Source organism: Tachysurus fulvidraco, chromosome 25 (assembly GCF_022655615.1).
Source record: "Tachysurus fulvidraco isolate hzauxx_2018 chromosome 25, HZAU_PFXX_2.0, whole genome shotgun sequence".
NCBI classification, from domain to species: domain Eukaryota; kingdom Metazoa; phylum Chordata; class Actinopteri; order Siluriformes; family Bagridae; genus Tachysurus; species Tachysurus fulvidraco.
The window spans coordinates 10,180,705-10,233,389 of record NC_062542.1 but is presented as its reverse complement, the minus strand read 5'-3'; the positions used below and the strand labels follow the sequence as shown (position 1 = coordinate 10,233,389).

Below are 52,685 nucleotides of genomic sequence, written 5' to 3'. Positions count from 1 at the left end.
AAACGGTCGTCAGCCGGTAGCAAATCCTCAAACGAGGAAGGACACATGTCGGCCCAGTCAGAGGAAGTCGCACCGCAGGAGGCCCCCGGGTGCGCAGCGACGTTGCCTTTTTCCCCCTCCGAGTCGGACAGCTTGAAGTCGACACACTGGGAAGTGGCCGTTTTGAGCTTGGAGCTTTTTTGGGCGCGCCAGGCAATAGCTACAGTTCTCCGGGAGGTCAATAGCTTCTTGAGCATGCTTGAGACCCGTGCAGACAACGAAGAAGGGATGGGAATCCTTCACGGTGATGAGTGAGCCGCACGCGGCCATCAGGCTCGCGATAGGTTGTCCACTGGAGTAGCCGGTGCCACTTTAGAAAGTTCCAATAAAAAAAAGGCAAAAAAAGCAGGCGGGCAGCCTACAGAAAAAAGGGGGGGTGCGATCGTGGCACATAATTATGAACCTTGGGTCCAGCACCTTGTATAAATAGAGAACTGCTTTACAAGCAAATTAACTCACTCTGTTCAGACTTGGGACAGACTGACTTCACACTTGCAAGTGTATTGAATAAATATGTTTGATATTCCACAGGACTCTGCTGCATTCTTCTCTGCAACTTAGGAAAGAGTTCACTTGAACTATTATTTCTGATTAATAGAATAGAATTTCCTCCACACTGATCGCACAGAATGGTGATAATTGTATAATTTTTGATTTATAAGTATTCAAGTCAATTTGACCTGGGAAAAAAAACAGGTTTTATTATTTGCTGACATTAAAAATGGTCAAAATGGTTTCAAAACAATCTCCTGGCTTTGAAATATACCAGCCTGTAATTGTGCATCAACTTTTGTGCCTCTATAGTGAAAATAATCTGTTTTTTTTATTATTAAAAATAAGGCATTTTTGTATATAAATAAGGTTTATTATACCAAATATTAATTTTTTTTTGCAAAATATATGTTAATACGTAATATACAAGTTAGACTAAAAAGTAAAACGGCTATCATATATAGTTAATTTTTTATAAGCAGTCAAAACAGACAAGGAAAAGTTGACTTGGCGCTCTTAATTTGCATAGGAATTCAGGTAAGGAAAAGAAGAAGGTTAAACTATACCACTGCATTTACAGTAATGGTAGTGTTTTCTATTTCAATTATACAGTATTTTATCTGAACTACAGAATTTAATACTTTCTAAGTTTCCTTTTAATTACAAACAGTGAAGTCAAATTATTTGGACCAAGTCTACACCAAAAAAACAAACAAACAAACAAAAAAAAAACCCAAACCAACAAAACCAATAAACAAACAAAAAACTTTTAGATAATTGCTTAATCCTATGGGCAGCACAGTGGTCAGCTCTGCCTCCACACAGCTCCAGAGTATCTAATGTGAACCTGATCTAAAGTTACTCTTTCTCTACATGTTCTCCCCAACAGAATTGTGTATGTCCCCACACACCACTCACACACACTCTTCATCCTCCTGCCTTCTGGAAAAAGGTAATGAAACATTCGGGCGTCATGACAAGACTGTGTAACAGTTTATTTCCACAAGCCATCAGACTCCTCAATAACTGAACTGTTCTGTACCGAACAGAATACACACACACTAATTACTTTCATATAAAACTGTTCACAATATGTTTGGCACAATGTTTTTGCTTTTGCTCATGATGTCTTTCACAGTTCAGTTGATTGCTGTTTTGCACAATACATACATGTAACTGCTGCTATAATACTAATGTTTATTCCAGTATTTCTGCACATGCAATATTGATTGGACATACAGTATTTACACTGGTCGGCGCTGTTTTTGTGTATTGTCTTTTTTGTATTGTCTTTTGTGAAATGTCTTGTATTTTTTGTTTGCACTGTCTTTTGTCCTGCACTGTCTTTTTGTCTTAGGTTGTACAGATGCACTTTATGTGGGAAGACCCCTCAACACTACTCCCGCTCACAATATCCATTAATATCCATAAATTCCATTTTGAAAACGGCCCAGCAGAGGATGTACTTTCTACGTCAATTAAAGAAGTATATATGATCTGCCACAGGAGCTGTTGATGCAGTTCTACACTGCAGTCATTGAATCTGTCATGTGCACATCCATTACCATCTGGTTTGGAGCAGCAACAAAACAGGAGAGGAACAGACTGTAACACAGTAAAAACATTCCCCACGACTTGTACCATACAAGAACCAGAAATCGGGCAGGAAAAATCACTTCTGGCCCTTCACACCCTGGACACAACCTCTTTTTTCTGCCCCCTTTCCGGCAGGCGCTACAGGGCTGCCAGACACAGGAAAAGTTTCTTTCCCCAGGCAATCACCATTATTAACAACTCACCATAATTATATTCCCTGCTTCATAGCTAGAAGTACTGCATTATCAAAACTGCCAGTCATCACATCATCCGTATATGTTACACACACTACTGCTGCTGTATATTGTACAAAAGCATAATATTGCACAATACTGTTATTTGCACTACCATGCACTCTGTCACTTTATGTACATAACTGATCAGTCATATATTCTGTATTTATATTCAGAATAATACACAGTCTGTATTGTACAGTATCTCATCGTCTGTATTGTCTTGTATAGTCTGTGTTGTCTTGTATAGTTTAGTGTTATTTGTCTGTATTATCTTGTCTTGTATAGTATAGTGTTATTTGACTGTATTATCTTGTCTTGTATAGTATAGTGTTATTTATGTCTGTTTTGTCTTGTCTTGTGTAGTATAAAGTTATTTATATCTGTACTTTTGAGAGTCACAAACAGCTGGAACCAAATTCCTTGTGTGCGTCAGCATTAACACACTCGGCCAATAAACCTAATTCTGATTCTGATTCTGATTCTATTCTGAACTCTGTGTCATTTTAAATATAAACTTCTTGTTGTTGCTGTGTCAGTTTAAGGTTCGAAAGAATTTTATAACCCTATAGCTGTCTGTTTCCTAAACGATTAGCGTATTTATTTATTTAATTGATTTATTTGTACTCGTCAACAACACTCTTAGGGTCGAAAGCCAGGCAAGTTTTAAAATCCGGGGTAATCAGGTTTGGGATGAAACTCCATCCGGTTGGTTCGTTTGTTGAATGGCTCCGTCCAAAACCGCATACTAACGTGCTTAATAGTGTGTACCGCAGCGTTGGACTGGAGCTGTTATTGGCACACTATATAGTAGGGTAGTGTGCGGTTTGGAGCGTGGTTTGAGTAGCGTGTCAAACAGCACCAACAAGTCACACTTACAGCTGGTTAGTGTAGCGGCACCAGAAAGCCGGGGCGTGTTTCGTGTTTGAGTTTTTGACACACGTACGCGGTGGGAAGCTATTTAAAGATTGTATTCCCCGATGTATAAATCATTATCTGACAGCTCGACTTGCTCTTTGAGAATTTAGGTTGAAGATTAAGAATTCTTAGAGAAAATGGCGGAGGTTGCGACACCCGGTGTGGAAAAGAGCCTCGACGACTTCTTTGCTAAGCGGGATAAAAAGAAGAAGAAAGAAAAGGGCAAAGGGAAAGACGCGGGTCCGGTGAGCGCGCCGGCGGCCGCGGTGAAGAAGACCAGGAAAGAAAAGGAGAAATCGATGAAAAACGACAACCAAGATCCGACCATTGAGAAGGTAAATCATCTGTGCGGCCAAACTCACGAGTGGAGCTGAAGTAACGCTAATGCTAGCTTTAGCCAGTGAACTGATGGTTAGCTTAGATGCTATGCTACGCTATGCTACTAGAGTCAGGCTAGCATGCTAACATGATGGGCTAATTCAAGAACTGAATCTATCCACATGGCGGCCGGCTAACTGAAGCTCCAGGCATGTCCAAGCCAGTTAGGGTTAATATATTAACACCGCGCTGCAATTTATTAGTTATTTATGCGCAATAATCGCGCGTTAGATCCTGAGTTCAGGTGCTGCAGAGTCATCGTGTCATTTCTAGAGCTTTCGGTAGCTGAGTTAGCATCGTGATTTACTGAGGACGTGTGGAATAACGAGCTGCTTCAAACTCCACTTACTGAAACGAGTTAAATATCTGTATTCTGACGTGCTACATTTTTACTTCATTTATGGGCGCTAACGTTAAATCTGTTAGCAAAGTTAGCTTGCTAGTTTATGCGTAGTTCTTATATAACGGAACTAACGCTGTTATACCGAATTTACAGAAAAATCGTCACAAAAGCTTGAAAACATAACATTTTAGAAGTACTTGGTGTTTTAAGGTATAATATTTAAATATTTACAGGCGAGTTGAAGTCTTATCAAGGTTGTGCTATAAGTTAGCAGTGCTAGCTAGCTAACTAGTTACACTGACCGTTGAACGGTTTTATTTGTGTAAAAAGTTAACGTAAATCTATCTGTCCGTGTACTATATTGACACATACTGGACAAAAAGGGTCACCACTTGAAATAGCACCTTAAAGGCAATAGTATTGTGATGGTGTAATGCAGCCATATGGTTATCTGTCGGATTGGAAGAATTCCTCTAGGTTATTTCCAGAAGTCTGGTTGCTAGGTCTCCTGAAAATATCCAGCTTATCTGTATCACTCATACAGCACAATAAAGATCTGACACTGGCCTGTAAAGTTTGGGAGCAGAAAAGGGAGATTGTGGGGTTTTTTTTTCTTTTTAAGTCTGTGTGTAAAACGTGAAAGTTAGTGTGCTGTGAGCTCCTTGATCAAGAGTGTGTTCTAAAGCCATTGCTGGGATGTTTGGGGTCACAGTATGACTTTATATAGTATTGGCCAATGCTTTTGAGCTTACAAAGAACACCCAAGAAAAGCTAGATAATGTACTGTTCGAGTTTGGTGACCCAGTGATAAGCCACGGTGAAGGCTGATTGGCAAATGGTAGGCAGATTTCAGTCAACTGAGCCAGTTACAGTTAGAGCATGTAACACAAAATATCTACATGAACAGATGTGTGCTTACAGAACATTTACAGTGTTTAGTGTTTTGGCACCGCTTACTGAGAAACTATGCATGTGTATCACATTTTGTGCAAAAAGGCAGAAGCATTATGCAAATGCACTTTGCTTCATATTAGTCATTTTCATAGCTCAGTTTCATAGCTCTCATTTTCATTGTGTGTGTGCAGTCTTTCTGAGGAAAATTTTAAAGATGTGTTTCCAGTTTTGTGAAGATTTAATACCCAAACAAAAATCCTCCCCAAATGCCAAACTTAACACACTCCAACACATTCATGTATAGCTACATAATGTCACCTACATAAAATACCGCCGTTATTTTCAGTTGCTGTAGTCTGTATTATTTCTGTATTAATTATTAAAGCCTGTATTACTAGTGTTAATGGGTGCCTTGTGGGACTGGACATTGGAAACAGCTTTGTAACACTCATTTACATAGAAGATTAATATTCACTGTGCTTCGTATCATAATGGGGTAATGGGAAATTTGGATTACAGTTTAGGACAAATGTAATGTAATCTGTAATTAATTCACATGATTGGAAATGTTCACTTACCATTTACCTTCACGGAACATGGCAGATTGTTTTTTTATACAGCCTATGGTAATTAGAACAAATTTGTATGTCCTCTCCGGATTACCCAGGAGATGGCCAGCTTCATATTCAGCAGTCAGTCTCAGCCTTTTTCCAATGTACTGAGTCAGCATCATTTAAATTTTCCTCTGCTGAATCTGCATCTTTACAGCTAAAGAACACGTCTTAATAAAATGATTTTAATAGTAAACATTAATGGTAACTTCATCAATTCTTTTATAATATGCTGTTAATTTGAACACTATAGCAGTTCATTCGTGCTAATTCATGTAAGCAGAGTCAAGTCCTTGAATGCTGATTGTTCATTTTCATATAAGTATATACAGAGCTGTAGGTAAATTGGTGTGATGTGTTTGGTTTAATTCAGTGTTGGTTAGTGCTGATACAGTAAGTTGATGGTCTGATGTTTTATTCTTTTGCTTTTCTGTCTGCAGGAGGATGAGGAATGGAAAGAGTTTGAGCAGAAGGAGGTGGACTACACTGGCCTGAGGCTTCAGGCTCTGCAGATAACGTAAGGACCAAACTCTGCTGGCAATGTGAAAGATGACTCATCCATGGCTTATTTATTTTATTTAGCAGCCACCCATTATCCTGTATGCTTTTAGTGCTTAACTCTGCCATACATTTTAATTTGACAGTATGGTTATCAATCTTTGCATGGTGTTGTTGATGTCATTTCATGCATTTTTAGGTATTAATGGTGTAAATTTCCATATTTCTCATAGTGATGAAAAAGAGGAGGAAGAGTATGAGAAGGAGGAGGTGGATGAGAATGGTGAGAACATAATGGTCAGTGGAGATAAAGTATCTGGGCCTTGGAACAAATCTGGACCTCCTCCACCAGCTGCCCCTGTGGGTAAGTAAACAAACACATGGTTTAAAGATTTGGCAGTTCTCTGGCTACTTGCCACAGGAAGTAGGAGAGAGCTGGCACAATTGAAACACCATTTCCTCTCTGAATCCATGTACTTGGATATACAAATAATGAAATGCAGTTATCACTTCTCAAAACATTTATTGAAATTGTATATTAAAAATTAAAACATTAGAAATAGGTGAGATCTTAAATTAATCTTAATAAGGATGTCTAATCTAGCTGGATAGAGTGCCAATATCATGTGTTTGACAAGTGTGCAGGACCTGTCCATTTTGTAGTATAAATAATCTAAACAGTAGCGATTTTGAGAACTGGAGCATTACATGGCTATGGGAAGTTTTTAAACTAGTGAAAACAAAGAAGGTCCTTTTTCAGTCTTCCTCTCATGTTCAAGTTCAGTGCATCACCAGGTTTGATAGTCTGGTTATTAAACAGTTAAGAACTTGGACAAAATTAGCCTTTTCCTTTGGCTCATATTTATGGTCATAGGTTATTAAATGTGCATGTTGTACTCATTGTACCATAGCTAAATTGCAGTATCCAGTATGTCCCAGGGCTTTTATTGATTGTATTGATTGTACAAGACATCTTTCCAGAACACTATGTAGTGAAAAAAAAAGAGAATAAATTCACTGATTTCCCTAAAACACACCTAAACTCTGAAACCTGTTAAATAGCAATGTTGTTAATTTAACTGTTTGCATTTTGCAGAGGAAAAAGAGATTCCTGAGTCGAAGCCTGCTGGTGTGTATCGTCCCCCTGGGGCTCGGTTAGGTTCGTCAAAAAAGGTGCCAACACAGGGGCCTCCAGAGATCTTCAATGATGCACAGTTCCCTTCACTTCTTGCAACTGCCAAACACGTGGAGACTCGCAAGTATGATGATCATCTTTAATCTGGATCACTAACTGTCCTAACAAGTTACCCATTCTGTTTTGGTTACTGCTTAGCCTTCAGCTTGTTTTTTGGAATGGGGAGCCATGTCCAGTAGGAGAATTTTTTTTAAAATAAATCAATGACTGTCCACTTTCGGAAACTGCATAAATGTGCTGGAGTTCTTATTAAACAGCCAATTGTAGCACAATACAATCAATCAGAAGAAGCAAAAGACCACATCGGGTTCTATTTCTGTCAGCCAAAAACAGGAATCTGAGGCTATCATGGGCACAAGCTCACCCAAATATGACAGGTAGTGAGAATACAACATCCTCAAATACTAATATATGTATGTTTTAAATATGTTGGAAACTGAATAGAAATTAATTAGGAAACGGTAAGTGACACATTCATGCAGTACTACACAGCAACCAGACAAATACTGCACTTCAGGCCACTATGGGCATTTTAGAGAATGATGTTCTCACTTATTTACCAGGACTACTTAGCTAAACACAGTTATTGTAATATTCTGTTATTTAATTGGCCAGCCCTTTAAATTTCACTATTTGCACATACACGTCAAAAGCTTCAAGTAATGTTCGTATCAAATATCAGAATTAAGAAAAGTGTGATCTCTGACTGTGTGAGCATTTCAGAAATTCCTGATCTGGGATTTTTACATACAGCAGTCTCTAGAAACATCATGTGTCCAGTCATTTGTGAAGAGGAACAAACAAACTGGTGGTGCTTTTAAAACTGTGCACAATTGAGTTTTATTTTCTTTTCCATTAGGGACCGAGAGATTGAGAAGACGTTTGAGGTGGTCAAACACAAGAGTCGTGCCAGAGAAGGCGAAGGTCAAGGATCCGTACAGCATTTACAGTTAGACAACCAGTTTGCAGTTCTTGAGGATAAATAAACAACATTGTCCTCACCCCTCAGCCCACCACCAACGGTGCAGTCCGAACCACAGGGTGAGATGACCCACCTCTGTGCTGATGCAGTCCTGATCATGATGGAGATGCACCACACACACACACACACACACACACACACACACACACACACACACACACACACACACACACACACACACACACACATACTACATTTCCTCTCTTTTACTCTCTTAATTCTCTCACACACACACCTGCACCCCACAAAAACATTAGGACCGTGCCCTCAAGTATTTCACTCACACTTGGCTGGCCAAGGTTATCTCATTTTGAACACATCCAAAAGGCTGCGGAGCTGAGTGACTTTAAAATTCTTAAGACAGTGGAAACAAGCAAACTTCTGTGATGGTGGATTTATACAGAGCAGTGGATGGTTGGAGAGCTGCACAATGGGACATCAGCTGAACTCTTGAGAAAGCCCTCTCTGATGATGGACTCTTATGTGATCAATTGAACTTCTGTTGAAATTACACACATCTATTTTTTTTTGCTTTGCTAAATCAACAGAACTCTTGCAGTGAAGATGTTTTCTGTTCATGATGCGAGTACAGCGGGATTGTTCTGGTCAGGCCAGAGGAGAGGGTAAAGACTACCTCAGATACAGATCTGTGCTTAACCTGGTGACAGCCAGTCCTTGGGCCTGGTCACAATCCCAGCTGAAGAGGAGCACTTAACACTTCATCCTAAACTTGAAAGTTTCTTTTCTCTCGCCCATGTTCTTTCTTTTGGGGCTCTAAAGCTTGTGATATTTGAATTGATTCTATTAAAAGTGGCCTTACTGTAAAGAGTAAAAGCATAGTGATTTGAAATATATAAATATATACGAGAGAGAGAAATGTCTATCATCCTCTGGAGAGACAGTTGCTGAGTATGAGGAAAACTGATGTTTGCCTCAGTTTTACCACTTTGAGGAATAAAAACCACCTCCCTGCTTCCTTGTACTGGACTGTAGTGCTAAGTTGTAGTTGAAATCATTTTTCTTTCCTGGACTCTGCTTGAGCACTCTGATTGTTTATTGCAAAAACTATGAATTTGCTGCAAAGCTTATGTCTAGAAAAAACCCACCCTTTTTGATTAACTGTTTCCATTTAATGTTTTCCCCTTTTCCTCTCTTTCTACCCTTTTCAATATACTTTTTAATGGGATTTCATGATTGGCAAACCAGAATTAAAGTGTAACCCTCTGAAGTGTCTTTACTGAATCTTTACGGTTTTGGAGCTGTTGAATAGTCCAAGAGTTTTTAGAATTAGTATAGAAAAGCTGTCAGGAACTAAAGATGGTTAATCATTATGGTTGGTTATTAAGATCACAAACCAGAGCAGATCATAAGCTTCAGGTTCACACTCATTCTAATCCCATGGCCACAATGTGCACATTTATGAAGATGGTCATTTCCAACCTTTTAGCTAGTCTGTGTGTCCTTGTGCAGGAACACGGGCATTAAAATCCAGGCTTCTTTTTCTCAGACAGAAAAAGCAGCTAATTAATAAAAGACCGGAAGCGTAAAGAAACCCGTTCAGACACGAAAAACTATTGAGACGTTTAGTGTGTATAATTTACATTAAAGACAATAATGTACAATACTGATTGCCTTCATCTCTATAAATGTAAAACTATAACATAACATTTGTCAGTCCTTCTATCCACACACATGCTCAAACACCTACTGCTGTTCCTGTTCTTCTGCTTTATCCACATAAATTACAGGCAAATTACTTACAGGGCAAATTTATGTAAGTAATCCATGTCAGAACAATTTATAAGCATTGTGCAAAAAAAAAAAAAAGGCATGAACATGTAAAAAAAAAAGATTCTTAAATATTTGATAGCAGAGCCTCAGACTTGTGTAATGTTCCCAATAACAAAGTTCACGTTTAGTAAGTAAGGACACTATTTCTTCATCTCTAGAATGCCGCTGCCTGGACCTCTTCGCTTGGCACTGCAGATGTTGCAGTACTGTCCACCTGGAATCTAGAAAACGAAAGACAACATGGGTTTGTCTGTGGTTACGTGCCTCATTTACCAGACTTAATGATTCTCAACTAATTTAAACCTAAAACTTTTCAGCGTTTACTGTGCGGCTGTTTTATTTAAGGTTAAATGCATGATACTTTGCATTATGAACAGAATAATAGACAATAGAAGTCATAGTTCTTCAGGTTCTTTAGATATTTAATATATACAAAAAATGTAATAAAATGCATAGAAATACATGCAAAGCAAACTAGGAATATTACCTCTGAGGCTGAACATTTAATAATTCCTCTTTAAAGTCAGAGGAATCTCAGTAAAGATACTAAAACCGACAGAAATGATAGAACTTAAAAACGACACTGAAAGTCGGAAATTCATTTAAAATCTTGAAGCTAGGTACAGAGACAGAAGACAGTATTCACAGTGTCATATATTAGGAGAAAAAGCTTACTGTTCCTGGTGAAGGGAGACACTCTTTATGGAACATGTGCCTGCAGTGGAAGACCACGACACTGAAGGCTTGAGCCGTGTCTAAAACACACACAAGATCTGTTATGTTAAACCACACAGAAGATATATACAGATTTGTTTTGTGAAAGGTACCGATAGTCAGCTGGAAATATTTAAATGACAGCAATGGGGAATTTTTATATTGTAAAAGCAGCAATTAATACTATAATGAACTTTGCATTATAAAGATATAACCAAGTCATGTATCTGAATATGAATATGGAGGGGGGGGGCAGTGCCCCTGTGACAACAAGCTGTGGCCCCCTAAATGTGGAGTGTAAAATAATTTTCATAAAACTGTGATCGTTGTTTTTCACTTCTGTTAGACAGTGGCAACGCGGATCAGAAATGTAACCCACACATTTTTTAGAGGGACTGCATAAAGCGGAACACAACAGAACATTCATCTGCAGGTTTTTTCTACTCAGAAATTGGTGAAAGTGCGAATATTAAGCAAAGAAGGAAATATAGAGGTGAGTAAAGTTGTTAATATATTGTATTTGTATTAAATGCATTACAGAAGAAATGCATAACGTTAGATCAGCTAATCTCACTTAAGTAAAGTTGGCCGAATATTCACAGATTGGAGTTTCCCTGAGTCAATAACTCCTGAGCTAAACGCTGTTACTACACAAATAACACCTCTTTTTTATAGTAATAATATAGAGAGGCAGCTTCAACCCAATTTTCCTCAAAATCAGCTTTCCTCCATGGTGGACAAAATACATAAGTCTTTATGTGCAGACGACTGAAACAGATTCCAAGGGACCGTCTGCAAAGTGCAAAACCCGAAAAACGAATACTACAAAAACAGTCAATAACTTCACTGTAATGCACTGTGTACTGTCACCAAATTCAGCTCACACATGACTGTAGGTGTTGTAGTATAACTATCAGGACATCAGTGGTGTGCGATCTGAATTTGGTGACAGTACAGTGTATTACAGTGAAGTGATTGACTGTTTTTTTGTATTCGCTTTTCGGGTTTTGCACTTTGCAGACGGTCCCTTGGAATCTGTCTCAGGTGTTCGCACATAGAGACTTGTGTATTTCGTCCAACGCGGAGGAAAGCTGATATTGATGATGCTGATCTTTTTGCAAAAGAAACACAAAAATCGTAGAATACTGTTACTGTGACTGAATATGTAATGCAAATGTAAAAAATAAAATTGAAATGCAAATACATTGTTGAATGATTATAAACATGGTATTTTGCCTGTTAATGCCTGCAGTGCAGTGCAGAAAGTGATATGACAAAAATAAGGTCTAAATGTAACTGGCCCCTCTAACAATACAACTGGCCCCAGCTTGGCCTCCCCAGGTGAAATGGTCTAGAACTGAACATACCCTGGTACACATCTACGATGGCAACGAAATTTGGGCATAACCTGCTTTTTGTAGAAGTGCTAAGATACAAACCTAATTTTTCTGTAAAATAAGACCAGATGACAACTAACTGGTCCACATGAAGGGCCAATCATGAAACCATCATAAGCTGGGAGTATGGATCGGTTCATGACAGCATGGCACCTGCTATGGTGGCTTTATAACATGACAATGTCAGGCTTATGGCACAGAATTTCATCTACAAATCATACCTGCTGGCAGAATTGTGACATGACATGCTTCACAGATGTTCTCCTCTACAAAACAACAAAATCAACATGACATTAATAAATGATTTTCTGGAATACACAAATTCACAACTGGGTGAAATGCTGTGACTGCCGCTGTACCGTCCACTCGGACGCCTCTCATCTGGGTTCTGTGCATCTTTTGCAGCAGTGAGAGTGAATCTGCTACCAGGATCTTCTTACAGCCTTCTCGCAATAAAATCTAAAGGGAGATGCATGAAGATGCTGAGAAACTTGAGGTCTTTACATATTTGACATTTTAGCTAAGATGTAAATGCAGAGATGCCCAAACATTTTATTATTATTTTTATTCATTTTCTTTGGAATAAGTTATTATGAATAACCACTTACACAGGGTTCCATGTTTAACGGGTTAGAAAGCTTTAGGCTTTCAGACACAGCAAAACCTTTACTTTTTCGTCTCTGTAAAATGACAAGCTGTGTTTTTCCTTTCCAATTTAAAAAGGAGAAAAAGAGGCTGGTGAGGGAAGGACTTTTTGTATAGCAAGTGATGATAGGAACTCACCTGGTGTGCTTATAAATTATTATAAAGTATAAAGTATAAGGAGGTTGTGTTAATAAAATATTTAAAATATTGCTGCAGTATAAGAGGAATAAATTTCAGTTTGCTGATGACCTGAAGATTATCAACTAACATGCCATGTACCATATTTCATTATAGCAGCTCTATGATTCGGGGGGAAAAAATATTCTGCTCATATATTTGTTGCGTCGGTGATGTGATGAGAAACATGACAGAAGTGTAACGGTAACAGTATCCCTGCTTCATCTCACCACCCTGCCATTGTTTATGTTCTTATAACAGCATTCGATGTGGAGTTTGAATTTTTACTTGTTTTACCTAGAGATTAATATTGATGAAAAAACACATCTAACAGAATCTAACCATAAACCTAAATTTTGACTCTCAGCACTAAATCACGTTCATATACAGTAGAGTACCCTTTACCCAAAGGTGCTTTAAAACAGTAGTGTAATGGCTGACTCTACCTGTAGATTGTAATCATGCAGGATTTTGACGAGTGAGTCTCTGAGATTTGGGATCTCCATGCCTTCTTTAATGCGATGGATTAGGAGAATGGGGTCCACGTGGGTTCCTATGTTGTTCAGGAGGCCTGTGATGAAGGCTGGAGAGAGCGTGTGAGGTCGGATTAGCAATATTGTGTGTTCTTTAGTACACTGCGGTGTACTTTCAAATCTTTCACGAATATCAGCATTGCAGAATATTTCAAACATGTCTGGTGCTGTTGGACAAATAGCACTGGTAAATTTGTGGTTTTAAAATGAAACAGCATGACAGCAAGCTCAGACTAGACATACGTGGTTTATCTATGGAGTAAGAGATGAGATCCTCCCACAGTTCAGCATCATCCTGCTCTTTAGCAAAATCGATGGCCTTATCGACATTTCCCAGCTCTTCCATGATCATCTGCAACGCCCGCCTGCAGTTCCCCATGCGACCTGGAGCAAGATGGAGCATGAAAAGTGTGATAAATCCTATTGGGGTAAAAGTTTACTATGTGACATAGAACAAACTTATTTTTTTACCAGCTTAATACCCAAAACTTTATACTTCACATATATCAATACTTAAGAATCCATACTTTATTAGTGTTTAGAGTTGTTTTTAATATTGTAAGTTTGTCCCCGTTTTCGTTTCTTGATCATAGTTTCTTGATCATAGCCAGAATTATACGTAGATTCAGAATCACAGCCTTTAAACCCCACAGTGGTAGCAGTCATTCATTTCTCTGAAATCTTCCTCCATTAGAAGTCTAAGTACAAGGCCAAAGATTGATGACTATACGTTTGCTACTTTTAAATGTCCTCACAAGTATATAAATGTTTTTAACTGATGAAGTTAATGCCTGTCAGGTTTCAGATGAAACGTAGCATTTAGTACTTATCTAAAAATGTTAAACGCTAATTTACTTTACTCCTGTAAAGTAAAAAAAAAAAGCCAAAATATTACTTGAGTATAGTAAAATATTTTCCACCCTTGTTGGTCAGAAGGTTAATTCTCTTTATGCTGCAGTGTTGTTGAGTTCTCAAGTTTGATTGGTTTGACAACTGATTATGTGCCGCATCAAAGAGATTTAAACAAAATTGTTATTAGATTCGAGCATGAAGGAAAAAAGTTTGAAAAGCTTCAGGAGAGTTTTCTTAGTAACATGACAATTTTTTATTTTTTTTTACTTAGTAACTTAAAAAAAGAGGATGGAGGATGTAAGTAATAAGTGGTTATATAAGTAATATAATGAAATGAAGTGGTTAAATGGATTTTCCAAAACATTATGTGTAACTATACTATACTAACTACTGACTGATGAAAAGCGTGAGTCGTTTCTTAATAAATTTCAAATTGGCGTAATTATTCTGAATCCCAAATGGTGTTCTGCTAAGACAATTTGCAAATAAAGTGCCTACAAGTGTATATTCTTTCATAACTTTGTTTTAAAATGTATACCATAAATAACAAAATAAATCAAGTTTCTCAGTCAAAAGTTTCTAGTTAGATAGTGTGAAAAAAAAAGAATTGACGAGGGAAAAAAGTTTAATGTTTTAGCATTGAATGCTAAGTATTGGCGCTCATGTATTTAAATAACATGCACATTTAAAAGGTTTTTGATTAATGAAAATCATTCAGATATCCCCAATTCTTAGAAATAATGCCTAAATCAACACTGAAATTGAAATGTTTAATACTACAAGAAAGTACTTCCTTATCAAGGAGAAAGATTTCATGCAGAACTGCTTTAAGAGGTGACTCTCAAACAGCTGAATGATATTTTATTTAGTTCCCACTATCTGCTCTTTGCTTCTACTTGACTAGCTTAAGCTTTTGAGAAGCATCAGAGCAGTTCTTTTAAATAAGCCCACAGAAGGATGGACTCACTGAGCAGAAAGACTGTTTCCTCCACAAAGTGTCTCTGCTGGCAGATCTCCAAGGCCTACAATTGAAGAACAGGCTGAAAATGTACGTTTCACTTGTGGACAGATTAATCAGACGTGCATAGAAACGTGCTAAACAGCTGTACCTTCTCCAGTGGGCAGTGAGTGCTGTCTCTGAGGAAGGGGAGAAGGTTGGCTCGATCATATTCCGCATACAGACTGATCTGCTTCTCGTGATATCTCTGGCCCCTGTGGTGGTCCTTTTTAAACAGCTTGTGCAGGTACTGAGAGCAAGAAAAATAAGAGTCCCCTTTTAGACACAATAAGAATGTGAAATACGACTTTTAGCGGATATAATAATCTTTGCGACGAACCTGCCGATAAAGTGACCAATTGAAGAGAGACAAGGAGGATAGAGGTTGGTACGTGTATCTGATGTTTATCATGGCATAGTGTGTTCCCTTTTTTTTCCAGTTTGTGAGCTTGATTAGTCAAGACCACTAGCAAATTATTTAATCAGGTTAAAAAAGTCAATTAAAAAAATGTAATTTTGTTAAACTGTACACCGTCACACACACAGCCACAGTGAAACATTACAGCAAAGGCTTGACAAAGAAACAGAAAGATAGCAAAACATAACAGTGATATAAAGGATTAACACAAATCAGGTGTAAGTGATTAAGACATGTAAATGCTGGGGTTGATGGGAAATTACAACAAAATGTTCTGTTCTTAATTAAAGCACAAAGAAGTCACGGAATATTAGACTGTATTTCCTAAACAAAAATACACAATGACTTAAATGTTTAGGTCTAACGTGATCTTCAGTGCTGTCCAAGACATATTCTGTACTGACTGCCTAATGGCTATTTCTACTGATGCCCTGCTAATACTGATGCCAGTGGGATTCAGCCCTCGCTTCATGTCTACCAAAAAAGAGCAATGCAGCAGAATATTAGTTTTCTATTCTTCAGCTTCCAAAGCTTCAACTGTCCTGCTAATGCTGCAGTCATCATCATCACGCTCACTATCTTGTAGAAGAGTAAGGATCCAATCTCTATGAAGGTGTCTATCTCTCAGGGTAAGAGGGAGGTATACAGCAGGACTCTTTTCTGTTCTGGCACCGAGGTGGTGGTATGAACTTCCCCTAGATGTCCGAACAGCTGAGTCACTGGCCATCTTAAAATAGCGGGTAAAGACCTACCTTTTCCTGAAACACTTATTAGCACTTATTTACCGTTTGTTTTATGTGTATATAAAAAAAGGAAGGGGAAAAAACCCTGAACAGAGTTTTAGATTGATGGTATCATAAATCTGGAACCTAGTGAACCAGTGTTTATGTATTCATTGATAGAGACTTCAAAGCAGTTTGTCGCTCTGGATAAAATGATCCAGAGGCCAACATTTGCTATATGAGACTTCTCATTAATATGGCACAGACCATCACTGGAACATAATGAGTAAGAAAAAAGAAAGCTAATTATGAAATCTGACTATTCAATCAAAAATTGGAGTAAAATTATGATAGAAATATCCCAAATCCCATGCTACGGGTTCAAAAGAATTATGGAGACGATACAGTGAATACCCATAATGCACTGTGAGGGCACTGTTTTCGTTCAGTATTCGTTCAGTATGCAGTCATTCATGTACCACTGTTATTCAAGCAGTTATCAATGTTGTGCTGTAGAGTACAATTACGAGAAGCTTGTTCAAATCTAATGTAGACATTCTGCTGGACTTCTTGTGTACAAAGTGCTTACCACATGCAACAGCTCAGGTCTGTCCTTCAGCTCTTCAACCACTCTGTCCACCTGAAGAAGGAAAGTGGGAATAAAAAGTCAAGACACACCAGTGAACAGCGTATGTGTGTTTTTACCGAGAGCAGTAAGGTGAACTCACCGATATTTTATCTTCATTCTCCAGCAGCATGTCAACAGCTTTCTGAAACCGAGAGAGAATGAGGCGGATCTTTCAGACACGTGAGACAAGTAATCAATGCTCTCTTCCCATCCCATCCAACTATACATCACTGACAAAGCCAATCTATTACAGAGTTAATCATCAGTTCAATAATACACACCAATTCAACATATCAGCGCTATAACTAAGTTCTTTAAGTGACCATAACTGCCAAAGTAAAACATCTGTACTATTAATTTTCTTGTGCTTGAGTAAAAATGGATGATATCATGGGAAAACCCTTTACATTCTCAGATTTGAACAATTTTCTGTATTTTCACTGCATGAACTCTACAGGCTAATCTTGAACTGAGACACATCTCTCAATCACAAATAAACTTGTGAAGTAAATGAGTGTTCAATTGAATTGTTAGTGTTTTCCACATCAGTCTGTCACATCACCAGAGATAAAGTTCATTCGTGGCATTTAAACAAGCCTTAGCTTTGTCTCTACAGTTAAATGACATCTGGTCACAGTAATAGTGGTGGGGAAATAATCACTCAATTATTCAATCAGTTCGATTCTGTTGGCTAAATCTGTCTCTTTAACTGAGCTATGTGTGTCATTTTGGTAGTCTATGCAGGTCATTTTGATAAAATATATTCAGCTGTGGCCAAAAGTCATCAAAAGAGAATGACACGAATATTAATTTTCACAAAGTCTGCTGCTTCAGTGTTTTTAGATCTTTTTGCCAGATGTTACTATGGTATGCATACTGAAGTATAATTACAAGCATTTCATAAGTGTCAGAGTCTTTCATTGATAATTACATTCATTTAATGCGAAGAGTCGATATTTGCAGTGTTAAACATTCAAGACCTCTACAATTCGCCCTGGCATGCTGTCAATCAACATCTGGACCACATCCTGACTGATGGCAGCCAATTCTTGCATGATCAATGCTTGAAGTTTATCAGAATGTGTGGGTTTTTCTGTCCACCCCTTGAGAATTGATTACAAATACTCAATGGGATTAAAGTATGGGGTGTTTCCTGGCCATGGACTCAAAATTTTGATGTATTGTTTCCAGAGCCACTTAGTTATCACTTTTGCCTTATGGCAAGATTCTCCATCTTGCAGGAAAAGACATTGACATTGCCGAAAAGTTATTGCATGGTTGGGAGAAGTTGCTAGTTGTTTTTGTACCATTCTTTGTTCATGGCTGTGTTCTTAGGTAAAACTATGAGTGAGCCCACTCCCTTGGTTGAGAAGCAGCCCGACACATGAATGGTCTCAGGATGCTTTACTGTTGGCATGACACAGGACTGATGCTAGTGCTCACCTTTTCTTCTCAGGACAAGCTTGTTTACAGATGCCCCAAAAAATCAGAAACGGGGATTCATCAGAGACAAAGACAATGACTTTACCCCAGTCCTCAACAGTCCAATCCCTGTACCTTTTGCAGAATATCAGTCCATCTCTGATGTTTTTCCCGGAAAGAGGTGGCTTCTTTCTGCCCTTCTTGAAAGCCTTCGCCTCACTGTGCACTACAGATGCACTCACACCTGCTCTACACTGGTGGTGCCACAGCTGAATCAACATTAAGTGAAGGTCCTGGTGCTTGCTGGACTTTCTTGCATTCTTCTTCACAACAATTGAACCTCTCTCACTGAAGATCTTGATGATCCGATAAATAGTTGATTTAGGTGCAATCTTCCTAGCAGCCATATCCTTGCATGTGAAGCAGTCAGGACAGCAGGTAACCATGATTAACAGAGGAAGAACAACGATTTCATGCATCACCCTTCTTTTAAAGCTTCCAGTCTGTTATTCTAACTTAATCAGCATGACAGTGTGATCTCCAGCCTTGTCCTCGTCAACACCAGCTGGTCCATTTGTGGCAGAGCAGAAAAGCAGTGAAAAATTTTATTCATTTTCATTGCAAAGAGGGACTTCGCAATTAATTGCAATTCATCTGATCACTTTAAAACATTTTCAAGTATATGCCATAAAAACTGAAACAGACTTGGTGAATGTAAATATGTGTGTCATTTTCAAAACGTCTGGCCATGGCTGTACATGTTTAAAAGAGAGATGTATGTTGTTGTATATCTGACTGGTTTTCCCAGACTTCCATGCATACACTGAATTCACTGAATGTTTTACTATATTATAAATACTATATCTTATAAAGACATATAATTAGTCAAACATTATTTTGTATGTTTTAAAAATGACAAAATCATCTATCCACTTGAATAAAATGAGTTCCTTGTACAAAGCAAACATCAGAGAAATGATGGTTCACCTCCTTGTCAAAGTCCATGAGCAGAACAATTTTGTCCTCAATCGCAGAGAAGAGGTTGTGTTTGTGAATAAGCTGGTAGACATCTTTGTGTCTCAGCCTCAGGTAGATCTCCAGAGCTCGGTCATAGCGCTGGTCATACGTGTATCTAGAGACAGAGATTAAACATTCAGTAGCCGATGTGTTCTACACAGAGTTACTACTATGCTGTGTGCAATGGTACAGTCACTAGAGTCTCAGAGCCAGAGTTTAGAAGATACGGCTGGTGGGACGTTGCGTCCGACTTGCGCACAGCCAATCCCTTTTGTGCTCTACATTTATTTTGAAGAACAATTTGATTCTCTCCATGTTTTTCACCTGAAGTTAATTGCCCATCTGAATGGAGAAGTGCACTTTAATGCTCCACTCGTGTTCTTAGTGTATTTCTTTTAAAAACGTGTGACTGGCACTAGAGTCTCACTCAGATTGTATGGCATTAGCCATACAATCAAAATAATATTGTTCTGAATTTTTATCTAGTGTTTATTCCGTCAGTTTAAGGACCAACCTTGATTACATTTCAGATCTAATTAGAGCACTAATTAAAGTGTTGGTATGCAGTTTTGTACAACAGAATCTGTTTTCATTACTGGTTACAAATCAGTTTAAATTTGTGAAACATTTCACGAATCAGAAAATCGGTTGAATCATAATCATGAGACCTGCTAAGATTTGAATAATATATACTTTCCAAATGTACACTGTTTATAGTTTATGGCTATGGCAATGGACTGGCTATATATAAGCATAACTATAAGTTTCGTAAGCGCCTTATAATCGCCAATTATGCCAAAAATAACTCATGAATGCAGTATTATAAGTATGAAATCCTACACAAGGAATGTTTTCACATTTCACATTATGTTTTCACTACTCACAATTCAGCTAATGTGGTGAGCAGGATGCTGTTGGTGGAGTCCTTTCTTAGGTGGTCTGTCACAGCCTGAACTATAGTCATGTTGTTGTAGAGTTCTCCTGGCCACTCTCGGATGAGTGTGGCAAAACCCTGCAGCAGACAGGAAGTCAATTTCAATTCCATTTTATTCATATAGCAATTTTAATAATTGACACTAAGCAGCTTTAAAGAAATCCGGATATAGATTTCTATCTCTCATGAACCACGTGTCACATTGGCAAGGACAAATCCAGACATGAGAGGAAGAAGAGTAAAAAGGGAGTGACACAGGATAGTAACTGAGGTTATTATACATCATCACTTTCCTACAATTGTCTACTATGTAAGCCATACAGTATTAAGTGTTTTGAAAGAATGATTGCTTGGAGGATAATTTAAATTAAACGTTGTGTTATGAGCACAGGACAGTTTTTAGGAGTACAGAAGCATAATATCTTGCTGATGCTATTGGGACTTAAACACTGGTTTCGGAAGGTACAAAATATTTAGTAAAGAAGGACAAGTATTAAAAAAGAAAACACATTGGAATCAAGTGTATTTTACAAACTGTCACTTATTTAACCACTGCACCTTAATTATATGCTGAACTGTGAAACCTAACAAGCAAAATAAGCTGGAATGTAATTCATAGCCTGTGTCCCAATGTGGAATCAGTTTAGCTAGTTTAACACTGACTTCATAGTCGGTCTTGAGGAATTCATGCAGGATCATCTCATAAATGGCAGGTCTGAGGCGCAGATCTCCTCTGGGTAAGTACTGACTGATGGCCTAGGGGTCAGAGAGAGGTTTTAGATAAGCGGAGTAACATTCTTGTATGGCAGAGTGTAACATGTGGGGCTGAGCTGCGAGAGATTTTATTAAAGCAAGAAAAGTATATCACAAGTGTAGCGGTGTGGGAACTTTGAAAAAGGCCTTATTGCCCTCTGGAGATGTAATAGGTCAATCTGTTCTATTGGAAAATGAAAAAACTGTCAGTATAAGGAGACTGGTGTACTCGCTATATAAATATAGCAGAAACACTTTTTCTCCACAATTTCTGAAATGAGAATTTATTCTGGAATTCACGTCTTATATATTAACGTATGAAACCAAATCAAAGGCTAACTGTCGTCAGTTTATTTCAGCGTGTACCGCTTCAGAATGACGTACCTTCAGTTGTCCAATAGTTTTAAACCTGAACACTTCGTTCTCCCACAGATCCATATTCTTTCCTAGCACCTTCTGACACTTTCTGTAAACACAGCAGAGAGACACTGTGGCATTTCACACCAATATCTACTTTTTTTTTAATATAACAGAAACTGTTCGAGTACCTTGCTGCACCATCATAGTCCCCCTTCTCCACCAGGTGATTTAAGTAGGCCATGCCAATTTTCTGTACATTCACACACACAATTGAAGTCTAAAAATTTGCAAAATAATCGTCCTTTATAATACATTGAATTCATATAAATCTTAAAATAAATCAAAATGTAAATTCTATGGGTAGATCCTGATGGTCTGTACCTGTACATCATGTCTTTTGATGTTCTTGAAGCTGATCTCTGCTGCCATTAGTGCTTCCTGTAACAAACACTGACTTCAAGCACCTCCAGAAACATGTAGTCATTCATATAAACAATAAAATAAAATAACCTGAATATATTATTAATAATAAAAAAAAAACATATTTAGAATAAATCACTAGTTATTCACTTATGCTCTGCTACTTATATACTCAGACCTCATATTTCTTCTTGTCAAGCAGCCAGTCGATGTGATCATCCTGGTCCCGTTCTTTAGCCACCACGATGTCTTTAGGGCTAATGATGTAAAACAGAGACTCTCCTTCTGAGTGCTCTATAGATCCAAGACAGATGGATTCATGACTGGCTGAAGGTGTCATTTCAACATTGTGAGGTTACAAAATTGGTTATAAATCTGTTATTATAGCATTAATACACGTTTGGGGAGCTTATATTCAAACATGTTTTATTATGTACTGAATTGTGAAATTTTTGTATTTATTGCACTACTGTGTAAATCGTTTTTCCATATTTATATATTTAATGTATTAAATTCATCAAATTGAGTCATGGTGAAATGTGAAATGTCACACATCATTCTTTGTAAAAAGATGAACACCTTCAGATAAACACAAGATGGCTTCAAGGATACCAAGGGATATAGCCTGAGGCTGTCCATTCAGACCAGTAAATAATTTAACTTTTCCTCTTCCCCCCCGTTCATTACCCAGTCTGTAGTCCCGGCATTCATTCTCGTGGAAGTTGCGGACAGTGAGAGCATCTGACGAGATCTCCTCACAGCTCTCAGGCAGCGCCTGGATGATATCTAATCGCGGACGAGACCTGAACTCCTCCTCCTATATGTGATGCACAAACACACTTAAACAATCCACACTTTGAATGATTGGCCAGAGAAAGCAATGAACTCAAATTCATCTGCTTCATATATGAGAACATCTATAATTAACAATGTTAAATACTTTCTCTAATATTTCATTCATTCTTCATTCATATGCATTCTTATCATTAAAGTATCTATATCCAATTATTACAATAGAGGACATTTGTGTTCTTCAATAACACATTATTCTAATAAAGGTCCTATAAGTATAAATCTGAATACCTATCCCTATCAGTGCAAATGCTTAATATTAAACCTTACATCTAAGGGCAAAAAATTGCAGCTTCATAGTATTTGAATAAGGAAGGAAAATGTGTCTCTACATTACATATTATATTACAGAATATTTATAAAGGAAAGGAAAACGTAAACTTCTGAACAGGTATCATTTCTCATCAGTTCTCACAACACTACTATGGCCTATATGAATTAAAGCACAGATTATAAAGTATAATACTAAATATGAAGTAGCATTACGTATAATCGAATGTAAGACATAAGTATAATCATGGCATTACACATTAAATCCCAGGAAAAGCAGTTAATTTTCAATTCCAGTTCTTGTGGCACCACAACACATCTTTGAGCCCATGTGCACCCATATGCATCCAGTAATAAGATCTTCCAGCAAAGTCATGTAGTGATGTATGGCACACTATTTTTAATGAACATAGCATCCTCATCCTCCGCAATCAAACATTCATTTGTGTGCTTTGCTTAGATTAAACACATCTCTTATCATTGGGTCGATTCCTCCATCGGTTTTCTAACCTACGTCTAACCTACTGCACCAAATAGCATGATAACATGGTTTTCTCATGATACACCTTCTACTTTAGCTGGATTAATACTCCTTGTTTGGGAAACAGATATTCTTTCCACGTAATACACTCAAGGGTTGGATTCCTCCCATACTGTAATGGACTTTCGCTCACATCTAAGTACAAGGGCAGAGAGGAGTTGCTTCCCAAGAGCAGACATTTCCACGCAAAGTGCTACTCTTTGGCATTTCCCTAGCACTATAGTTGGGTATACACAGGTATCCTTGTCTCTCTGATGGCCACTGGTGTTATAATACTGCCATATTTGAACAACTGCCTTTTTATGCTTACATTACAGTACTCAGGCTTGCAGTGGACGCAGAAAAGAAGAGCTCCCGAGCACAGGAGCATGGCACATATATGCTAAATTCACTGAGTATCCTAGTCACTACTATACAGCATCAGAATCACTTTGACTCATTACAGCAACACCAGTGATCACTTTAGGCTTACTGGGGCTGTGGGTATGTGGACCCCAAATGCCAAAATGTGTCCTTGCTTCTATTAAGTTAGCTCAAGTATTAGCTCCCTCAAATTTCATGCTTGGGTAGAAGGTCTTAGCAAGTATGTGCATATGTACAAGATGGTATCAGGGTGATTTAATCTGCATTCCCACTCCCATTTAAATAAGATTCTCATTACTCAGAGTGACAGTAAGAAACCCTACCATATGCTCAGAATTCTCTTTAACAAAGTAAAGAGTGACAAGCTGATCAGCCAAAGGGGCGAGTCCGCTAATGAAGAACTCGGTCTCAAATGCTGACACTGTAAGAGACCATGACAAAAATGTTTAGATTAAATAATTTGTTAACATGAGTCCAAATCTTATTAAGCCAAGAGTGTAAACAAAGAATTACCAATCTCGACATAGCGACTAGGTAAATCTCTCATTTCTGAAGGGTCACGTTCCTTGACAATACAAATCTAAAACATTATAAAAAAAGAAATATATCAATTATATCTTATAGAAAATGTAGACAATAAACCACAATAAAGCCAACACACACACACACACACACCTTGACTGAAGATCCCCAGCCAATAATGAGGGTGGTGTTATCTTTCCAGCAAAGGCTACAAGGATACATGTCAGGCCTCAAGTTGGAGTTGTCACGTAACACATTGGTGATCCGCTGCTTACTGCTGATATCGTAGATCTTCACCCCCTGAACAAAGACAAAAATATGACCATTATAACTTTTTTTTGTATATACATAAATAACCAGATGAGTTTGAACTGCCAAAAATTTATAATAACTAAATAGAGTAACTTGGCAGTTGAACCTGATGTCTTCTGATGCTGTCGTCCCACAAATAGTGATGGGGTTTGTGAATGCTGAGATGCTTTTCTACTCACCACAGTTGTTAAGAGTGATTATATGACTTACTACAGACTTTCTGGCAGCTTTCAGAAATCTCGCCATTTTCGTCTGACCTCTTATCAATAAGGCATTTCCAACACTGCCATTTTTAATCTATTGTTTTGGCACAATTCTGTGTAAACGCCAGAGACTTTGGTCCCCAGCCCATCTGCTACAAACATTCATGCTGTGGTCCAAGAGATCACACCTTTTTCTTCATTCTGATGTTTGATATGAACATCAACTGAAGCTCTTAATCTGTATCCATATGATTTTATACATTGCACTGATTAGATAAATGCAAGAAGGTGCTCCCAACAAAGTGGATTTGTTCAAGGCTGAATATATATCAGCATGTATATTAAAATAGTCAATATACATTCGAACAAAGAACCACCGTGTCTCCTTGTCCAGGCTCAGAATCAAATCATGGTTCTTGGTTCTTTCGGCTGCTCCCTGTTCGGGATCGCCATACGGATCATCTGGTCTGCATATTTGAGTTGGCACGTTTTATGCCGGTTGCCTTTCCTGACACAACCTTCCCGTTTTACCCGGGATTGGGACCGACACTGAGAGTTAGCACTTCATTGGCTTCGTAAGCTCCCTGTCTGGGAATTGAACCCGGGCTGTGGCAATAAGAGCTCGGGATCCTTCCTCTGGACCACCAGGAGGCCCAAGAATCAAATTTTGGTGTTATATTTTGAAATCCTTTACACTTTTTTACTTGGTCAATGAGACTACAAACAAATCAACAATTCTAATGATATAAACATGTGAATTTTCTCCTTGTAGTTCACGGAGTGTGATCTTACCACACTGTTAGCCCAGGCGATGAGATTTGCCCTCCATTTAAGGTTTGTGATTGTTCCCTCTCCCTCATGCAGAATGGATGTCTTCCAGTTTTTCAGCCAGTTTCTCTCATACAGCAGCAACTACAATCAACAGATACAAATATTACTCATTTGTTCACAAGATGAAAATTTATAACCAACTTTGAGCATTAAAACTTGGCAAAATTATCCTTTTATAATTAGCTGAACCTACAAGACGATCAGCATGTAACCACATTTAGATGGTGCAGGATTAGTACCAAATGTGAAATATAGTCCACTGCACTAAAACCTGAATTAGTCACGGTGACTCATTTATGTTGTATAAGACCTTTGTAGTAAGCTGCGTTTTGTGGGTTACACCAGCAGAGGGCGAGAGAACACAAAGTTTTTTTTTTTATAGCTGCTCTTTATGTCGATAAGGTGTTGGTCTGTAACTGTTGTGCATCTTTTAATGGTTAAATGTACCAGGAGATTATTTCAACTTATATCAGCTTATAAAAAAATCATTAAACATTCACAATAAATTCTGTGTAAAATATATAATTATATACAATTGTGATGTGAACAACAATATACTAACATGCTATTATTATTTTAATCAGAAATTAATTAAAATAAAAACATTGTAAGTTTTATTCTTTGCAAAATGCTATAACAAAATAATAAACAAATTAATGTGATTTTAGATTTTGAACCATGTATTACATTTAAATGGCTTGAACAAAAAGTACAACAGTCAATAAACAATCAAAAATAAGGGAAAAAAACAAGCAAATAGAAACCAATCTTAAATAAAAGAATTATATGGATACAGACAAACAAATAGACAAGATACTTATTTTATTTGTAGGAATCTTGTCCTGTTCATTTGTATCCAGCTATGTAACAAAGAAAATATCCAAATCTATTGCATATATTACGTTATTGTTTGTGACTGTTAGTAATACGTCTGGACAGTTTTGTCCTCGTTAAAAGACAATATATCAGTTTGTGTCTAAAAAAATTGCCAGTGCTAATGTCCCATGATATGAATAAAGATTTGAGGAATATATGTGCCTTTTAATGGTTAAAACTTTCATTTTGAAAATAGTTCCTGATGCAGTTTGCGTTATACAAAAGCATCAGTTGTTGCAATAAGCGTAGTAACAGCTGCTAAAATGTGCTCTCACGATCCTCAGTAGACTCTACACAGGCTCAGTGTAGTACCTCAGCAGACACAGCGTGTTATTAGGACTAGAGTAAGGTTTGAAGGAGATAAATAAGTAAATAATACGACATGACTCTGTGCAATGGTCCTTTCGCTGAGACAAGAGGAGGAAACAAAACTTAGACCAATGGCATAACCTTGGTTTAGCTTTAATATATACTCTTGAGCTTGCTAAGAATTTTTTTTTTTTTTTTAGATAAATAACCTCTCTTCATCACAAAGTGATTGGGATATTTCTTCAGACCAGACATCACTTTATATGCATTCAACCTTCAATACATAAAGCTGTAATATGAAAACACAGCTGTCTGGTCTGGGGAAATGTCTGAGCCACGTACACTTCATAGTTTTAAAAGAAAACTATGTGGAAACGATTATGTATGAAAAAGCAGTCGGCATTCCACAATGATCCAGAACACTTTAATTAAAAGAGCAAGGAGGCTTTCGTGCACATACACATACGTGACCTGACCTGTCCTGTCCGGTCTGTATCCTGACACGACATAAAGAATAGCTCGCTCAGAGCGGCTCCGATTCTGCACTTTGAGCTGTGTTAACAGATCACAGCACAGCATTGGGAGATGACACTTCAGGAGCCCTGCTGACGGAATTGAATTGCCTTTGAAAAGATGTGTCCTCAGTGGAAGCTGTATTGATTTTCATGGCGAGGCTGCATTATGGGAATCTTAAGCTGGGAAAACAGAAGGTAATCAGCAGAAACGGGAAGCTGAAGGCAGGAGACACACTCCAACTCCGGTTAGGACCGAGTTAGGGGACAAAAGCCTTTAATCACTTCTTATATGCTGTATGTATAAAAAGTATTTGCGCTCATTTGATTTGATCGGATTTGATCGCATCAGTATGTTTTCAGGGCTATCTGATAAAAGTGTTTAAGAAAAAGAACTGAAAAACCGTTTCAGTTCTGCAAATAATAATTTAAAAAAAAGTTGTGGAAAGCAATTGGGGTACACAGAGTACATCAAGGACAGCATTAACTGAGTCGATATCAGGTGGTAGTTGTTGTACTACTTCTACTGTCATTTTATCTGATTAGATCTGAACAGCTGCAACAACACTAGAGACAAATAAATGTCAGATATATACTGTATATATATTTATTATTATTTTTTACTTAAATCTTGACTATATCAATCTGCAAACATTTGATTACATTTTCACATTGTGTAATGCTCAGGGTCCTAAAATTGACATAACATTCAAAATCTGCTGCTGCACCCGGATTCTCGAACACAACATGGTTAGAATTTGCACCCGTTTTATCGTGTACCAAGGATCCTTTTGCACAGATGCCGGATTAATTGTTGCAATGTTCATGTGCTGCCTTGTAAGTTTTGTCCCATTTAATACAACTAAATGCACTTAATTGCACTTTTTTAAAAATTCTTTTTATATTTACAGCATTTAGTAGACACTTAGTGACTTAGGGGCTTTGCTGTTTGTTTGTTTTTTTTATCCTCATGATATTTCACTGTGTCAGGAATTAAGAATACTATTGAGAAACATTTTGTGAAACATTTTATATTAATGGCATTTATCTAAAGAATATTTGCTTCATAATTCTGTTCCATTTGCCATCATTTAATGCTGTGCACCACTTCAGATCCAGCAAATTATTTAAGACATTTAAAATGATTTTACGATTTTAATAACAGTAGTTTCCCTTTGTGATGAGCTAAGTTCACATTAATTCCCATTTTCTGTAATTTGTTATGTCACTTGTTATGGTGCTTTATAATTTCATTGGCACCGATGCGAGTCAAATACGTTCCACTTCTGCCTTATTTGCCGTTTAGTTGTCATTCCGTGTTTCAGACCCTATTTGCAGTTTACATTTGATGCCATTTTGTGAGCATTACTAAATGCTAATGAGCTGTATCAGAATTGTTTTTGCTCTTCATATTAGCATTCAACATGTACACAAATAACAAAAATGAAAGAACAAATAAAAATTATTAAAGAAAAACAAAGCAAAATGAAATGGGCCCATCAGCTACAATACAATATGGTTTGATTTAGTTGCCTATGGTTGATATGTAACTTTGTTCAGAATCTGAGGTACTTTTTTAATAAAATATATTTTTCCAAATGTTAATAAGTCAGATATTTTGTGCAAGGATGGCTTTCAGAAAATAAAACCAATTTATCATGGTCATTTATTATTTTTTTTATATTGTTATCAGGAACCAGAACTGATCCAGTACATATCCATAAGACATAAATACAATCTGATTCACACTCTCTCCTTTTCATTGTCTGCATTAGATGTCTGTATATAAATGCTATTGTTTTATAAAATGTTCATTATTTTAGTTCATAAAATTAATTCATGTGCTCACTTGCAAACAGCAGTCTTTAGATTTGTTACACTATCACTAAAATATCAGAATAAGAGTCTCCTTAGTGGCTTAAAAAAAGCATTAGCCCTAACATCTGGAGATGCACAGACTGCCTTTAACCTCCTGGCTTACCTTGTAAGTGAGAATTAACCAAGGCTAAATATTAGGGAGAAAATCTGCCTCAAATGACATAATATATAATATATATATATATATGCTGTAAATTCTGCATGCCTGCTAGTTATTTCTAGTACTTACATAAACTTTACACAAAAGTCTGCAAATAAAAGCTAACTGCACACAAGTTCATTAAGGGAATGAAAGAAGCTGATTTAGAAGATTAAAACTGCTTTACCTTGAAGCTGGTGCTACTGTCAGAGCTACTAAAATAAAAATGAATCGACAATTTCTGACCAATCAGAACAGAGAATACACTGACACTTGAAGGCATATTCTCATTGCACAATAGCACAATATTTATGCTTGATAGTGGCAGCAAAACAAAAGTGCTACATTTAAAATGTTCAATGATCATTTTGAAGACAAATAAAGCGACACGAAATGGACGTTTGTTGTGCGATCACAATACCCTCCGCTACAGTATCTGAGACTTTGCCAAGTCAAGGATGCGTAATCATTCTTTTTCCAAAAATGTTCTTCAAAAAAAACAAAACATATATACTTCAAGCTCTATGCTGTAAAGATATGATTCTATATTTATGGTGTAAAAGACGGAACTCCATATTTCCAGGGTGACATGGTTTGCAATGAAAAATGAGTGTGTATTTGTTTTAGTCCATGTTCTACATGTTGCAGAAGCTATGGCACTCTGGGTAATGACTGTTATTTGTTCCACACAGGGAGACAACACCTCTCCTGGTGAACAACACTTTGAGAAAATGGACCTCTTTCTTGTTTGCCGTCTTTCTTTTCTTTCTCTCTTTGACCCTGCTACAAGGCCAAGCTGTATTTTAGCTCAGAGAGGCAAAGATATAGAAGGTGCAGCTCATGCATTAGATGGGAGTGGTGTGTGTGTGTGTGTGTAGTTGGGGGGCTGAGTGGGCAACACAAAGCAAGAAGAAATGTTACCTTGCTGGAAAGGATAAATGTATTGAAAAAAGAATAACTTCAATGCATGTGGCCAATTTCAGGAACTATACATGGTGGAGGTTTAATATTTTGCTAAAAAAGTAGCTAAAAGCTGTACATTTTACCTTGTTTCCTCCAGTTACAAATTGCTTGTTGCTTGACTTGCTGAACTGAGGATGTAAAGCCACCACCTGGAAGACATACAGATAAAATACAGTTTGCTGAATTCTGAACAAAATCCAACCATCTGAGATTAAACCCTTAATAATCGAATACGACTGTTAGATCCCAACGTGTCCTATAGATTCACAAACTGAAAAATTCCAGCCAGGCATTGTGATAATAGATGGGTCAGCAGTTTCAAAATCACTTCTCAAATTCACTTAGCAATGGAACTGGAGGTTTTGGTCTTGGTACTTGGTCTTGCCTTCTCTTTCACTCCTGCTTGAGCAATATATTAGTGTGATCCAAGCTAAGAGAGCACCAGAGAACTCAAATAAATCTGATAGAGAACTGACACATAATTTGAAAACCAGCAGAGCGATTTCTGAAACAAAGCCAAATTTTACAGAAAAATGTACACTGAGCACCAGCAGAGATAAAAGAGGGATGTTACCCACAATAACTTACTTTAATGGGACAGTCAAAGTTCTCATGGAAGCCTTCTCTGGTATAGAGGCCAAACACCTGTACCTGAGATTTAAAAGATAAAAAAAAAAGTGTCAAGACAAAAATAATTAAAAGAATCATTTGTAGTTAAAATGACTGGTTTTACTCTTCAAGTTGACCTTGACTAGAATGTCAATGATGTAACCCTGCTCAAGCCAAAGAATTCTTCTTTCTGAACAACTTTCTTTTCTTTCTTTTTCTCTTCACCCTCTCTTCGTTCTTAGCTCAAAGAGACAGGTGTAAGTGAATTGCTAAGTTAAGGTTTGCCTGAAGCCTTCAGGGAGTACAGCAGAGCTGCAGATTAAGACCGCTCTATGATGTCTTGTCAGGGCAGAGGGAGTTGACCTGTCCTCTAATTGGGAGCCTAGTGGATGTATAACTTGTCTGCTGAAAGATGTGATGTGTTTGATATCCATGCCATATCTTTTTTATGTCTGTTTGCCAAGCTTTCAGTGTTAACAGGGTGGGCAGGGCCCATTCAGGTATGTACTAAAATCATGTTGGGGCTTGGTAAGATTTTAAGATGCATGCAGCCAACAGAAACAAACAAACAAACAAACAAACAAACAAACAAACCCTTGGCCACTTTTCCTACAACAAGTGTCTCATGTCTGACGTATCTTGATCGTTGAAGCAGAAGATAAGTGGCACCAACGTTAACACCTCTGTAGAGTGAACAATGGCTGGCATGTCGATTTTAATTGGCAGAGTCACAACACAGGCCTCGATGTTGATGTTTGTCAGCTATCTGTGCCATAATCAGTCTGAGAAAGCCACCCACTGTGGTCCAGATTAGCCTGGTCAACCCTAATAAATGCTCATGTCTAGATCACTGAACAGATATTGCAGCAAAAGAAAATAAAGTAATTCCTGCTAATTCCTCCGGCTGTTTACTCCTCCCCCAAACCACCATGCGCATCTTCCGTAAAATAAAACCAGTTTATTTTTTTAACCTTCTCTTTTATTACTGTATGTTTTTATAGAATATTTGTCATTTATAAATACAGGTACTGCACATTTTTCATATTCAAAACACAAACAAAACAACTGTAGTGGAATTTTGCGAACTGGAACGGATTAAAGGGATTTCAATTAATTTAAATGGGGAAAATTGCTTTGAGATACGAGCAATTTGAGATACGAGCAAAGTCATGGAACGAATTAAACTCGTATCTCAAGGTATTACTGTACATGTTCATGTTCACCACTCTACATGTGGACCAGCAGGCTAAATTATGTGAGGGATGAATCTTATACGGCATCACTGGGTGGACAAACTTCGCGGAAGTCAAAAGCCACAATCAAAGTGCACCAAGAAGTGCTTAAAGACCATGTCACATATCTTGTACTTATAAGAGGCAAAGGCTTCAAGAGTAAGCCTATAGGAGAGAACAGGAGCTGGATTCCCAAAGCCAATATTCAGCGCCAAGCTGTTCTACCCTTCCCTTTGACTACACTGGTAGAGCCGAGAGGGGGGACTTACATTTACGGCATTTGGCAGATGCCCTTTTTCACTGGCAACAAGGAAGGCACCAGGACAAGATGGCATACCATTATAGGTCAAGTGCCATGTGATATGAGAAACTGCAACACTTTGGCAGACTCCTTTGTCCAGACATACATTTTTCTCATTTATACAACTGAGCAATCGAGGGTTAAGAGACTTGTTCAAGGGTCTAACAGTGGCATTTTGGTGGTCCTGGGATTCAAAATCACAACCTTCCAATCAACAGTCCAACACCTTAATTACTGGAATACCACTTACCTTTCTATACAAAAACAAAGGTAATCACCCGTAACAATTATTGGGGAATCTTTCTGCTGAGCATGGTCGACAAGGTGTTAGTATATGATATATGTCTACTGACTCCTAGCCTACTTCTACTCCCAGCATGAAGGAGACATCGTCCACCTGCTCTGGCTATGATGCATTCTTGGCATCAGATGGTCTGATCGGATCAACAAAGTCAACGTCTTTTACAACACCCAATCTCTGAGCCTCTTCACACTGCTGTGACCATTTTGGCACTGATGGCTTGGCAGTATTCACTGCTTGTCAGATGGGTGAATTCTAAATGACCAGCCATATGGCAAACTGGCCTCTAGAAAGAGAGCACAAGGGCAGCCCTCTTCTGTTTCAAAGATACTTATAAAAGAGACATGCTGAACATAGATGTAGAAAACTGGGAGAAACAAATCAACATTTGTGACCAACCGATGCAAGAGCTCCATAAGAGCCTACAACCAGGAGAGGCCAAGGTAAGGTGAGGTGTAGATGAAAAGCATATTCAAAGAAAGAACTATTTATACCAACTTCAAATGCAGCTGGTGTAACAAAGCCTGCCATTCCCACGTGTTCCTGCATCACCTAATATAGTAATATAGTAAGATTTTTAACAAGTACGATCCATAATCTCAGACTGACAGTTACTGAAGAAACAGAAAAAGCTCATCAAAAATAGTTGTAAGTAAATACATGAGTAACTAACATAAGAGTTATCTTCTGAATAAGCACTGCTTAACCACTGGTTGCCTTTAAAACCTGTGAGGGAAAGACATTTATCCTGATCTAAACAGTTTATCGCGGGGTGCCACCTGATCATCGTATTATTTTCTTGTTTGCCTGACTATTTATTTCCTCTGGCACTTCATGAAGCAGTCATCAGTAACACTGAGATGCATCACCTCACTTTGCAACCAGCCTTGTGAGAGTTTAATTTCTCATTCACCTGGTTAACCCCTTCCTTATGCATTGAAGGGAAAGCTTACCTTTCCATCCTCTGAGCAGATCCCCATATGCTCTCCGCTCTCATCCAGACTGATCTGATTTATCTTCACTGAACTCTGTGAGAGACAGATAGACTTACTGAGTGACAGTGATTTAGTGACTGTGGTATTTCCTAGCCACTAATGCAAATCTCAATACTATACAAAAAAGAGCATAAAATCTAAATGAAATATAAACAAACTTAATCTTGGTAATGTTACTACATCCAGTCTCTTTTTTACTTACAATTTCATACTTCTGGGTGATGTTTCCTTGGATATCGAGTAAAAAGACCTTTCCAAAATGTGTCCCCAGTGCCAAAAACTAGAAACCACAGAGGAGGGAAAAACTTTAGTATACATGAGATCGGTAGACATTTGTCAGGAATTCAAACTTTAATCTGCTGTACTGGAGTATTAGTGTACTCTCATGAGGGTGTTTGAGGTAGTGTGTGTGTGTGTGTGTGGCTTCAGCTTGTCCCCTCAGGGGCAAAAAAGTGTGAAATTGCTGGAGGCCAGAAAAGCCTATTTATCAGAGCATGCCAGTGTGAAATGGCATTTTTTTTTTTTTTCAAAATATCAAAATGCCTCAACATAATATATGCACCGTGGATCACATCCTCAAACCTCTTTAGCAAAACGTAGACACACGGTCTGATGGGACAAATGCATAACAAAACACATTAATACAATAGGAAACATAGTTCTAGGAAATATATATAGGAATATAGGAAATACAGATCTAGAGCTTCCCTATATAACTATAATCTGTATAACTATATGTATAATATAAACAAAATGAACTGTTGGATATAACATAGCAAACTAAAACAAGAAAAATACATAAAACACCTGATATTCTCTGCTGTTGTAGCTCAGCGGTCTCATGCTTCATTAGATTATGCAAGCTGTGATGCTTTTCTGTTCAACATGACTATAAAGCGTTTTTAGTTACTGCAGCATTCCTGTCAGCTAAGACCTGTCTGGCAAATCTCCTCTGACCTTCCTCATAAACGGCATTTCTGCCAGCAGTACTTTGCTTACCGATCTGTGGTTTCTCAAAAACTCAAACCATCTGACACCATCAACAGTACCATAGTACTCACTGAGCATTGAGCGGCTACCATGACATGACATACAATGGGGTTCAAAAGTCTGAAGAATGCATAAAAAATCTTGGAATTTTTTAATTAAATGTGGAAATAAACAGAAAGATTTAGAATTTTTAAACAAAGAATGTAAATGTTCATATCTCGAATATTTAACATTCTGCACTATTAGGTGACTAAATAAATGTCAGCAATTTTGTGATATTGACCATTTCGTCTGTACAAAAACGACACTGATTGATTTGATCTAAAATGGATCACAAGATCCAAGTAAACACACTACATACTAAAAACCTCTGAAATTCATGTTCAATATTTCAAAAGACTTTTCACTCAAGTTGTCATTAATATGATTTGTAATGAAAATGACTGTATAAATTTAGAAAAGTTTGCAAAATAAAAGCACTTATGCTCTCACAAATGGACTCGACTATATAGCCGAGAAGTAAGTTTGAGCTGAAAAAATGTAACGTGTTATAATACTTCAGTGTAAGCAAGAAAAAAGTGTGAGAATGTGTGTGAATATGCTGCCTTTAGAAGATCAGACTTTTTCCACTTCCCAGTGATAATTTTGAGTATGTCATGTTTACAAGCTTTATTGTTGGTAAAAACATGAAACATGACTAAATCCAAGTTAATTTATACATATTTCTTTTTCTTTTATTTTGACACCATAACACGTAAACTTGCAGCTTATTGGTCAAAAATGGTCAAATTTCAGTGGAAAGATACTCAGAAACTTGGGTATCAAAATTATCTCAGAGTTTCCGAGTTATAATTAAGAGCTGAGGGGTCGTTCATGTGCGACGTCCTTGTGAGAAAACTAGGAATTACCATAATTCCAAAAGCATTAAACACTATGAATAATAATTTAGTCCACTATTAACAGAGTTGAGACTTAACAGAGTTGTTTGTTCTTCTTCAGGTGTAATAATTTTTGCAAAAATTAAGATGTATTTAGTTAGTAGTTGGTTAATGTGCATGCTGTAGGATTAAATAAACAGTTAACATCCATCCATCTATCCATCCATCCATCTGCAACACTTAACATACTGGGAGCCTATCCCAGAAGACTTGGGACACAAGGAATTGTACACCCTGGACTGGATGCCAGTCTATCACTGAGAACAATTACACAGAAATATAAAACAAGGGGAACAATTAATCATGACTGTATAACACCAAATCAATTTAAATTTTAGGAATATCAATCCAACCAGTTAGGATGCATAAGTAAATTTGAGTGTTTTGCTTGATTTGGCTCAAATGAAAATGACAACAGGTGTACTGGAGAGGCAACAGGCAACTGCTATCCTATCCTTCCTGACTGATTTTTCTCAGGTTGTGTGAGATATTAGGGTTTTTGTCCCTACTTGTAGAAGTACCTGCAAACCAATCATGTTACACACTTAGGCCAACTCCTCCAGGATGGTACATCTGATACGGTCTCCCAGAACAGTTCCAAGAGCATCGCAGAGATACCAGGACATGATTCAGGCTGTTATCTAAGGAGAGCTGAGCAGGGCTGTAGAAGGGTAACAACACAGCAGCAGGACCGGTATCGGCTCCTTTGTGCAAGGAGGAACAGGAGAAGCACTGCCAGAGCCCTACAAAATGACCTCAAGCATGCTACTGGTGCACATGTTAGCATGTTAACTAATCTATCAGAAACAGACTCTATGATGGTGGCATGAGGGTCCATCATCCTATAGTGGGACTTGTGGTCACAGCCCAGCACTGTGCAGCACATCTGGCATGTGTCAAAGAACATCATCCAGCATGAACAGTTTTGGGCGGTGGGGTCAGTGATGGTCTAGTGAGGAAAATACTTGGAGGGTCACACGCTCTCCATGATATCCTCAGAGTGATTGTCAGACCTTATGCTTGTGCGGTGGGTTTCTCCTGGTGCATGACAATGCCCGGGCTCAAATGAGAATATCTAGGTAGTTTCTAGATAACAAAGGCATTGATACACTTGGTAATCATGTTTTTGAATCCAGTCCTCAATGGCTTAATGATTTTGTCACATCATTTTGTTTTTATTGTTATTGTTGAATTACACAATGTATACAAGTAAAGATTTTTAACTTGAATATTTTGTACATCGAGGTCCAATGTGTTCTCTTAATTTTTTTAAAACATGGAAACATCTGACGAGAGAGAGAACAGAGGAGAATAGACAGAATGTTATAAGTGTATCGTAGCTCAAATAATCACTCGTTACAACCACGGTGTGCAGAAAAGTACCTCAGAACTCACATCAAACCTAAAGTTAGATACAATAGCAGCAGACCACATCAGATTTCACTCCTATTGGCCAAGTACATGAACTTGAATGTACAGTTGACACAGCTTCACAGAAACTGAACAATTATAGATTGGAATGTTCTTGCAAACTTCTCCTATCCTAAAACAAAATACAGACAGCAACATGAACACGAGCTCAATGGTTTGGTTGTATTTGCATTCTCTGAAAACAAATGGAACAAAAAATATAGTTTGATTTATAATATCAGATTTTAAAAAAACTCATTGAAAAGATTTAATTTGTAATTAATGAAATGCACCACAAATTTGTCCTAAAAAAAATATCCTCCAATTAATGATAGTGGGGCATGAAGTCCAATAAATCTTCATGTTAAGTGCTCAAAACATATGCAGCCAGAAGAGCAACGATAGAGGTGTTAAAAACAGTATGTGTAAGAAGCTCTACCACACACACACACACACACACACACACACACACACACACACACACACACACACACACTCTCACACACACAGACACACACACACACACAAGACCACTGTGTGCTCCCATGCTTCAGTGCAGTCTATAATGAAATGCTTATATTTACAGGCACAGCGGAGCATGTCCGACAGAGCCCCCACCATCTGCCCAAATAAAATCAGGCAAAATAAATAAATAAACGGGGTGGCCCCAGCATCCAGAGCAGCTCTTCAAGGGATTTATTGAAATGGAATGGTGCAAATGAAATTCTGATTGTGACCACTTAAAACATGAGGCTACATTAGGCCTGCTGGAGCGTGTGCATGGTACGAGGTGGAGGAGAAGATATGCAGGAATGCGTATATAAGAACAGGACACCAAACAGGACAGAGCCTCTTATTGACGATTCAGCTCTGTGATGCATTTTTTTTTTTTCTAAAGAAGAAAGAGACAGGTCTCCAGGGGCAAAAAGGAAAGGAGGGGAGAAAGAGAACAAAAATCAATCGTGGTTAATAAAACATCAGGACAGGAGGCATTACTAGGTTTGACTATTCCTCCAAAGCAGGTGTGCATGAGTGAACTCACTGCCATGATCATTTAGGGCCAATATAAATGATCACAGATTGCAAAAAAAAAAAAAAAAAAAAATCAAACAAATAAATAAATAGAATTAAAAAGGATGTGGGGTGGGATATATATCAGGAAATGAAAGGATAGCAGTGGTACCTGGTTGGTGCGTGCGTGTGTGTGTGTGCGTGTGTGTGTGTGCGCGTGTGTGTGTGCGTGTGCGTGCGTGTGGGTGCGCGCGTGTGGGTATATTTACAGTAGATATTTATACTATTTGCCATGTTAAACATTGAACAGCAGGGAACTCAGAAACAATAATGGATAGTGCTTAGTTTTACAAAGTTGTGTTAAATATGTTAAGATAATATTATACCTTATCATGTACGGTCAAGCAGCTGGCTGCATCCTTCTGAAGAATCTCCGACACCCCATTGGACAAACGCTCATATTTCAATTTAGGTTCCTCCTCACTGTCTTCTTCCTACAGGGAAAACACACACAATTTTAAATACCCGATATAACCCCAGTTTGCGTAGCACAAAAATCCAGCACTACCTCACCACTAGGTTTCTTCATTTATGTTTCACTTTGTAAAACTTCTAGAGCAAGTTTGTGTGAAACAGAATCAAACATGGTTTGCTGGCAGATTCTGAGCACCTGAACCAAAGCTGTCCTGAGGCTGCCATTTCTTCATCCTTAATAAGAACCTTATCCCTTCACAGAGACTCGCACTGTCAGAATACCCTCAAACACTTCTTAGCAAATATTCTCAAGATCTCAGACAATAAACAATCAAACTTTCAGCATTATATGTAGTTCAGCCTTAAACTCTCTCTGCTGTTCATCACACCATTCAATCTCCTAAAGGAAGTCACATTAAATTGTTAAGCATGGGACAAAGATAATGCCAGATATTCAATTTGTAAAAAAACTTTTGTTTTTATTTTCCTTTCACACCCCTACATTGTCTTAGAATTACAAAATCTAATAATGTAATGAGAAGGTTTAAGAAAATTATGCCTTAGTCGGTAAAAGCAGAAATCAGCAAGTTGATAAAAATGATCACAATTATTGCAATGAATTTATGAGTGGGAGTGTCCGGTCTTATCTGGAAAGAGCCGGTGTGTTTGCAGCTTTTAATTTCAATCAAGGAGAAACCACACCTCGACATTTATTTGAAGCCAAGAGTATAAACTGATTAAACAGGTGGAATCAGGTGAGTCTCCTGCTTGACTGGAATGGAAGCCTGCACACACACACACACACACACACACAAAATATCACACACACAATCACACACAAACACAATCACACACACCCCCAGCCCTTTCTAGATAACATTAAACACTCCTGTGTTTCACATTTGCTGCCCACTAATACATTAGATAATAACACCATTAAAACAGAGCTTTTGAAAATGTTTACGTTCACATTGACACTAAAGTCAATGGTTTGTGCCACCTTTCTGTGCTTTATGAACACCCGTGCCACATTTATCCCCCCCTTTGCTGATATAAAAACCTCCACTTTTCCAGGAAGGCTTTCCAATAGATTTTGGAGTGTGGCTCTGGGAATTTGTGTTCATTCAGCCACAAGAGCATGTGTGAGGTCAGGCACTGATGTCAGCTTTAGAAACCCGGAGTGCAGACAGTGCTCCAGTTCATCCCTAAATGTGGTCATTGGGGTTGAGGTCCAGACTCTCGAGTTCTTTTTCATTACCAGCCCTATGAAACCATGTCTTCCTGGAGTTTGCTTTGTGCATGGGGGCAGTGTCATGCTTTGGGGCTCTTGCATTATATGGGACTTAATGCTATATGGGTGTGATAGTCAGATGTCCACAAAATTTTGGCTGCATATTACATACAGTATTATATACAAAATACACACTTCCCTTATTTTGTAGACAGGTTCCACTGCCTTTAGCTACGTTACACAAGCATTAATTCAGTTTTACTCAGTGTGTTAAGTACACAGTAAACCAAGCAAAATCATGTTTCCTTTACATACTTATTCCTTGCCTGTTCAGATGACACATGCAAATGACCTCTTTGTGTAGAATTGTTTAATGTGGACCTAATTATTTTGTTTGCTAAAGCTATGTTAAAACTTAAAAATGCATCAAATGAAACTCATTGCTCCAGAGTTCCGCCAAAACACATGCCCGGAGGCAAAGCTTCTAGAAAGCCAAGCCTGGGGCGGCTACAGATCTCAGTTTTAATGTTTACTTGCTGCTGCTAGAGAACCAGATAATACAAGAACAAGAAATTTGCCTTTTTTCTGCTTTCATTTTAGCAGTAGCCTGACCAAATAATTCAATACTTGCACTTGAGTGTTGTCATTTGAACATTGTATGTGATAGATGAAAACTGTAATTTTGGAGTTTACTGCTGTGTCAAATCCTACATTTTCCTCACCCTCTTCCACCGGTATTCATGGATGTTTGTGGAAAAGTGTGATTTGTACAGAGCAGCTTCTTTTACTTCTAAAAGGTGTTTTCTCTCCTCATCACTGAAGCTCCCACGTCCATTTCCTGTCTTCTCCAGATGTGAAATTTCGAATACCTGGACATTTGTCATGGTCTACAAAGCCATTATAGTTGTGAAGCAAAGAAAAAAGGGGGGTAGGGGGGAGGAGAAGGCACAAAAACTTTCTACACTGGTGTGTGTGTTATCGGGGGTTTAGAGTGATAGCTCTGCCGTTTCATATCCCATAATTTCTGCTTCTTGTTAGTGTTTGCCGCTGTGGCGGATGAGTGTTGTGCTGGTGTTCCGTGCCGCTCCTAATTGGTGCCCTGGGGAGAGGGGGATGAAGGGGAGTCTGTCTTTAATTGCCCTGTTCTTGGAGTGGTGTGACCAAGCACACACTCTTCTGCCTCTCAGCCCCAGTTTTAGCTCTCTCTCTCTCTCCTCATTCTATCTTCCTCGTATCTCTCTCACTCATCTGATTCTCCAGATTGTCGACGCAGAGCATCAAACTGACACCCAGATTAATGTCAGTCTAAGTCTGCATCCTCCTTCGATTCCCTGTTTGACATCACGTCTTCAGACTGCCGCACGCTCCTTTACTCGCTTCCCGTACGGGACATAATTCTATGCTTGCAAGAAATTTCTGAGCAGCAGATTGAGGATTTGTGATTGTAGGATGCACCAGTAAATACAAAGAGAGAGTGACTGCAGATTAGGACTGAACCTGCTGATTATTAATCAGGGATGTTTTGTTGTATGTCTGCTTATGACTTTATGACTGTCAAAGTAGATGAAATTAAGCCTTAGCTGGACTTCTAACTGGCAATATCAACATGCATACTGTAGTTTCATCAGTCATTTCTTACCAAAAGCTCGTCTAAAGCAAGCTGTTGGAAATGTGAATGTCATTTAATCATTTGCATTACAAATGGGAAATGATTTTATTTATGATTTTAGTCAGTATAGTATTTAGCCAGGCTTGTTCAGATTGGTCAGAAAATACATTATTCCTGTACAACAGCACGGCCTGAACGGTAGTTCCAGCTGTGACGTGAACAATAGGTTAAAATGAATGCGCTCTGAAATTCTAATGCATTATTGTTGCTATAGCAACAGCTCATACACAGGGACTTGTATGATGAGCGTTTTAAGTGATCTAATAATATTTAGAGCTTGAGATTGAAAGTGATTCAAGAAATGAAACCAAAAATATAAGAAAAGATACAGTATATTGTTACAAAAAAAGGGAACCAAACCAAAAAGTAATCACCTTTAACTGGTCCAGAACAGAAATGTTTGTTTTACATTTCTGTTGTAAACAGAGTTAACAGGTGACAGAGTCTGAAGGAAGAGTGAGGAATTACAATAAATCACTACACTCACTGAGGTTTTACCCTGAACCCACAGATATATTATTTATTTACTCCTTCTACGTTGTAAGGAGCTGCAGTGGAGGTATTCAGTAACTGCTTGACATTTCATTCTCTCTATCACTTACAGCCTCCATCCCATCTCTGTATGACACACGGTATTTTATTTATCCTCTCGCAGGCATGTGGATACTCTGGTGACAGAGAAACCTTTTCAGAATCATATTCATCTGCCTCCTACATTCTAAACCACATTCACATTACTCGCTAGTTAAGCTTTTCTCCTAGTGACAAGAAGCTGATGAGGTTACGATGGTTGTGCGGTCAACACACCTGCTAAATAAACAAAGAGAAATATATAGTAAAAAAAGGAGGTAATAAATAGAATCAGAAATTTATACAAAGTTTCCTGAAGAAAAATTGCAGAATTATACTGTTTTATTATTTAAAGGCTACAATAAATGAATGGCATTTAAAAATATACAACATTATCAATACTCACGATGTCTAACGCAACATTAGACGTGAAATCTTTTCAATAAGAATGTGTATATTTAATTGTCGTTGACTGAGGACTGATGAAACCCTTTACGATAACCAGCGCATGCACAAAATATCACACAGTAATGCAGACGACCTTGCTCGGCCCTCTCACCCTCCTCTTCACCCTTCTGTCGTCTAGCAGCACCTGAGCCATCACCAGCAGCCTCAGCAACAGTTTCCCAGTCAGATTACTCAACAGCCTGCTGTCTCCCAACCCTCACCTGGATTAGTCAAACACACAACCTAGTGCGACTCAATATGTCTGCACTCTGTACTTTACAAAGCTGCATCACACAGTTATAGACTTATTGCTGCTACACTACACAACAGTTTACAGTCCACCATGAAACAGCTTCCCTGCACATCTCTGTTCTGTTGTCCTGTGTGTTCATTGTTCTGTGTATTCTTTGTCCTGCACTTGCCTCAAACTGCTGTGGATGTGCACTTTATGTAGTCCTGTGTACAGAGGTGTCAAGTAACGAAGTACAAATAGAGAGTAGAAATTTTAGTAGAATAAGTAGACATTGAGTATTTATACTTCAATGGAGTAATTATTTTTTAGCATACTTTTTACTTCTACTTTCTACTCCTTACATTTTAAACATCGCCTCGTTACTAATATTTAATTTCAGATTGTCATCATTAAAAAAAAACTATCAAGATAAATTGCGCCATCAAAAACAAACAAACAAACAAACAAATAAATAAATGAAAATCACGCCATCCTTATAGAGTGAATTTGATTGGTTGGATGAGATGTATAAGCATATACCATTCTGACACCCTATTGGTTTGTACGTGACCCATCGCACCTGCACATGACACAAATCATGTGACACTTCAGTTACCCAACGCTGGACATAGCAGACGGTGCCAAGTACGAAGTTGTCAATGGCAGAGGCTCAAAACTCTGTCTCAACAACCAGTACCAGTGAGGAAGTTGGTAGCCAGGAAGACCAACCAACCCCAACCCTTATACATCCATGGCTGTACCTGGAAGAATGTTTTAAATGGTTGGATGAAAAAATAAGTCATTGCGCAGCCGCTGTAAGCTATGCGCACCCAAATACCACAAGCTAATGGTTTTCAAAAACTCGTCTAATTTAAAAAAGCATATTGAGGTGTTGTGGAAGTTTTGAGGTTCGGGAGAATTAAAGCATAAAATATCACACCAATAGGCACGGGCAAGAGTATAAAGGTTTCACGGTTTATTGCGTTCAGCTTTGCAGAAGGACCCAACACTCTACGTGTGAAATCAGAGAGGAAGGGCCCCGATTACTGATAACATCAGCATTTTTATAGACAGAAAAAAAAGAAACAGGACATGTAAATGCAAAACATCATCCACCATTGGCTTAGAAGCATCGCATGCTCATCTTCTGAACAAACTAATCCCACATGAGCAAAAAAGGTCTCACAGGAAAGGTCTGATTAAAAGCAGTTTTAGGAAGAAACAACTGCAATCTCTAGTCACAATAACTACCAGCCATGGGAAATACAGAAGCCTAGAAGGACAGATTCGTGTGAACATCTCTAAAGTAAAAATTTCCACTGCAGAGGTAAGCTGAAATTTTATCAGTCAATTATTATCAAATTTGACTTTAGCCAAATGTTATCTGAGCTTAAATTATTGCTATTTTGTAAAATAATTGTGCAAAGCTATAGTTTTTGTTTATCAGTCGATTATTGACAATATTGTAGTGACCTAGTAACGTACTAATAAAGATAAATTTGCAATGTTTGCTGTGGCAAACGTGGGTACATGCCAATGGTTTGCTTGCTACCAGCAGGCTATGATTCAACATTGCAAACTATTTTGGTGCCTCGGTGTAAGATTTGAAATTCAACTCTAACCAAATGTTATCTGAGCTTATATTGTTACTATGCAATATTTGTAAGTTAATTGTGCAAAGCTATAATCTACAGCTGGTTTATAAGGTATGTACTAAGGATAGTCATGATCCTGTCTGTGTATGAGAGTGCACGCGCCTGTATGGGGCCCTATGGGTCCTTGAAAGAGGTAATACACCCAAATATTAGCCAAATGCTGTTTAAAATGATTTTACTGGTAATTTTCAGTCATGCCAGCAGCTGCTTGTGGTCCTAAAAGCTTTAAAGGGATACTTCACCCAAAAAGAAAAATTGTCATTTCTCATCCTAGTATTGTTTTAAATCTGTATGAATTTCTTTATTCTAATAAACTTCTTTTACTCTATAAAGAAGACCAGCCTTCTTGAAACAACCCAGCAGTTGCATGCGTACCTGGGGTGCCCAGGAAACACCGTAGAGGTACTGAAGTCCTTCCCAGCTGTGTGCCAGGCCAGCTATCACTAAAGCTTAATACAGCACTCCCTGCCTCAGCAGCCTGCGAAAGACTGTTTAGTGTTGCAGGGCTGATCTTCATGAGCATGCACAAGCAAAATATCACACATCAAGTGTAAAGCAGGCTGTATCTACCCTGGATGTGGGTACTACACAACAGTCTCCATTAAGTCAGTCAGTGCAAGAATTAAAACCTTTAGGTTTTCCAGTCTCTAGATACTTTACACACATAGGTTACACAAATAATGTATGAATACATTAAACGTTTAGATGTTATAGTACTATATCTTGTCAAGAAGCTTTTATTGTCATTTCAACCATATAGAGGCGAGACAGTACACAGTGAAATGAAACGTTTCTCCAGGATAGCTCATAAAACAACATATATAAAATATAAAGCTCATAAAACAAAACAGAGCTAAGGACTTAACGTAAGTTGTCCTAGCCACATAAAGTGTATTGTGTGCAACCTGGTGCAAACAGTGTGAGACAAAATATGCACTGTGCAATAAAACAATACTAAACACTGCAGGACATAAATAAATAAATAAATAAATAAATAAATAGTAGCGCCAACCAGTGGGCATACTGTATATTATAAAGATTTACATAACCCATTTTCGGGGTCACCACAGATTATCACATGCTCTGCATATTAGATTTGGCACAGGTTTTACAACAGATGTATTTCCTGATATAATTTTCCCATTTTATCCGGGCTTGGAACCTGGACTGAGAGTTAACTCTTCAGTGGCTGGGTTAGCTCCTTGCCTGGAATTGAACCCAGACCACAGCAACGAGAGCGTGAAATCCTGCTGCTGGACCAACAGGAGACCCCACTGTATATTATAAAGTACATTTTTCAAAACTAGAGAACTGTAAACCGAGAGGATTCCAGTAAACATGTACATACTTGTGTGCAAAAAAATAAATTGAGTGAGTGATTGATCTGTACAGTCCACACAGTTGAGTATGTGTGTTTGGTGTAGTTCAGTTCTGTATATAATGTGTGGATAAGGCTTCATCGTGTCCTTTATGGTCATTTGGTCCCCAATATTTTTAAGAATCCCTGATCTACTGCCATGCTTAGGAAGGGAATTGGAGAACAAGGAGAAAACACAATTTGCACAATCTGCAGAGATAGTAGGCAAACAATGGAAGCTGGCTTTATAACGATGGCAAGGTAGCAAGGTACTGTGGCTCACTACCAAAGCTCACTACTAAAGCTCACTACCAAAGCTTCAAAATTATTCCTGTGTGTTTTTGGTACTGTAATCATTCATGTCAAAATACAGCTATCTGTATGAATGCAGCTGAAAAAATGTAGTAACTGGCTGAAGCACTGCATGATCTCATGAACCTTACAACAATTTCTGAAGAGGATTAAAATAAACAGATCCCATAATTATAATTCCAGCTTTTTCTCAAAATAAAAGCAACTGTAAAGTGCTTAAAAACTTAGAACCACAATCCTACCTCCGAGTCATCTGTGGACTCCTCACCAGGTTTCTTTCCCTGGAAAATAAGATTCACATGTAGTATTACACATGTATAGTTTCCTGCACAGAATGTGAATTTTACTAGACTAATTCGAAAAGAAAAATATTTTGCGAATCATTTAAATTTTCTGCATACATCAAGAGTCCAGCAGTTTACTCAGAGAAGTTACAATGCTAATGGTACAGTCCAGTGTTTTGTGTGTGTGCGTGTAACTGTACACTCCAATTTCTATATAATTTTCTAAGAGAAATTATATATCACACTGACACTATAAGCTCACACTGAAAACTATTAGCTCACACTGAACACTACTGGCTCACACTGAACACTATACTGCACTGACGAAACATATTTAATTGTACACTTTAATTTCTATATATGATTTAAGTGTAACTTATTGTAAAATTTATATTAGCATCCTTTCCTCAGTCAAACCTTTATTTGATATTCAGTTTAACAACCGCTGTGACTAACAGCTAGCATTACAAACGGCTAGCATTCTAAAATAAACCTGTACACTGACTGTACATGCACGTTAAAACACACACACACACACACACACACACACACACACACACACACACACACACACACACACACACACACACACACACACACAACATGCATAAATGGGTTTAAAAGTCTTATATTTCTAATGTAGACTGTTACCTGTTCCACCACTTCCGACATAGCTCACTGCTAATAACTAGCCACAGCCGTTAATTTATTCAGACACCGAAGAATCTTCCTACTTCACTAAAGAAAAACAATAATGGAGCTCAGACACTTCAGCAGTCTTTATAACTACAATGATTTAGTTGTAAACTCCTTGTGTGTAGCGGTATTGCTGGAGCAGTTAAGACTGATCATAAGAACAGTCACATGACCAAAACAGGAAACAGGCTGAAGTGCATTGTGGGAAATGCAGTTTTAACCTGCAGTCTCGACAACATTTAAGGGTTCATTTAAGGACATTTGCAACACAGTTTAAAATATTTATATTAATATTTGCAGTGTCCTGATCCTGAACAGCGCTAATAATGTTCAGTGTGACCTAATAGTGTACAGTGTTAGCTAATAGTGTTCAATGTGAGCTAATAGTGTCAGTGTGAGCTAATAGTGTCAGTGTGATAATGTGAGTGTGACCTAATAGTGTTCAGTGTGAACTAATAGTGTTCAGTGTGACCTAATAGTATTCAGTGTGACATAATAGTGTTCAGTGTGAGCTAATAGTGTCAGTGTGAGCTAATAGTGTTCAGTGTGAACTAATAGTGTTCAGTGTGGCCTAATAGTGTTCAGTGTGAGCTAATAGTATTCAGTGTGACATAATAGTGTTCAGTGTGACCTAATAGTGTTCAGTAGGAACTAATAGCATTCAGTGTGACATAATAGTGTTCAGTGTGAGCTAATAGTGTCAGTGTGAGCTAATAGTGCTCAGTGTGACCTAATAGTGTTCAGTAGGAACTAATAGCATTCAGTGTGACATAATAGTGTTCAGTGTGAGCTAATAGTGTCAGTAACTAATAGCATTCAGTGTGACATAATAGTGTTCAGTGTGAGCTAATAGTGTCAGTTACCTGTTAGTTAATATATTAGTGTTAGTTAATATTGTTCAGTGTGAGCTAATAGTGTTCAGTGTGAGCTAATAGTGTTCAGTGTGACCTAAAAGTGTTCAGTGTGAGCTAATAGTATTCAGTGTGACATAGTGTTCAGTGTGAACTGTCAGTGTTACCTAATAGTGCTTAGTATGAACTAATAGTATTCAGTGTGACATAATAGTGTTCAGTGTGAGCTAATAGTACAGTGTAAACTGATAGTGTTCAGTGTGAGCTAATAGTGTTCAGTGTGAGCTAATAGTATTCAGTGTGGCATAATAGTGTTCAGTGTGAGCTAATAGTGTCAGTGTGATAATGTTCAGTGTGACCTAATAGTGTTCAATGTAACCTCATAGTGTTCAGTGTGACCTAATAGTGTTCAGTGTGAGCTAATAGTATTCAGTGTGACATAATAGTGTTCAGTGTGAGCTAATAGTGTCAGTATGAACTAATAGTATTCAGTGTGACATAATAGTGTTCTGTGAACTAATACTACAGTGTAAACTGATAGTGTTCAGTGTGAGCTAATAGTGTACAGTGTGAACTAATAGTGTTCAGTGTTAGCTAATAGTGTTCAGTGTGACCTAATAGTGTCAGTGTGAACTAATAGTGTTCAGTGTGAACTAATAGTGTACAGTGTGAACTAATAGTATTCAGTGTGACCTAATAGTGTACAGCATGAGCTAATAATATAGTGAGAGCTAATAGTGTTCTTTGGGAGGTAATTATGTATAATGTGAGCTAACCGTGTACAATGCAAGCTAATGGTGTTCACTATGAGATAACAGTGTACAATGTGAGCTAATAGTGTTCAATGTATGCTAATAGAGTACAGTGTGGTCTAATACTGTGTAGTTTGCTAATAGTGTACTGTGTAGGCAATTAACCATGTGGGCTAATAGTTTACAGTTTGCTAACAGTGAACTGTGTGAGTCAATAGTGAACTGCATGGGCTATATATTGTACAGTGCAAGCTGATGATCTGTGTGTTTTATAATGTATCATGCGAGCGAATAGTGGCCTTCATAGGTCATTAGTGAACCATTTGTTTGTGAACCGTGAGGGATAATAATGTACAGTGCTGACAAATAATAAACTAATAGTGGCTAATAGTGAACTGTGTCAGCGAAATATGTACACTGTGGCCTAATAGTAATCCATGTGGTTTACCAGTGAACTGTGTAGTCTGAAACTGAACTACATGGATAACATTGAAGTGAACTCCATCAAATTGGTGTGTGGACACTCATATAGGGTGGAATCTCTTTACCTGCATCCAGTTGAGGTTGGATAGTATAACAGATAGGGTTAGATGGTGAGTGAGTTATATTTTTGGTTTGTCCTTGTGTCTGTCGTTTGTGATTCATAGCAACAGATGAACAGCAGGAGATAGAAAGAACGCAATTATACAATTATTCTGAATATCAGCATGTTGTGATAAACTCTGGCCAATTACAGACATGTACAGAGTAACCACACTCTCAATCATGCTATTGTTATAATTATACAATAATGTTATCTCTCAGTCTGTAATGCCAAAATGAAATGCTGTAGAATAAATCTGATCTTCTCAAACATGCTGTCCATTTCTATCTGTCGGATGTGAAAGTTTTATTATATAGGAGACATTAAAGACACCAGCATGAGAAGCTAACCGTGTGACTCAGTCTAAACTGGTATTTTTAGAGAAGGAGTTTCTTCGGTTTCTGTCACGAGTTGTTATGTAGTAGATTTTTAACAGAGTATATTTAGAGAGAACAAGCACATCTATAGAAGAAGGAAAGAGGTGATGATGGTGTAATTTTGCTGTTTATTTGTATTTAAACAAAAACAATCCAAAACTTAATAGCAATTAATATCTATTCAAAATATTTTGATTAATAAACTGTTGAGTAAATGCCCCTGTGTCTCAACCAGGTACTACCTTCCACCCAAGTGGTGTTAACCTGAAAGTCAGTGGATGCTCAGAACCATAGATAAGGTTATCAAGGTTATAAGAGGAAATACACGGCTATCTGGTGAAGAACTGCATATAAAAACATGAGAAACATCTACCTTTGGTGAAAAGCAAGTGAAACCTAAAAAAATTATGAAATATAAGATTATTCAATCTGTTTTTAGATTTAGAGATCTATATACAGTTCCAGAACATTGATAAGATACCAGGCAGGGTCAAATTAACAAAATTAGAAGAACATATCATCAGATCGCAGATTGCAAACGGCAAAACTGTGTAAAGAGAAATTAGATAAAACACAGAAAATCAATCCACAAAAACATGGCTCAGAATTCTCACAAATACAGACAATGTAAAGCTTTGCACCAGATATCAAGTTGATATGTGTTATACAGCAGCTCCACAGGAAATTAGAAATAGAAGTGAAGAAGTGTTTTTAGTATTCAGGGAAGGCCTCCTCTGGTGGTCTGGAGTAGAAAGGTTTGAGCTACATAATAAAATGTTTTCATACAAACCATTAGAAGACAAATCATTATATTGGTGGTGGTAACCTGAGGAGAGATTGATAGTGAGCCTTTTGCAAAAGCCCTGACATATCTGCTAGCAGAATTGAACACCATGATCTAATCACAGTATGTCCATAAAGCCGTCGTTTCAAAGCATCAAAGGCGTTCATGGTTTCAGGGTTACTTTGAGGAGGGATGTTAGTTGGGCCGCCGCAATGCTTAAGCTCTGAATGAACTGCCAGCAGTCAGCAACTGTTAGCAAACCCCAGGAATCTTTACATCTTCATCACAGGTTTAGGTTTGGGCCAGGAGGTTGCCTCCACTTTACTCTGATCCATCTCCTCTTGGGTTAAGAATGTAGCCTAGAATTTAAGAGATTTTTTTTGCAAAACCACACATATCTGAAAGATATGTTTTCATTTTGGATTAATTCGATTTCCCAGAGTAACTCACTTATGAAGGCCTGGAACAGTGACTGTTCATTGATGAATCCATATGCATGGGCGTAAATTTCATTTAACAGTAAGGGGGACAATAAATATAAAATTTCTCATGAGCAATTTTTGAAGGGGGACACAAATAATACAGTCAAATTGTACGTATAAAGATATGTCCCCACAGTTAAAAACTTTGCTTTTATCATTATTATTGGAGCATGGAGACTGCGTCATTATGGTTATTTTCAAAGTTTTTCTCAGGTTCAAATTTTCCTTTTCTCCGTCATTTTATCTAGTCTATGACACTACAAGGCAGGTTTAGTTATACTGTAGCACATTTCATACACAATGGTAATAATGCTTTACATAAAGAAAGTAAAACTATAAATAAACAGAAAAAATAATCACAACAATAAAAACAAGGAATTAAAAAAGGTTTAAAATTTTATTTAAAATTAATTAAGACACTTAAGAACAGAATAGAAATTGATTATACAAAAAAAAAAGTTCGGACGTAGCACAGTGCTCATTTAGTAAATGCACAGCTAAACAATATGCTAATTGTGGCCGTTAATGTTAACATTATGCCAAGTCGTCCCAAATAAAACAATGCATGGGAAACGGCTTTGGCGTGTTAGTTGCAGTGTAGTATGCAACTAGCTATTGTAAACAAGCTAACCTTAACCAGATAAGTAAGATTTTAATCACTAATATTGCAGATTCATGGAAAATTACATCGGTAATCAGCATTTTTGTAGAATTAAATGGTGAATCCTCCAGTTTATTACCAGTTAATTATGGGGTCCCTCAAGGATCAGTTCTCGGACCTCTGCTTTTCTCTATATACATGCTTCCATTAGGGAACATTATTAGAAGACATGGGATTAGTTTCCATTGTTATACTGATGACACACAGTTATATATCTCATCAAAACCAGATGAAATAGCCACAGTGTCCAAATTAACTCAATGCCTTAGAGAGATAAAAGACTGGATGAGCTGCAACTTTCTATTGTTAAACTCCGATAAGACAGAAATACTACTCATAGGTCCAAAAACCAGTGCACAGAAACTCTCACAACTTAACTCCCATTTAGAGGCATGTACTGTTACTAGTAGCTCGACAGTGAAAGACCTCGGTGTTATATTAGACAGCAACTTGTCTTTGAAAAATCATATTGCCCATACTACCAAAACAGCCTTCTTCCACCTTAGAAATATTGCCAAGCTGAGAAACATCCTGTCTGTATCTGATGCTGAGTAGCTAGTTCATGCATTCATGACCTCTAGACTGGACTATTGTAATGCATTACTAGGTGGTTGTCCTGCATCTTTAATAAATAGGTTACAGTTAGTCCAAAATGCAGCTGCCAGAGTTCTCACTAGGACAAGAAAGTATGACCACATAACCCCAATTTTATCATCTCTACACTATCTACCTGTTAAGTTTAGAATTGACTACAAACTGCTGCTACTTACGTACAAGGCTCTTAATGGTTTAGCCCCCATGTATCTAACTAGTCTTCCCACACGTTACAATCCTTCATGCTCTCTGAGATCACAAAACTCAGGACGTTTGGTAGTTCCCAGAATATCTACTAAAGTATAATAAATATACTATAAGTCTACTAAAGGTGGTAGAGCATTTTCGTATTTAGCT

General features: G+C 37.8%; 2 protein-coding genes across 2 annotated transcripts; one reads left to right on the top strand and one right to left on the bottom strand.

The window, feature by feature from the left end:
• Positions 1-2,885: 2,885 nt before the first annotated feature.
• On the top strand, positions 2,886-8,359 carry cdv3 (carnitine deficiency-associated gene expressed in ventricle 3). Its single transcript, XM_027173381.2, has 6 exons — positions 2,886-3,019; positions 3,389-3,613; positions 5,945-6,021; positions 6,236-6,366; positions 7,099-7,261; positions 8,057-8,359. The coding sequence occupies exons 2-6, from the start codon at positions 3,416-3,418 to the stop codon at positions 8,181-8,183; spliced, it is 696 nt and encodes a 231-aa protein (XP_027029182.1). The 5' UTR covers positions 2,886-3,019; positions 3,389-3,415; the 3' UTR covers positions 8,184-8,359.
• A 1,389-nt stretch (positions 8,360-9,748) lies between these two features.
• Positions 9,749-47,436, bottom strand: vps41 (VPS41 subunit of HOPS complex). Its single transcript, XM_027173367.2, has 29 exons — positions 47,200-47,436; positions 46,507-46,545; positions 38,704-38,811; positions 34,171-34,248; positions 33,927-34,001; positions 31,119-31,181; positions 30,614-30,679; positions 25,815-25,934; positions 24,661-24,807; positions 24,499-24,565; positions 24,309-24,406; positions 22,647-22,776; positions 22,138-22,253; positions 21,921-21,977; positions 21,728-21,789; positions 21,564-21,645; positions 21,090-21,182; positions 20,377-20,504; positions 19,463-19,607; positions 17,154-17,195; positions 17,015-17,065; positions 15,398-15,535; positions 15,256-15,310; positions 13,680-13,820; positions 13,350-13,486; positions 12,441-12,540; positions 12,303-12,347; positions 10,646-10,725; positions 9,749-10,191 (listed from the first exon to the last, which is right to left on the bottom strand). Exons 1-29 carry the CDS (start codon positions 47,218-47,220, stop codon positions 10,111-10,113), a joined length of 2,565 nt encoding a protein of 854 aa, XP_027029168.2. The 5' UTR covers positions 47,221-47,436; the 3' UTR covers positions 9,749-10,110.
• Between the last annotated feature and the right edge of the window lie 5,249 nt (positions 47,437-52,685).

What these genes read in the sequence shown, in the direction of transcription:
- vps41 (XM_027173367.2), bottom strand. Translation starts at nt 47,220, where the DNA reads ATGTCGGAAGTGGTGGAACAG. An exon ending in TCGCCTGGGCTAACAGTGTG is followed by an intron (nt 24,808 to 25,814) that starts GTAAGATCACAC and finishes GTCTTTGTTCAG; the next exon opens with GGGGTGAAGATCTACGATAT. An exon ending in TGTCACAATTCTGCCAGCAG is followed by an intron (nt 10,726 to 12,302) that starts GTATGATTTGTA and finishes TGTGTGTTTTAG; the next exon opens with ACACGGCTCAAGCCTTCAGT.
- cdv3 (XM_027173381.2), top strand. Translation starts at nt 3,416, where the DNA reads ATGGCGGAGGTTGCGACACCCGGTGTGGAAAAGAGCCTCGACGACTTC. An exon ending in CTTCAGGCTCTGCAGATAAC is followed by an intron (nt 6,022 to 6,235) that starts GTAAGGACCAAA and finishes TATTTCTCATAG; the next exon opens with TGATGAAAAAGAGGAGGAAG. An exon ending in AAACACGTGGAGACTCGCAA is followed by an intron (nt 7,262 to 8,056) that starts GTATGATGATCA and finishes CTTTTCCATTAG; the next exon opens with GGACCGAGAGATTGAGAAGA.